A 60,948-nucleotide genomic window follows, 5' to 3' on the forward strand; every position below is an offset into this window, starting at 1 on the left:
TTTTCCTGTTCCACTGATTCATACAATATTTCCTGATTTCATTTCTTAGAAGTACAACTCATCTACTTATTTTCACAGATTTTCATGGTTCACTGATCACAATAAGAAGTTTTAAGAAGAGGAGAGGGCCTGAAACACTGTGGGAGTAGCACCAGGGGACAACTTTAGGCGATCTAACTCGTAACTTTTCACTTCAACGTTCTTATTCATGTAAGTTACACGGTGTAGGATATCCTGCTCAGCAAAATGCTTGACGCAAACTATTGCGCTTGAAGAAAGATTCCAATCCTTCCGAGGGATATTCTTCAGCCACTTCTGTCTACTGCGTTCATCTTTGGTGAACTGGAACACAGTCACATACCCCTTGTTCTTGGTGGATAGGTAGTTGCTTCTGCAATATGGCACACGATAACGTTTGGGCACCTTAAATGAAAACAATGGAAAGTTGCATGAATAAAAATAGTTTCGCTGATCACAGAAAAAAAGGAGTGCATTCATGATTAGTTTGGAAAATATGAATGACATTAGTACCTAGAAACATTAATAGAGTTAATGAGTAGCCATTCTTCCTTCAATAATATACGACATTATTATAGATACAGCTACACATAGTTATTCATAAGGCAACCAAATATAGCAATCACTGTTAACCCAAGAATAATAATATTATAAAAAAACAACGCAGCATTTAAATACCCGACAAATACACTTCGTTTCATTTGTGTTCTCTTAATGTTCCTTCGTGGCCGGCCGCCAAGAGACGCAATGCTTTGGATGAAATACTGCTGAATATCCACTCACAATACACTGAGAATATCTTTTAACTATTTTACTTGCCGTAAGGCAAAACACAGTACAGAGAAATAATTCTTTTTCCCCATTTAAAACCAGTATTGTTGCACTCTCAATTCCCCTCCATTAATGGCCGGCCGGCATGAGATCACAACACTTTTGAAGTAATAAACGTGATTTTCCTCCATCAGCACCCAAAAATTATCTTTAAACTATTGTACGTACCTTTAGCCAATGGGATATCCACAAAATAAGTCCAGTTCTGCCTTTTTAACAAGAGATTTAATGCTTCTTTGGTCACACGGACACTCTTCATGCATAAGTCGCCATGCTCTCATGCAAACACAATCGCACCCCGGCACAGCGTTGCCAAAATTCCATGTTCCGGCCTGTATTATAGGTGGCCATGGTTAAGTCCCAAAATTCTGTTTTATAATCGATGGTTAAGTCAAATCTGAGCGTTAAAGTGGTAGTCAAGCTAAACCATGGATTTCCCTTGGGTAAAAGGTTAACGTGAAGTTTAAATTGTTGAAAATGGCGGATGTTTTGAAATGCTGAAGTACCCTACGATAATATACGGAAGAAATAATCGACCAAGCGCAGCATCCTCCGTTTTTATCCGTGTCTACGATATCAGCATTCAATTTCCAATATTTTTAGCACCATACTAGCAATTTAATAAGTGAAATATTTCCATAAGACCTGTGATATATCCGGAACGGACCACTGTTTTCATGCTATTAGACGTATTCTACGGTATACGCTACGAAATCCTTACAAGCATCTCAAGTTTGATAATAATCACCATCCAATAAATAATATTGTCTATTCTATGGACTGCAGTCGGAGATCGTGTGCCAAACCCCTGAAAATGTTGAAGTTACGCAATATTTGTGCCGGTGTAGGAGTTTGTTATGATTTGTGCCAGCCAAGTGAGTTGATGAAAAATATTAGAATTACATATCGGAGAGAAAGAAGGAGGTGTTACAGGAGTGTAGGTATAGAAATCTGTTATTACCTGGTTTGCTGACTTCATCAACGAATTTAAAATGTGTCGGTGTTTACAAAGACAGTTTGAATTAGAAGAACAGCCAAGTTTCGTATTTGGCAATCGAAAGAGAGAAAAAGATCGTACTTACTGATTGCATTCTGATTTACTAGCATGTGATATCACTATAGAATTTATAATTAATTGTGAGGATATATGTTATGAGGTGAAAGTATTTTCGTATTTCCTTTTCCAAAAGATATGTTTGTCAAAGTACTACAAAAAAAATTGTAGGTAAGTCCATTAACAATATCTGGTGTACGGCTTGGTATTTCTTGGAGATAAATATGTAGGAATAAGTGAGGCAAGTGAAAGATTGCGTGTAAAAGAAAGGATTTTGCACGTTTCGTACGTAATGTATACAAGATACTGTTTGAGTTTTCTTTGGAAGCGGAGAAAGGCAAATTGATGCAACCAATACAGCTCGTGTGGGTAAAAAAGTAAGAATGACTGATTTGCTCATAAGATGGTATGACATATTAATGAATTTGTTAGGCAAATGAGCCTTTAGAGTGTGGAGTTTACTAATTATTGTACTTTTTGTGACTAAAGTAATGACCTCTCATCCTTTTGATAGAAAAAGATTTGGAAAGGCACCTTAAACAAGAAAAGTCTTCTCTTCTAATGTGTAGCCTTCAACGAAAAAAAATGCGACTTAATTGCCTAAGTGCAGTTCGTAGCCAAACATAGGTTATGTACTATTACAACCTCCTAGCAAATTATCTACCATCAAAAGTAGCTTCAGAGCTATAGAATCAGTGGTGCATCTGCCATCAAAAGTAGCTTCAGAGCCATAGAATCAGTGGTGCCCATCTAGATACCTCATGTTAAAATATAAGAGTGCCAATTTGGTTACCAATACTTATCTTATTTCAGGTTTGAATATTTTAATATAGTGAAAGTAAACAATTCGATACTTTATCCTGAAAAGGTTTGATTTTATTCCACACATTTGAGCCTTAATTCAAGGAGAGAATTTGGACCCTTGCACCTGAAGACTCATGGAACATCAAAGCCAGATTAATCAAAGAAATATTATTTTAAGGTTCTTAAGCATTGCCTGCTAAGGGAATATATTTATTGAGGTTCTCAAGCATAGTCTGCTAAGGGAATGTTTGAAACAATCAGAGTCAGTTGTATTTCTTACAATATTGAGCCAGCTGGGCTACTCTTGCTTGCAATTGGGGAAAGCTGTTGTCTGTGTACATATGTATTTGCTCATGAGGTTGAATTTACAGGAAATGACTGCATTCACCACCATTAAATTCATTATTTTCCATGCTTATCAGTAACTACCGAAATTTTTTCATCGATAAGCTCTTTCAAAGTATCTTGTATGATATTGAGCAAGATATGGTGAAGTTCTTCATATTAGTAAAATTAGACATTGCAGTATTTCCACTGAGTTTTATTATAATAAAATCAGTGGAAATATTGCAATGTCTCATTTTACCAATAACTCTTTCAAAGTCTTAAGTGGGATCCTTGGTATGGTTTCTTCCTAAAATATTAACCCTTACTACTACTTGTCAACGTTTAACTAACTAATATGTTTAATAAGTCTTCAAAGGATAAGTGAAGACATATTCCTATAACAGCCAATTTATATCACTTATCTGGTACACTCGTTAGTTTCTTGGGATGTCAATCCCATATGTAGCTTTTATTAATTTTTTCATGCTCCATCCATTGAACTGTCACTAATGAGTACATACGTTCAAAAAATCTATTAGGTATAATATCATCAACACTTATAATAATGCATGACTAGATATCTCATTCCATTACTTACTGTTAGAAGTGATCTACTCATTAAGGTTGACATAGTTTTTTGTAACATACATGGTTATTCCATTTATTCCAGAACCATTGTCTCCCTGCCCTTGCTTGTTACTCAAAATCCTTACCTTAATCACTGTTGTCAGCATTTCAAGCTTGATATACACTTCATCTACATCATTTATATCTAATTCATCTCCTGCAATTATTCCCTCACCTCACTTATCAGGTCTAGCTAGCACTTCCTTTTCCTGTCAATATTATCTATACATTCCTGTATACCTCTATTCTTATCCTCCTTCTGGGTCAAAAATACCAGTTCCATAGCAAACCTTACTCCATATATCTTAACCGGACTTCTATTTGCACTTTGGTACTGTGATTTTCCCTTTAATTCTCCTCTTTTTATTTATTCCAAGGATTATCTCTGTCTCATCTGTCTCGCTCCGATCTGCATCACTAGAGATATATTTTAACATGCATAGCTGCAAACATATGTAATGAGAAACAGTCTATGTTCATGTCACAAAGGCAAATTTTCTTAATAGATTTGTGAAAGTGGAGTGGATGTAAGGGAAATTGCTTATATAATCACTTCATAAATAGAACATGGTACGATAAAAGTCGGTGAGGAAGTCATATTATTGCATTTATGAATATGGAAGCACATACATTAATTATAAGTGAGTGATGTCAGTGTGGTGCATTCAGAGATTACTTGGTACAGCATTCAAAAGGATTACCCCAGAAGTAGGTAGTAAAAAAAATTACTTACTGTGACAACATGTAACAACATAATTCCATTGAAAACCCATATCCCAAAAAGACAGTTGCAATGAAGGAGTCATCATGACGGAATCCTTATGCTTTGCATTTGATACAAATAAATTCTTTAAATGCTATATAAATAACAGTATATTTGTACAGTGACGGATACATGGGGGGGGGGGGGGCTAAGGAGGGTTTCCAATTTGCTCCCCTTGGGTATCATCCACTTTACACTAGATAGAATGGTGGTTTATTTCCAACCTCCACTACAGCTGGAATTTTAACCTCACCTAGCCCAACCCCCTTGTCCCTATCCTGGATCCACTACTGTCTTTGTATAATTTAGTACTCTGCTAAATATTTAAAACATGTTCAATGAAAGCTTCATATTTTGTGGGCTGAGAATAAAAGAAAATATCTATCGCATGTATAGTATAGTATTCATAAACACCACTGAGAGTTGAAATTTAATGATTTCATTCTGATTAGATATGTTTTTTGACAGATTTTTTATAAATTGAACCCAGCAACTTTAATATCTTTGCACCCCATCTCTTTTCCTTAAATCTTAAATACAATACAAGCCTTTGCTGTTGATTAGATATAAAGTTAGTTAAATGTTAGCACTTAAAACTTATTGTTACACAAGGTTTGCAAAAATAGTATTAACATAAAGAATAGATCCCCCATCCCAAGCTATGAGCCAAAAAGAGTTGCAATATTTGTTACAGATGCATATTTTTATAACAACATGCAGCCTACTTGTAAAGTATGAAAGGTTTGCTGCAAACTGTACATTTATTTAATAATTGGATAGCAGGAGCCCTTGAAGTAACTGTGGTAGGGTTATGCATAAGTTATTCAAACTTTATTCATTCTTCTCTAATTATAATTTTTGACTGTGAAGCTATGTTCATAATCAGTGATTTCTGAACATCCATTCAATTTAAAATGGCAATGAATACATTCTCAATGGCATTACCATAAAGACTCACAGTCATCCCTATTACAATATCAACTACACTATTGACAGCCAGTATCAAAATATGTTTCACTTTATACTTCAATGGTAAGGGCTACTTGGTGTCATGCAATAGATTTTGGTATCTCTAATGAAGAAATTTAAACTTAGTTCTGTCCCTTATTGAAAATTTATTTGCCAGAGATTATGGATTTCATGAAACATATTGCTTCTTAACAGTATATGTATATATATAATCATAAAAAAGATGAGATAATTTAAAGTTATGAAATATCTGCTGCTAGCTGACAATTATATGGCTCAATTCTTTTCGTGTCTGTAACACGAGTGGCACATGGCTGAATATACCTCCTCATTGTGAAAATTTTAATAAAACTGAAAATGCTCTATAAAAACACAAAAATCATCAAAGGAATTACCATTAATTGATCATAACAATGACATCATTGTGACAGAAGCCTCGTTATCGTTTTAATGAACACTGATGAATTTTTCTATTAGACGGTGGTTGGTTATAAATTATGTTATTTAAATTATGGCCATGGTGAGTACTTTGAAAACGGGAAAGGCTTTGATTATTCACAACTTGCAGGCTGTTCCTAATTCCGTAGGGAACGCAGAGATGATAATAAATTAGCGTAGGGGCCATACTAACGCTAAGAAGATATATCTTACTGCAAAAGTATGATTAAAATTTATCGTCATTATGATTTAATTGTAGCCTCAAAATGTTCCTAAAATCGCTCTGGTGGCGTACTCAATAGAAAACCATTTCAATTGGTTTCACAATACAAATGAGAATCTTCGTTCTCGAATAATAAGCACAAACAAGGTTAATCTACCACTATTTCTTGCAAAGGGACTCCACCTTGATTCAATCCATTATCAAATAGTAATTCATTATCTCCGTGTAATTTATGGTTTACACAATTAACACTTGTACTTGCCAAATATTCACAGATCGAGGCGAATATTTTTATTTTAACGACACACTGATGATTGACCATAAGATCGTCAACGATTAAAACCGAAAATATTGGCGTCATCTTCGTTTTCAAAGCTAACCATCTCTTCAAAACAAACGTAAACAATTCTTTCACCACTCTCCAACTCGATTTTTTTCAATTTTGACTTTCGTCTGTTTCACTTTTCGCGATCAATTGTTGGTATGAGAATTACAGTAGCTGCGCTTTCCTCTCGTTAAAGTTCCCATCAGCCAACCGGCGGTAGGATTTGCTTTATAAAACACAACCTCTCCTTAAACTCCACGTTACCGTAATCTCCACGTCAACTTAACGTGAGGTTTAACCAGACATTATAAAACCGGCCCTAAGTTTGCTATCTTAACTAACTACAGTGTTAATTACAATCGGTTGACTAACCATTGCTTTCTAACCATAGGTTAACTAACTAAGGGTAACTATCTATAGGTTAACTAACCGCAGGTTAACCAACAGCACGTTAACTAACTACAGGTTAACTAACATGTGTTACCTAACTATAGATTAACTAACTATAGGTAAACAAACCAAAGGTTAACTAACCATAGATTAACTAACTACATGGTAACTAACTTCAGGTTATTTAACTACTGGTTTACTTTCCAAATGGTTAAATAACCATAGGTTAACTAACTATTGGTTGGCTTATTATGTTTTACCTAACTACAGGTTAACTAACCCAATGTTAACTAAGTGCAGTATACATAACCACAGGTTAAATTACCCAAGGTTAACTAACTCTCGGTTAACTATCCTTGCGTCGCAGTGGTCGCGAAAGCTAATTGACCGTTTAACTAAAATTTTACTTAAGGCTTTCCTACTATCGTATGACGGAGCTATTGCAACAAAAATTATTTGTATCGGATGCCTCGAGTTCAGCTCTGTATTACTCTTTGTCAAGCGAGCTTTCGCGAACATTGCAGATCGCATCATCAGGCGAAGGCGTTAGTTAACCTGCAGTTAGTTAACCTTGGGTTAGTGAACCGATGGCTAGTTTACCTTTAGTTAGTTAACTTGTGGTTAGTTGATCGAATGTGACTTAACCGAGGGTCTAGTTTAGATCAATGTATTGTTGGTTAACCGATACCTATTCAACCTATGGTTGGGTAACCGATGATTAGTTAACCGATTTAAGCCATTGACTGTCATTCGCCCGCCGTCCGCCGCACAGTGGGGCCAAATGCTTAAATGGTGGTCACAATTAGTAAATATGATACAATCTGTTTTAAATCTGAAACAGAACAGTTTTCCAGGGGCCTGATTCTGGTTCTTTCCGTCTATCGCCAACGCGATTTGTCGAAAAGATTGGCGAACGGTGTATGCATTCGTATTCTCATTTTCATTCGCTAGCTATTTCGCCAGGAATGATTTCACTTCGTACCTCTGCCGACGAAAAAGTTATTCTCGTTCCGTCTGGCGAGCATATATCTTTGAATTACAGCACCACAAAATTTGACTATTAAATGCACCTACGAGCCTTTTGAGATGAGACCTTCTCAGGAATACCGGCACATGTCAGCGATCCCTCTAGCCATACTAGCGTATCGCTCAATGAAGAATCTCGCATCTCTTTTGACGAGTCATGCAGTGGGAAAGCAGGAAAAGACTTCCGTTCAATGCCGCATTTATATTTGGCCAGGCTTCGTGCATCGTCCACAATAAGTTATTACTCTCTGTCTCTATCTCGACCGGTCATGCGTTGACTTTTTTGCAATGAATTACTCGCTTAAACTTACGTAATTTTATTGAAAATTTGATGGCAGGTTGGGGAGAAGAAATTTGTCAATCATTGCTCATACCTAAAATGAAAAAACACGAATAGGACACTGTGATAAAAATTTCAAATTTGAGATGCAGTCAAATGGTAACAAGGGTTAACACTTTATTCTCTCAAACTTTTAACATGATAATGAGAGTTTTCACTTTGGAATTCGTAGCGAAAACAGACCGGTCGAGTAGGAGTGATGAGCCATCTTAATTTGAAAAAACGTAGAGCGCAACTAAGGAGAGTATCTTGGAGAGTAAATTCAGGAGAGCATTAACTACTTGAAAACAGAATTTGGCACTGCAGCTCGCTTGGGAATGGTCATTAGCTGAGGAAATCAGACAGTTCTGGAAAAAAACCACTAGCAAGGAAGGTGGTAATGCCTGTCGGAAGTTGTATGAACTATCGAAGGTTCGCTTGAATCGATGTACAGTCTCAGCTGTGATTGGTCGAATATTTCACTTACAGATCTGGATGATATTAGCTCAAGTTACGCAAAGTTAGGTTACTGGGAATGGGGCCTCATGCTTTCAAGTCACCATCGATACCTACCAACTGCCAGCATATTATACAGTTAGAATCATAAAATTCAAGTATTATGATTAATTTGGCCATCAATAGATCTTGATGCTATTATTGAAGCATTAAGCTATAAATTAACATTTCACGGAATCCCACCTTCCGGGAATACATACTTCGACTGAATAGATTGAACGAATAAACTGAATGACGGGCAAGTCTATTTTTATCACGCAAACATTCATCTGTTCAAACAACCTCGGGCCTCTGGCTACCCGGATAATTTTTCGGATAACTTCTAATTTAGTTCTCTCCAAAATTTTACTCAACCAGCGGCACACCCAGAAAGGAATATTCTTTTTATCGTATTATTAACCACCTCCTTCCCCCCACACCTAATTGTGTTTTTGCTCGGCCTTTGGCCCTAGCAAGCTGTAATTACACGACACCACGCCCACTTTTCTCAGTCAGTTTCACATACACGTTTCTACCTGATCAGTACCTAGACTGCGTCTCATTCGAGTGTCTTGGACTTCACCACTGCCAACCCAAATGAATTCCTTTTCCGCGTCGAAGCCAGCCCAGCAGCGTAGGGAGTTCCCTCTGAGGAGTCCTTTTAAGTCCCACGGCGCATGGCTGTCGCCCTTTGGGCCTTGAGAAATCGGCGGTAGTCCGTGGAACGCCCGTGGGTGTTGCAATGTGGGCCGTTTTCCATCGCGGCCATAAACAATCCCCATTTCCATTCCTCAGAGACCCATACACGACACGGAATCTGCGGTGAGATAACTTCCTCTTCCTACTTACGTCAATTTACATTATAGCCGCTCCGCTGTACTGAAGGACTGATGGAAGAATCTCAATCGATCAATGAAGAAAGGGGACGTCCATTAATACATTTATGATCTTTGCTCCCGCATTAGCAGTAAAATACGTTTATTTGCTGACGACGCTGCTATCTATCGCGAAATTAGTGATCACTTATGACTATGAAATTTTATTATCGGACTTAAACAACGTTCATTTGTGGAACCAAGAATGGGGACTTGAACTTAATCTAAGCAAATGCATGACGGTACATTTCTTGCGGCATCCGTCTCTCCTCTTCTCGTCCAACTATAATCATGTTTATGCAGTGGATGGTATTAACATAAAGGTAACAGATGAAGTGAAGTACCTGGGAGTTACAATAACCTCGAACCTATCGTGGGGAACACATACAAGGAATATTTGCGGCATATCCCTAAAGAAATTAGGATTCGTCAAGCGTATTGTGGGAAAATTTCCGGATGAGAAAGTAAAAGAAAGGTGCTATTTCACACTCGTCCGACCGCACCTTTAATATGCCGCGATCTTATGGGATTCGGGGCAGAAAGGCTTATTCCGCGAACTGAATAGAATATAAAGGAAGACTGCGCGGTTTGTCAAAAACTGCTACGGGATACAGACAGTGTAACCCAGATGTTAAGCGAATTAGGCTGGGAGCCGTAGGAGACTCGGAGGCTGCGCGCTAGGCTTGGATTGCTTGAACAATTGAGAATGGATATCTTTAAGAGCGACACGGAGAATATAATATTAGAGCCACACTATATTTCCAGGTCCGATAGAAACATTAAATTAAGAGAGATGTTTTGCCGAACGGATAAATATGGGAATTCGTTTTTCCCCCGAACCATAAAGGACTTTAATAAACGCCAGTCCCAACTTCGTTAGAGCACTTCATTTTTTATGTGAATACGGCTGGTGTCCTAACACCCCCTGCCACACGCCTTTTAGCCGGCTTGCGGGGTATCATGTAGATGTAATTACGTGATTAGGTGAATTTGGCGATTTTGAACCCCCCCGCCTTAGTGAAATATCGTGAGATTTGGCTCGACTCCCACTAATCTCGCGTGATATTGTTCCAAATGCGTATTTTCAGTGTAAATACGTCATACTATGCTTCATTTGTTGGATTTACAAAAAAAACAATTTGTAATATTATTTTTCCTTAAGATTAATTAAGACTACTATCTAAGATTACTAAGATCGTAGTCTAGAATCACAGTTCACGCATCACAAAAGAATCACGTGATACTTTCCGGGACTACCATTCTCTATTGGATTGAATGAGAACCGTCTTGACCCCCTCCTTCCCCCCCATAACGCCTCACGTAATTAATGGATGGCTCCAAACTAGATATTAAAAGAGAAGAAGTGCTGACCTCACCATTCTTTTCTGTAAAAAATCTTTTACAAGGAACTAATTGTACGAGCACAAAATTTGTGTGGTTATAGCGCTAACACAGCGAAACTTGTGCGTGTTCAGTATTCAGTTCGTTGTCTAGACGAAGCAATCGTGGACAATTGATCGAACCACGGACCTCCAGTTCTCCGCGCCATCCTCTGACCACTACGCTATCCCGAATCCCGGGGCGGTCTATTCAGATCGACCGATCGGCCCCGAGAATATGGGCCCCCCACGACGCTCCTTTCTATAGGTAAGTGTATTTGAAAGGTGTAATAAAGGAATACAAAGAATACTTAAACCAAAGTTCTTTTGAAATAATGAAATTCTTAGTTTTCATAAATTTGCTTTAATTACCAAAATACTCAGTGGGAAATGGTCATATTAAAATGAATAAAATAAAGAAAAGAGAAGAATAAAGAGAACGTGATTCAATTTTGAAAGTATTATTCAAAAAGCTTATTTTTGAAGTTTTTTATATTTGTATGGTAACATTTTATTAGCTGTGGAAAGCTCACTCTTTACAGAATTTTTTTTTGACGAAATTGCTATTTTTATTAGGTAACTATTACCTAGTTTTAAAGTCAGTATAGCGTAGAAATCCATTTCGGGACACGAAATTTCCTAAAATCTTCCGGTTGCAGGGCCCCATCAATGAGCCCCAGCGCAAGGGCCCCCATTCACCCCGAACCGCCCCTGCCCCAATCCGATGGCATGTAACCGGCAAGTATGCCTCAAAGAGAAATTATTTTGGCGATCAGTTGCTGCTGCAAGGCACATCAGCGCATTTCGTGGCTGAGGCATGGTCGCAAAACTAGGTTTATGTTAGAAATAGTACTGTGTGAACTATTTGCACAATCAAAACAGGTGAACGTTTAGCCGTTCCGCGTCAAAAACACTGTTACAGAACGATACTCACATTAGCCCCTCCCTACTCATTAGCGCCTCCTCCGCTAACGCCATCATCTTCCTGGAAGTGCTGAGTCAGTTGGAGAAGGCTATTTTTTCATCCTTTGATGGCGCCATTGATAAATATAAAAGTAAAAAAAAAACTTCGCGCCCCCATAAGTAGACATAATTTGACGCCAAGACCTCCTGCAAAATTCTCATATTCTCAAAACATGCTAAAAAACCGTTTTGTGCCATCAATAGCTCTATAATTAATCAAAATTGGCAAACTTCCACCGTGTGTACTTCAATGCGACCCAACACTCATATTGAAATCGTCATATCAACTGATTATGATTTAGTACGTGGAAACCAGTGCTAATAATGGTAGTTATAGTGGTAATATTAGTAAAAATTTATAGAGTAGACATTTGCTAGTTAACAATAATTTTGACATCCGTACAGGAAACTTCAGAAACAAATATTTTAATTTTAGCAAGATTTATTCTCCGGTCTTGTCATTACGAAATGAGTATCACATGTAAAGAAAATATTTGTCAATTGTTGCATTTTTCTCGCATTTCTGAGCCCTCTCTTTCCCTAATATTTACCAAACACAATTATATCTACAACATATTATGTGATAATATTGTCGAGATGAACTCTGAACAAAATTAATGACAAAACTGGCGAGCCAAGAAAATAATGCGTATCCAAGTTCATTTCTCTGTATTTAAGCGTAAGCTGAGGAAAAATACGGACAGATAAAACAAGTTCATGGAACAAGGAGATTCCTTCACCCATTCCGGAAATGAGATTACTCGGAATGGACGAATTACATGATGCCTAAAGAGGCCGAAATCAATTTTTCATTTTTTTCTATCCCGCCGGTTTAAAAGCAGTGAAGTGAATTCTGGCAAAGAAACAATGCTAAAACGTTATATTTGACGTCCAGAATTAAAAATTTATATGGATATAAATCGTTTAATAGTATGAATACATCGAAGTCATAAGAAATATGAATTATCTTATATAACTCTCTGTGCCCTCTGCAAATCATGTAAACTTAAAATACCTCGGAGGTACGAAGTTCTTTTCGAAAACCAAGCAAACTTGAATTACTCAGACTCAAATTTGAGGTAATGAAATATTTTTACGCCCTATGACTGCCGTTGCGACATATTTCTTCAATTTGGAAAAAGGATATATTTCATTTAATATCCTCTACCCATTCTAATTAGACAGTACAACGGTATTTTCCGGCAATGAGAACACATGTAATATAATTAATCAAACAATGCCTCAAGGGAAACAAGAATTCGACGTTGTAAGTTTAAAACATCAGTTTCAAAACATCTGAAAACCGGGTTATTTCACTAACAAAGTGTAGTGAATTGTGCTTGAGAAAGAAAACATTATCATAATGTCATTACTAAATAAATAATTCCAAAACTGTTCAGTGGAATAACATTAATAAAATAGAGCATTAGGCATCTCTGTTCTCACATATTTTAGTGGCTTCAAACGACTCTTCATCGTAGGAGAGGAGAGCAAATGTGGATGATCAATTCGTCCAGAAAATTCACTTTTAGTACGCCAAATTCATTTCCAGGTCCTCGAATGGTACTCAAGGCAATTATCTACATCTACATACTACCCCGGAAGCCGCATCAATAAGCGTCTGGCGTGTGGCAGGGGGTGTGGGGACAGCAGCCGTTTACACGTAAGAAGGGGACGCTCAAACGAAGTTCTGCCAAGCATTTATTAAATTCCTTTAATGTTCGAGGGAAAAACGAATTCCCATACCTATCCGTTCGGTAAATATCTCTCTCACTTTATCGTTCACTTCCTTTTCACAATAATTTCATTATAAAGCCAACGACTCTGATGATATACCGACATTAACAACATAAAAGATAACTACTCTCAAAATTCGTTCGCAACTATGCTAAAATTGGGGTAAAAAGCAAGACATTTAGGAACTACAGCAACGCGGGGAAGAAGCACGAAGTAAGGCGTATAAACATGGTCAATTCGTGCCAATTTCGTGCGCAGCGGAGAGAGCCTCGTGGTTTCATAACGCGTGGATAAGCGTCATTGGAAGAGGTGCTTTTCCTTACTCATACTTCACTTCAGATACCGTTAGCATACATATGCATTACGTAAATCGTCCGTCAACAACTCAAAAGATATAAATTATACTCAATTTCTCTTCCTCCCTCAAAAAATTGTGTATGCGCAATTATTTCTTATTTAACAACATATTTTATGCAATTCTTGCAAGGACGGAATTTTATTTGACTAATCTCATTAGTAATTACAGCTCAGTGGATCACATTGACAAGTGCAACATTGTCACGTACATGTCAGGGTTAATTAGCAATTCCAAGAAATGAATTCGCATCGCTGATGAAAGCATATGCTAATTAATTATTGTAGTTCCTTTTATGATGACGTAGCTGTAGACACTATGAGGTTTAAGTCGGTTTTCAAGGGAAAAGAAAAACGAATCTGAAATGGAGCTGCGATTCAATAAAACCGATAAGTACACAATGATTTCATTTATTAGCTATGATTCAAGTTTGGTAGAAAATGACTTGTTTAAATTTTACGACGGAGGATAAATGTTACCAGAAACTACGAGCTTTCTTTATATATGAAGCGTCATGAAAGTGCGATTAAAAACTGGAGGAAGACTTACGTTGAAGTCTGTTTAACCCAAAAATATCAATTAATAAAATGAAAAATGTCTCATGGCAGGACTTTTTCCTTCTTATCTTAGAACACACTGAAAATGTTTAGTGTAGAACGACAAAGTTTAAGTTACGAAATGGGAAATAGTGCTTGGTGTAAAGGGATCCTATTTGCCGAGGTAGGGACCACCCTCACACACTGTACACTTTAAAATATTGCCCAAAATTCAATACTGAAGACACACCATCAAATGGGAACGAGTGTAAATAATGAATACGGTTCAAGGACGCCAAATTTCGACTCCAATGGTTTTTCGTAGCGTGAGGTCGATCACGTTCCGTCACAGTCCACCAAGTCTCGCCAAGATAACTCACTGACTTCGCCGCATTCAGAAGATGTCAATGGTGCGTGAGATAATTCCCTCTGCCGCTGCTTCACCCTGGAAGACGCAAGGGCAAATGGAGATACGCGAAGGGTAACTTATCAAAAAACCCGACGTCTTAGAAGGAAGGGAAAAAAACGAATCATATGCCGACATAACCGCGTGCGTGAGGGACTATTAAGCGTAGATAACGGGACTTGAGTGCGAAATACTTTAATATATTTTAATCCTTATGATATTAAAAAAATGATTCGCAAAAATGTTAAATTGAAAAATAAACGTTATATTCCATGCAGTATTTATTGAGAACCCTACCAGCAATAATTGGTAGAAAGGAAAAGATGGCAAAACTAAATTCATTCTCATTAATTGCGTTTATAACAGTTAATGCTGGTCATAAAATAATAATTATCGTTCTTCGATCTATTGAAGGTGTAGTCAAATGGAAAGCAAGCAAAAATTTTAACAATGAAGTTTTCTAAAGTTTCATTTGAAAATGAACCCGAGACTCCGATATCTAAAGGCCTGTGCTCTAGCCACCACACCCAAACACAGCTGAGACGAAATTATCATAATTACTAAATTATTCTAACCATTGCACAGTGGGCGGAAATCGGAAAAAGCCGGACAAAATTACAAAATGGCTTTTTTTGAGTTATAAACTTGAAACTTCGCAGGTATACTTAAAAATGATTGAAATTTATTGATATGTACTTCATTTTACATAGATCCTACCCGTTACTGAGATACAGAGGCTCAAACGTGAGCAAATTTCCATAAAAACGCCCGTCTTCAATTTTCTCTGAAAATCTTCCAAAGTAAGTGAATGGTGAAGTTATGGGTGGGTTCTTGCCGAATAAAAAACCACATAATCTGTTAGCATGGTATTTTTTCTTTAATTTTCCGTAATCTTAAAGAATACAGCCCATAAATTCTTACCGTGCAGTAACAAAATGGCGGATACTGTTTTTCGACGAAGTTTTACATTTAGGTAGAGTTTCAAATAGGTTTTCAGCAAGGTCGCGCAGAATAACTTATATGAGAGCATTGTTTGAAGATTTATTGAGGTCTTTATTCAGTTTTCTTTGAAATAAGTTTGCGTCGCCGGAAATTACATTGGTTTTTCGATCGCGCGGCAGGGTTCTTCTCCGCGCGTCGGGAGTTGGATTAGCCGCGCCGCGGTAAGGTTATTGAAGCTGTACGGGTTTTAACGCTCAACATTCACCGTTTTTATGTTTTGCTTCAAGACACCGATTCTCAAATGGTCTATGGTGAAGACAGTGGAGGTTTTTCATGCGATGTACTTGCACGTTTCATCGAAGTTCATTTCGTTATCTTTGGATACGATCGAAGACCATGCTTCTATTAAAAGCGTTCAAACCTCGACAAAGTGAGTTGTTTTCCTGGGACTCATACAAAAAGACCTACCAGAAAGATACCAGCTGAGACCCTTATACCTTCTTCAATCACCGATCCCTGACCCTCAGGATTCTAATTTCGAAAACGGTCGTTTTATGACACCCTGGAGTGGAGCCCTTGGCCGTCTTAACGGAGGTATTTCCATGGGAACTTCTAGCTTTTTTAAAATGTGCATCATACCCTCAGTTCTACTTTGACATACAGATTACCATGTCTTTACACGTTTACCATACGTTCCTCCCCGTGTACGCATTAGGGCATTGGATAACCATAGGTTCGACAAATTTATTATTTCTAAATTTTACATTAACTCCATCCGCCATTCCATAGAAAATGCCACCTCACATTATTACATGACTTGATATCTACAAAATAATATTGGAATTGGTAAAAAAATCATTCACTCGGTAAAAAGTATTTGCTCCATTATTTATCGCGGAGGCTGAATTTAAGACAAGGCCCTGATGCTCTGAAATTTCTCAATGACTTCCTGACTGATTTTTGTGTCGATACAAAAGTTGGCTCGCTGACTCTATAACATTTCCAGAATTTGTTATGCATCACTTTCCCGATACTTCAACGACAGCCGGTTGAGTATTGTATTTTTGTAAAAATCTATTCCTCTCAAATTGATTGACTAAATAAAATTCCCCCTGTAGCTTCATGCTACAAAATTCTTATTATATTTGCCAGGCATTCCAGGGCGGCCAAAAAAATGTCGCACCTAATGTGTTAGATCACACAGAAGAAAATTCAAACTTTAAAAACTACTGCTACTACTGCTGAGCTTGCTCTCGCGGCATCTGTGAGTTTTAGAGAGAGGGGAGACACTGCAGCAGCTCACCTTATTGCAGAAATAACAACTACGACCCCTACTCGGGCTAAGAGAGTTCTTTCAAAGTGGAGGACGAGTGAAAAGATCCACCCTGAGATGACAGTGGAAGAGGCACTGTCATTGATGATTGCCTCTGATTTGACCAAGAGTCAATATCGGTGTTTCCTTAGGACAGCTCTGAGCCATGGACACGAATTGTATCCCAGCTATGACAGAATAGCGCTAGCAAAAAAAGGCAGCGTTTAACGAAGGAATTAAAATAACTGAGACCATGTGCGAAGTAAACCTTCAAGCACCATGAACCACACCATATTGGGAACAATAGCCTGCTTAGCCACCACTTCCACCTCTCAAGAATTAAAATGTGTGGTGAACTACAGATTAATCTCTAAGTACGGTTTCGATGGAAGTTCGGGCCACTCTCAATATAAGCAAATGTGGAAACAAGTGGATGTTTCAGATAAATTCCTAGTCATGAGTTCTCTTGTATCTCTTAGTTTGATTAAAAAGCAGCAGGTAACAAAGGCGCTACAGGTAACGACTGAAGTTTCCACTTTCTCTTGGTTAATTACATTTATCTCTAAACTTTTGATAAAGAATTTAAATTGCATCGGAGGCACTTCTCACATATAGGCTCTACAATTTTAGATGACACTATCTGGGAAAATCCACTGCCGACGTCGACACGATTTTGTCATCCCATCCGCTTTAGGTGAAAAAAGGAGACAAAAGAAGTTACAAAATCAGAAAGATATTCATTACCTACATCGAAAGGCAGGTGGATGGTCTTAATGATTTCAACTCTGGATTTTACACGATCAAGTTCTGTTTACTACTGACCATGATCAACGGAAAAGTAATGCTTACCTTATTTTCCTAATTTTTTCTTAATCTTAAAACCCATATATTTATTATCCTACAGGGAAGTATAGTCATTTCGAAATTAAGAAAAACGATAGTTTTTAGTTTGCAACACACTGAAGGACAGCTGAATCATGGGGTTCTAAATCTGCGGTGCAATAGCGTCGGGTATGAATAACTTAGGAGATGTAAAATATCGTTCACCTGATATCGATAAATATTCTGTTGGTTTGTGTACGCTGCACTGCCACATATGATTTTCTGAATGCATATTGGATATGTCGTATCGATTGGAATTTAAACAGTGGCATTTGATAATTTAAATTTTAATTTATTTTAGTTAGGAAAGGAATGCTAAGAAAACTTTCAGCTAAAATTGATAATATAAATTAAAATAACTATTTTGAAAAAGATGGGGGGGAATTATTCAAAAACGTACTTACAGGCAAGTGGAAGTTTGAAATTTCTACGCTCCACAAGCAAATTAAAATCACTTTCACAAATTCTGCGCACTCAAGAGAACTTAACTTTCCTTCACCACAGTCAAAGTAGAACTGAGGGTATGATACACGTTTTAAAAAATCTAGAAGTTCCCGTGGAATGGTCTACCTAAACTACCCTGTCTTCATCGTATCTGCTTCAACAACTTTCTAGTGCTTACTGTAGGTGCAGAACATGAGATTGTCACGCGATCCATAATTTTCGTCCATAAAATTTTGATTATTTAGTTGCCATCAGTAATCTATGTTCATGATTAGTAATGTTAAGTCACTGAACACTGCTATATTAGCCGTCTTCTTGAACATTATTCTCTTCATCTGTAGAGTAAAACATTAGATTTAATGACGCTTTTTGCAGTTAGTTATTTGTTCAATTTGCCGACTTGGGTGGCGGCGGGGTAAAATGATCGCCTGTCAAAGAAGTGTCGGGTTCGAGTCCCGCATGGGTAAGTTTCCTTTATCAAGCGCAACGTTGTCGCAGAATAATTTATTCACGCCATTTATGTCAATATTGGTCCGTCGGTACGTATGAATAAAGTATGAATTTTGTAACGTAAAGCTAAATGTGGAATAGTATTTATTCAATAAATTTGAAAGAAATAGATTTTTACAAAAATACCAACTCCCGTAGAAGTATTGAGAAAGTAATGCAAAGCATATTCAGGGAATGTTATGGATTCAGCGAGCCAATTTTTGAAGCGACACAAAAATCGTTCATTTTTTCGTTCCCATGGAAATACCTCCGTTAAGACGGCCAAGGGCTCCACTCCAGGGTGTCATAAAACGACCGTTTTCGAAATTAGAATCCTGAGGGTCAGGGATCGGTGATTGAAGAAGGTATAAGGGTCTCAGCTGGTATCTTTCTGGTAGGTCTTTTTGTATGAGTCCCAGGAAAACAACTCACTTTGTCGAGGTTTGAACGCTTTTAATAGAAGCATGGTCTTCGATCGTATCCAAAGATAACGAAATGAACTTCGATGAAACGTGCAAGTACATCGCATGAAAAACCTCCACTGTCTTCACCATAGACCATTTGAGAATCGGTGTCTTGAAGCAAAACATAAAAACGGTGAATGTTGAGCGTTAAAACCCGTACAGCTTCAATAACCTTACCGCGGCGCGGCTAATCCAACTCCCGACGCGCGGAGAAGAACCCTGCCGCGCGATCGAAAAACCAATGTAATTTCCGGCGACGCAAACTTATTTCAAAGAAAACTGAATAAAGACCTCAATAAATCTTCAAACAATGCTCTCATATAAGTTATTCTGCGCGACCTTGCTGAAAACCTATTTGAAACTCTACCTAAATGTAAAACTTCGTCGAAAAACAGTATCCGCCATTTTGTTACTGCACGGTAAGAATTTATGGGCTGTATTCTTTAAGATTACGGAAAATTAAAGAAAAAATACCATGCTAACAGATTATGTGGTTTTTTATTCGGCAAGAACCCACCCATAACTTCACCATTCACTTACTTTGGAAGATTTTCAGAGAAAATTGAAGACGGGCGTTTTTATGGAAATTTGCTCACGTTTGAGCCTCTGTATCTCAGTAACGGGTAGGATCTATGTAAAATGAAGTACATATCAATAAATTTCAATCATTTTTAAGTATACCTGCGAAGTTTCAAGTTTATAACTCAAAAAAAGCCATTTTGTAATTTTGTCCGGCTTTTTCCGATTTCCGCCCACTGTGCATTGGTGGGTACATATGGGGGGCACGCGCCCCCCCTTGAGGGGGCACCTGCATAATGCATTGCCGAACATTGCAGTACCACAATTGTAACTTTTTTAAACTATAAGATAGCAATATCTTGTATAAATGTAAAATCAGCTCAAATGTAACTTTCTCAAATTTCGCATGCGACTTATTTTTCATTCCGATAAAAGTAAAGGTAGCTCAAGAAATATTTTGCGCACCCCCCTTGAGTTTTTTCTCTATCCGCTACTGATTCTAACGGCTAAGATAGGTAAGCACGGACCATTTGCCAATCACTCCGGCCGTATACTTCATGGTCTAAGTTACTTAAATTCACAATGAGGCCTTTCCCTTTCATTTTCTCTAAAAATCCTATTCTTTTTCCTTCACCTCCCTCGTTTCCCTAAAATTCTACTCTCTAACACCATTTTCAACATCCCCTCCCCGCTAAGCATCAACTCCATCCATACCTTCTGTCTCCTCCGTATCTCATCTAAAAGCTGCCTCTCCTCACCCACCAGGTCCGGCACTTCGTCGTTCCTCTCCCTCTCCATCCACTTAACCATCTCCTGACCCATATCTCAAACGCCTCCACTAATTTCTCGTCCTCCTTCCTAATTGTCCATGTTTCTGCACCGTTAAGCGCTACACTCCAGATCAGACTCTTCCCTAGCCCTTTCTTTCAACTTTTACATAACGATCCTCTCATGAGCTTCTTCCTGTTCAAGAACGCCGAGGCGCGCCTCCTTTTCTAACGCAATTCCATTCCTGATTTCCCTGCTGCCGTATCCGTTTTCCTCTACTATTTATTCCCAAGAAGTTGATCTGATCCATCTGCTCAAGTTTGTGACCACCTACTTTTACATTGAGCCTCGAAATCTCAGCTCGTAATGCCTTTATAAAAAAGCCTCATACCTTTGGACTTGTCATCATTATTATTTATGCCATAATCTTCTTGTTAGACCACAAATGATGGTCATAAATTAATAATGGTAATAATTTAATCATAACTACTTTGGAGTGGCCAGAAGGATTTGGATAATCAATCAGCGGAAGGAACACATAATACTTTCGGAAATTTTATTGGCGGTTTTCGAGAAAAACTGACAGGGTCAACGACCGTAGGAAAAATGAGAATAGGCCATTGCTATCGGATCTCGAGTACACAACGGCGTAAGCCATGCTCTCTTATCGCAGGGGACAATTACCGGCGGAGACACAGGGCATTACATGCGTTGCACTCGCATAATCTGGTCGCACTAATCAAGGGATAGGCCCTCGCCCGCTCAGCCCATCTCGGGCGCCAGGGAAAGATAAAACGTTTTGTGTTTATTCACGACGCGCGTTTGTTGCCAAACAGAAGTTCGGCAAGTGCGGCAAAGACCCTCGCGATAGCCTCAATTAATATAAAATAAAAACATGTGATATAGAACGATCAAAACTGTCATTACGGAATAATCAAACTTTGTAATTACCACTGAAATTTTATTTGAAACTCGCAAAAATCGGTAATTTTGATTATTCGAACATGAATGAACAACATTATTACGAAACCAATTGTGAAACAGTTAGTTTTAATCAAAACTGAGCTAATGGAAAGCCAATTCTATAAGCAAAATCGCCGGTAAAACTGGATAAAATATATTTATATGTATCAAATTCATTCAAAATAGCGGATATTTGTCAGTTTAACTTATAAAAAATATCGTCTTTTGCCAATGTTTTTGGATTTAATGAATTCCATTACCAGGGGTTAGAGATTTTATACTACCTGTCCTGGTATAAGTTCGGAAGGAGAGGGTTCACAATCTATGGTTTAAAAAGAGGTACATCCCTGGACAGAAAAATCTTCCCACCCAGGAACCGAAAATATTCTCTTTAATTAATTATTACCTATTATTTTGCGCATGCATGCGCGTTGCCAATGAAAAGTTTTATTTGTCAGAAAAAGTAAACTTAGACTCGAAATTTTGCGGCGTCATCATTTAAAAAAATAATATATATATATTTTTATTTTCTTTTGCTTTTAAATAGTCTCTCATTGTTTATGCCAAATTGGTATTTTTTTATTTTAACATTTTTTCTTTTAATTAGAATTCGCACACATCGCGAGGTGATACAGATCCCTATAGTCAGCGCAGGAAATTCGTCCTATACCACTTTTCAGGGAAAACAGCTGGAGAAAGGCGAGTCAACAATGAACAAGAAGAAGAAAGTAAGCTGATAACTTCAGGCTTTACTTTTTGAAAGCTCTCCATATTGGAAATAAAGGAATAAAACTTTGTAAGGTTCAGTATTATATTAATAAGGGCACGACCCGAGTTTCGTAACGTAGTTATATCTTCAGGTCATCTTCATATCCAAGTGCCATTTTACCATTCTTCAGGTCCTTTATTTCCAAGAAAGTAAGCGTTGGGACAGCGCAATACGAGCATACGAGCCTTATTCTGGTGGGATTGGGGGGTTGGTTGGGGTGGGGGAGGAAAGGCCCGCACTCCACAGCAGCCACCACCTCCGACACGGGGGTCATTAATGCGAAGGTCAACTAAGAATAGGGGGAGATAGCCGCGCGCGTATATATAGGGGGCGTTCGGGGCGCGGCTCCTCCTTCCAGAGCCAACCCCTCCGGCAGACACACAGGCACACACTCCGATCTCTCAGTTCTCCGCGTGCCTTCCCGACACAAAGAGCGCACCATGGATCCCAGCGGGAAAGTGGCCCTGGTCACAGGGGGTGCCGTGGGCATCGGCAGGATGTACTGCAAGGAACTGCTCAAGGCCGGAGCCAAGGTAAGCAATCACCCCTATCAATCGTTTTGTAGGAATTGGTATTGCCCTTGGGGGATGCGACCGACGGCTGAGATAATGTGCGCCACGAGAGTAAGGGTAGGGACGGAAGGGTGGAGAGAAACCCGGCGTCGTTACTCAGAAGGACTCGTGATTACCGTCGAAAACTAAATATTCGATGAACAACCATTACGAAAGGAGCTTTATAAGAGCAATTTTGGTGACACGTGATGAACATCTTCTGAAGAACAAAACACGGCAATGTCTAGGTCAGTAATTTTGGTTAATAATAAAAAACACTACTTTCTAAAAACCACAACACTACTATGTCTTTGAGAGGAACTTCGGTGAGATGCGAAAATCATGTGTCGAAAAGCACAACACTCTAATGACTCCGTTACTTTGTTCATTTCAGTGAAATGTGCCAAAGATATTTTAGAGGAAATATTTCTTAAGTGTTTTTCGTTCATTGCCAAAATTCGTTTTGGCATTGCTCGTATTCATTGCATCTCCTGAAACACGAGGATACATCGTAGTATATCTACCCCAGTCGTTCTCGCTCGAACGAAACGTTAGCTTGATTCATAATTAGTATTTTACATTGCCTAAACTCCTAAAATATGATCACAAAATGGTTTGAAATTAATCCGGAAGACATTCCCAACTAGAAATTTTGATTGAGAGAGCGGATTCATTATTGAGGCTTTCCAATTTTACCATTTTTCTTCACATTTTCTTTAAATTCGATGATGACTTCCCAAGGGCTCCAAACTGAAAAAGTGTCTGCTAGACGAAAATGTAGTCAAGGAAAAACAAGAAAGACCAAGAGAAGTCCGACTCCTATGTAATGATTAAAGTGCGCTGGAGATGAGGTAACTATGCAATACATGCGGAAGACATTCTCCGATTCCAAATGTGCGAGGCTGATTTGAGATCGAGTGGGTGTAATATACATTGAGGCTTCCATTTTAAGATATGTTTGGCGTTTGTTTTCTTTCATCAGCAATAGTGTCGCTCCCAGGGTCTGTGGTATGGAATTAATTCAAATGAGCTTTTTCATAAAAGATATCTGTGCGACAGATACAGGTGAGATCGATTTCATTTTAAGGCAACTCTCTACTAAGTATCGGAAGTAAAGAAATAAAACTTTGTAAGGTTCACTATTATTTTAATATGGGCACAACCATGATGTCGTAACGTGGTTACAACGATGTAACCACGTTACGAAACCCGGGTCGTGCCCATATTAAAATAATAGTGAAAATTACAAAGTTTTATTTCTTTATTTCGAATATGGAGAGGTTACACAAAGTAAAGCCTGAAGTTATCAGTCATAATCTATTAAGTATTTTTCGTGGCGTTTGTTTTGTCAAATCAGCAGTTTGTTTCGTTCGAGTTCCATTGAAAGTAAAAGATCGAAAATATTGTGTCTACGGAAGAGTTGCAATTTACACGGAAGTGAGTAAATAACCCCAGACTGCAACAATTAATTAAATATTAACCTCTTTCCCAAAATAATAGTTGATTTCGCTCAACTTACGGAGGAATCATGACGTTAAAACAAATTACATATGAGTATGAGGATATTATATAAAGGAAATACATGCCAATACGTCAAAAATATGCCACCGATATTTATAATTGATTCACGTTGTTCATGCCGATCTCGTCACACTCCAAATGCTCTCTTTGTGATATTTTTCTAATTCCTCTGTTGTTATAAATGCTTGAAAATTTTTTTATTTTTTGGAAAACTGATGTTTTTTATATTAAAGATCATTCCTTAGGTATAAAATCGCAATCTAATCAATGTACCGCCTAAAACAATTAAAGGCACACATGTACCTTAATATTGGATTCTGCAACTAAACATTTCTCCCTGTCTCTCCTATTCCAGTTCTTTTACCTTCCAGAGCCTCACCTTCTCCATATTCCTCTTCATCTCTCCGATAGACATGTTTAGAAAATGTATAGAAGATGTTCACACATACCTGTTTATCTTTTTTGACATTTTTCAAATAGTGTATATTTTATATATTTTGTATTTTAAAGGTTTACATACCATTAAAAAAAATGTGTTTGCATTGACGCTATCGAGGGGTTAGGTGGAAGAGGGGACTTTTTAGTCTCAACCTCGCCCGAATAAAGGCATTTTATTATTGTAGACACTTGTCCTTCTGCCTACCTCTTGGGACTTTCCCATCTCGAAGTCGCAATATGTAATACATTTGAAAGACATTTTTGATAACGAAGATACTCGTGTGCGACTGATTCGACACTATTGTGGTGGGTGATTTACAAATTAAGGCTACCTACTCTTTCTTTTCCTTCTCCTTTTGTTATTCCTTGACGGCAAAATTTAAATTACAATGATCCACCGATTAATTGCCTTCAAGTCGAAGGAGTTGGGAACGAGACAAAAAAGGGCCGTCCGAAAATATAAGAGCTTTCTCCAAAGTTCCGTGGATCCAATAAAGAGAAGAAGCATGAACTATAACTGTGTTTATGCTATGGATGGTATTAACATAAAGTTGACAGACGAAGCGAAGTACCCGGAGTTACGATAATCTCGAACCAATTGTGGGGAACACATAATGAATATTTGTAAAAGAGCCCTGAAGAAACGAGGATTCGTCGAGCGTATTGCGGGAACATTTTCGGATGAGAAAGTAGAAGAAAGGTGTTATTTCACACTCGTCTTACCGCACCTTGAACATGTAGCGAGCGTATGGGATCCGGTGCAGAAAGACTTAATCCGTGAACTGAATAAAATACAAAGGAAAGCTGCGCGGTTCGTCAAAAACTGCTACGAGCGGGCAGATAGTGTTAACCAGATGTTAAGCGAATTAGGCTTGGAGCCAATAGGTACTCGGAGGATGCGCGCTAGGCTTAGATTGCTTGAGCAATTGAGAATGGATATTTTTAAGAGCGACCAGAAGAACATCATATTTACTTACAGGTTCTTACATACTTACAGGTTCGACAGAAGCGTTAAATTATGAGAAATATTTTGCCGAACGGACAGATATGGGAATTCGTTTTTCTCCCGAATCATAAAGGACTTTTATAAATTGTATTCGCAATTTTGTTTAAGCATTTTCACCAAAACTGCTTGGGTCCTAAGGTCTGTGTGTAAGTGTCCGGGATCTCACGAAAGTTGACCCGCAGAGATAAAATGAACAGATAATAACACCCCCTGACACACGCCTTTTAGGCGGCTTGCGGGGTAGCATGTAGATGTAGATGAAGAATTGCATTTAATGATTCAACTCACTCTAACTGCATCAACCCTGACTCGGCCTCCGTCGTGTGGATTTCACATATTCAGTTCCACTCTTTGGCCCGCCTCGAAATCCATGGATTGCGTTTGGGAGTGGTCAGAAGGCCTCCCCCGGGATTTGAACCCATGTCTCTTCGATCATCAGCCAAGCGCTCTACTCACTGGACTACCTCACCCCCAATTGTTTACTATACTACGCTTAAAAAAATTGATTAGATTTCCCTCGTCTTCTCGCTTGCATCATACGTACTTTCCCGCAATATTCGCGTCATCAAAATTGGAAAACCAAACATTAAAAATGATGACGCAAGGAAAACATATCAGCATTTGTGGATTTCTCCATTTTCCGGGTCATCGCCGCGTTTCGTGGTCAGAGGTCAGGGCCGGCGCTAGCAGGTGCGGGGCTAGGGGCGAACCTTCAGTGCGGGTCCCTTCACTTAAAATATTAAACTCTATACCCCATCTACAAACTCGAGCATTTTGAATCCCTACCTCTCTTTGGCTAAGTATGTGTTCCCCTTCCAAATTCAGACTTCGTAATTACGCCGTTATGATACCATTACGCAGTTGAGTTCAAAATAGTATAATACAAATAAAATTTATAATTATATTTATTCATAAAATTATAACGTAAAATAAACATAAAAATCCTTTTTCATAATATTATTTTTTGTCTAGCACGGACTTAACAATACAGTAATAGTTGAAATTGCGTTTTCAAAACTATCGTATATTTTAATTTTTTTCACGAACGCGGGGCCCCCCAAAGCGCGGGGCCCCGCCCTAAGGCCGGCCCTGTCAGAGGTGACGACAGTTTCGCCAGGATTCCACCAGGCGTCTTCAGGCCGAAGTGGCTTGAGTTGACTTCGACCTGCAGACGCCTCTCTACGCCACGGAACACTCCGAGACAAAACATATCAGCATTAAAGAGATATTGAAATACTCAGCGATAAAGATTCAACATACGATCCCACTGAACCATAGAATTCGCATGTATACATTTTTATTGCCAACGATAATTTATATCTAACCGTTTTCTCGAGCCCTGGTTCGACGATGGGCTGAGATTTACCAGCGATTGTGATCGCAATGTCACAAAGCGTTTGTTATTCCACTCTTAGGCGTGGTTAGCCAATTCAGCACTCGCCTACCGGAAAGGAACACTCATGCTCCTCACTGCTCCTTAGTTACTATGGTACCCTAACGATGAACTCGCTCGATAGCTGATTGTTCATGTCATTTCTTCACCGGGGTATTCCGTACGATAAGTTTCCTACGTGGTGTGCGGCCATTTCACCGCTATATCTGAAGTTGCATTAAAATAAAATAAATAAAAATATAGAAGATCTAAAGAAGCTAATTTATAGCATAAATTGTAAAGAATATTTTATTCGAATTCAATTCAATTCGATAATCAATTACAATTATGCCAAATTCTTGGTATTTTTATTGAAAGACTTCGTGAGCCATGAATTGTATTTGAAGCATATCATTAATATTAATTAAATAGATTATGTTCGAAAAACTACTTTATATTTCCTACTAGTCCTAGCAGAAGTAAAAAATAAAGAGGTATTCAAGCATGGTAAAACATAATAAAGCAAATTTACAGGTGCAAAGCTTATTTTGCACCGGAATAAGTGGCCATTTCGTCATTTTTGGAAATATTCGCCTTATTAGCAACCAAAAATGGCAGGAGTTAAATCCTGGTCAACCACGCTTCTTTGTCACCTCGTAGTTGACACAATGAGGCTTTATATGAGAAATTTTCTCGCGACAGCAATGTGGCCGTAAGCTGGAGCTACCTCAACAGCAATGCTGTCATCGATCACGTTTATCGCGCGCGTGAGTATAAATCTATCTCGTGTTTTATCTCCCATTTGCGGTTTCCTCCACATTGAAACGCAGCCACAAACATTGTATACCTAACGCTAAAAAAAACATTCGAACGATGCAAAAATGGATGATTCCTGATGGAAATTTAAGTAAACAAAACAAAAATACGGCTATGATACCAATGAAGAAAGAACGCAATAGAGGAATATTATCGTAAAGCGATGGAATATGATCCAGCTGACATGCAACGCAACACTAGAGGTATCATTGGGATGGGTAGCCAGCATTTTATAGCCAGTATTTCACATAGGAAAAAAAATCAGAGTCAGGATAATAGAGTTTCTAAGTATTTCCATTTCATTGCATTCCTAGTTCGTTAGAAGAACTTAGGATAACGGAATCACAACGCACTGTTTTGCCATATTAAAATATATATTTTACCTAGCATGACAGGTTAATTGTCAAGGATATTTTATTCGGTAATTAAATAAATGAATGCCAAATACTTGGTAATTTTATTGGATTATTTCATGCGCAATGAATTAAATTTGAAGGATGTCATTAATTTTAATTCCATAGACTATATTTGAAAGATTAAATTATATTTCCCGCGAGTGGTGGCAGCTGCAAAAAATAAAGAGACACTCAAACATATTAAAAATAAAAAACCATAACTTTAGGCCTATGCATTAACGCAATGTTAACAAAGAGGGATCACTCCCCTTAACTAACACTTCATTTCACCTCTCTATCGCCATGGAATTATTAAATCCAGAACAGGTAGTTGGCCTTCTTCAAGAGCTGATCCCCCAATCCACGCTGCTTGCTGCTTTTCCGTCTGCCGGGAAATAACTATTAGATGGACGGTTCTGCTCTTAAGACCTGGTTACACAATTCATTAACCAGTGCGAGTTAACATATAAATGAATGAACGCGTGAATGCATAAAAAATGCACCTTGTAACCACCTAACTAGTGCTAATACATGAACGGAAAATGGAACCTGATCTAATTTCGTTCGTGCATTCGTACATGTTCCATTCCGGTCCACAAATACCTTTAATGAAAACAAACATTAACTCGTCATCAACTGTACCGTGTAGCCAGGCCTTTTCTTATTGAAGAGGGACGCCTTCTTCGCCCACGCAACAAACCAAGATGAAGTCGAGGACATTCTCTCCTGTAAAAAAAATGGGGTACAAGAACAGGGGTGGTTTTAAGACTTCCCTCCCTGACATATTTAAAAAGTTAAACATTCTAAACGCTGCCTTGGCTGAAAGCACTATGCTCGAATAGCATTAGAAACTATTGTTTATTATATCCTATATATTAAAAAAACACTTTTATTATGAAAACTGCATTCGTATATATTGGTGTATGATATATGAAGATTAATACAGATTTTGAAGATGCGTGCTGTAGTCATCGGTAAAAAATCTCGAAATCCCGTTCTTATTTTAAATATTGCAGCATTTTATTCATATTCAATCAATTTCTCGCAACGAATACAGAGATTCAGAATGACAATACCCTGAAAGATGTACCCAAGTGCTTCACGGCCAAAGTGAAGTGTAGGAATGGAAGAGAACGTCTTAAGGGTCTTCAGTGGCGCTTTTCTTCGTGGTGTAGCGACGGCAGGAAGTGGATTAGCCAGCCGTTGCATCACATACGACACGTGCATCGATGGCGAAGGAATGCATTCCTCACGAAAGGAAGGGTTGATAACAATCTGGCGCCAAGCATATATCAGACGCACAAAGTGACGCTTTTCGATGCTCATCCGGCACAAAGACAGCCAATGGCACGTGGACAGAAATGTACTTGAGTGCTAGGCAGGTTGCCTAGGTATTGTTGACAATCAGCACGCATCGAAAAACCACATATTTCATTAAAGTCAGCCAAATGCTTTGTTTGAATAATACTGAAAGTTAAATTGACCCTTGGCTATTGGCAGGCATCATAAAATGTAAATGCCTCTAACGGATATGTACCCCTAAACTGGTGGTCTCCCCACCAGATGTATCGCGGGTAGTCGTCTCCAGGGAAAATTTTGGGGGATTCAAGCCCCAAACGAAGCCCCAGGCACTTAAAGGTTGGTAAGTATATAGGAAGCACTTCGCATGCGAAATCAAGTCGCGACTGTTATGACTAATTTGACAAGGGGCCAAGAATGACCTCAATACATTTTTCGCATCGCCGATAATTATAGAGGTTCAAAAGTAAAAGCCTCTAGATCCAATGTAATCTGAACAGGCATTTTAAACATACGCGTCCTCTCTTCCCCTGGTTCCATATCTAACAGTGTTAACATCTAGATACTTAAATATTCCTCAAGTGTTTCACTTTTTTATGTTCGGAGTGATTATTTTCCCTCTTGCTTATAAGTGTCACTTTTTTATGAGGAGCAACTTGGTAATATGTATCTCTGCCAACCAAGTCCAACTATTTTCAAAAGGTCGTCAATGCAAATGGGGCTCATAAAGTCTTGAGTGCTCTGCCGGTAAGTATAAAAAAGGAAAAGCATTTCAGAAAGTTTCCTTTGTTCAGTGAAATCGAAGTTTTTAACTCCGCGCGGTATTGAAAACATATTTAAAAGACCTTTTTAACAATTGGCTGTACATATATTTATGAATTGTTTGCATGAAATTTATTTATTTTTAATCATTTGTTCATTTTTGTATGACGCACTAACATAATTGAGTCATCATATGACTAAGCCGCTAATCAAGGATTCAAGCCACTTTATGTTCTGAGCACTCTTTGTCTTTGACTCTGTTCCAGAGAAACTTATGATATTCATTATGCAAGTGATCTTAGAACATGTATTAACCTAAATAAAATTAACACCAAAACATACGAATGCGTTGCATTCAGTAATAATTTCTTATATGGTAGTGTTTAACCTATTCTGACCCAACTAAACGTCATTCAGGCATGAAAGTTGAAGTGGGAAATTCACATTGACCGAAGGTAGGCTGAGGGCAGCAGTTTGCTATCCCGCACTCATGTCGCCGACTGAAAAATGTTTTTGTGTAAATTCTTTCTCCGCGGATTATCACAAGCGCTCATGCTGCTATTTTGACTGATGCGCATCCTCGAATTAATGAAATTCGTTTGACATAAATTCATATTGCACCTCCAAATTAACTCCTTTCTATTCTTCCTTGAATAATCATAAGATATGACATCTTATTTTTCGATGCTATTGATCCTTACAGCATTTAGGATATCTTTTGTAATCCCCAGCAATCCAGAGGCGTACTCTATGAATCTAAATTTCGTACATTCCCGCAAGGATATTCCCTTTGTCTGATGACCACAGGTCTCCATAATTTTTACCTTTTGATGGTCTGATGCATGATTTGGCGAAATTGCTTCGTTTTAAATTAAAAACTTGGTAAATTCCACATGTGATACTTTTTCTTACCTTTTGATGTTTTTCACGTTCTCGGGGAATTAAATATGCGTAATTTAATTCGTTTCCCAAATATGTCAATTAGAGCTTAATCCGAAGAGTTGGTTCTGAAGCGTAAATTATAGTGAGAAGAATGACGGGGAAAATTAAAGCATACCATTGAGGTGGCATTTGGGACCTCGCCAGTACTAGCGAGCAGCTTTGCTTTTTTCAAGGGGAAGCCAACTGACAAAATATTTCACGCAAGTTTTGTATTTTTACTGCTATGAAGAGAGGGTGTCAAGCCAATAGGGATAGGTCGCTCGCCCCTATCCTAAAGAATCGGCTTGAGCCATAGGCGGATAGGGGCACGACCCCCCAGACGCTTAAGAAATAGACAAGATATTTAATACGGCTATCATTACCTTCGTTTTTTTCATTACGGAGCCTCAATAATTTAACTTCATATCCATAACTTACATATTAAAATAAAGAGAATGTTTCATACCGTAAATGTTGTGTGCAATGCCAAATATGAGAAAACCGTTTGTCTGATAGACCCTTGTGCCCCCCCCAGGAAAAATCCTTGGCCTGAGCCCCTCCTCCACTCATCATGGGGTTTAAAATATTACCCTTTTGTTGTGAGTTGGCTCCCCCTCGAAAATTACCGTCGTTGGAATCTATCGGGGTGTATATTTACAACCGCGTAGAAATCACAGCTATTTCGTTTGCCATGCTTATTGTTCAGAATACCCAAAACGTGTCCTTTTCGTCCATTAACTTATGTAATGGACGTGTCCAGGCATTTGTCAAACCGATGGATTGGGTCCCTTCCGCTAGCGCGCACCTGAAAAACCTCCCTGCTGTTCGTCCCAACACCATCGCGGCCAATGTCTATTTACTCAAGAAGAGGTGCAAACGATCCCACAGTTGCGTGGGCCGCCGGCTGCCCAAATAAACCAGCGAGTGGCGTCGCAACGCAGAGCGTTGCTTCGAGACGGCGGTGGACACACTTCTAGGGTTTTCCGTCTTTCCAAGGCATCGGCTCGTATTCACGGCCAAGTTCAAGGTCGCGTTCGCTCCTCGAATGTCAACGAACGCGCGCGAAAAGAAGAGAGAGAAGACTCGGAGATAAGCTAAGAGAATTCAAAGTGATCACTTTAAAAAAAACTCTAGCTAAATAAAAAACAAACCTGCTTCAAAAAGAATCCTTGCCCTTCAGTCAAAATGTACCCCATGAATTTCAACGGGAAGCGAAGACTAAATTATGGATTAATGCAGAAGTTTGCTGCTTACCTATGGTTGAAGTAATAATTAGATTCACCAGTTTATGCGCGTTTTGAATATATGTTAACGCCTGGTTGCTACGTTTAATTACTATTGATGGCACGGAGAAAATTATTTTATCAGAAGAATTAACAATACATTAGTATTAAAAAAATCAATTGATCAGGAGAAAACAGAAGTAAACATAATATGAAAATAAGAGAAGTTAATAACAGCATTCCGTATGATGCGCATTCATATCAATTAAACCAAATATTTCGAGTGAAAAATGTAAAAAAAGAATAATGTTCGGACGAAATTCAACGTCCTTCTTATGGGAGTGTAAAAGATGACACTATTGGGGTGAAAACTACCCCGAATATAATTTAACCCAAAAATCCTTTCCGAGTGCGCCCATGCATGACAGAGGGAATGTGTTCTGAAAATTTCTCGAATATATCTTCATTAGTTTGGGCTGAGTGTTGACGACTGACCTTAAATAATAATGAACATACTTACAGCAAATAAATATTCTAGTTTTGATTAGGCCTTTCTAAGATATACAAATAAATACCTTATTTGAATAAATATAACAGGCCAACAATGAAAAAACTTTTTTACTGAAAATACCTTATTCTTATGTTTTTAAAGTTGCTGGATCCAAATGGGATGGTTTTAAAGTTGTATCACCCACCATTTATTCACATTTTACAGTTAAATTTATGAAATCAAGTAATATGTTTTTAATTTAACAGCTTTTTTATTGTTATAATAAAATTGAAAAAGTAGGTCTAATGAACGAATTTAATGGGGGACTACTGTTGGTACTTCACCGAGAAGTTCAGCAAGCGATTCTTCGAAGAAAAAGCTACACAAGAAGCTTCAAGGAAAAAAGGGAAAGAAAATGTAGACCAATTCCAGTTGACATGTGAACCCTGTATTATCACGCTGTAGTAAATACAAACAATTTTACCACGATGTAGGGAACAGTAAATACAAACAATTTATGATGTAACACAGTGTTTCATTGATTTCCCTGTATACCGTATAGGGGAATTATACTAAATATTAAATACATATTGCTTGGAAACTATGGGTGACGCAAAAAAAAACTAAGGCCAGATTTGGATTCGGCACATCAAAATCTATAAAGATCAGCTATTAAATTAAAGTTTTCAAACAAAATTTTTTTGTTGGCCTGTGTAATGGATTATAGCAGATTTATTTGACTAATATATCCAGAATGATTTTATTTTATGACTGAGCGGTGTGCACGAGGAAATCTTTTCTCATGCAGCGCCAGACACCGTAAAGCTGGCTCATAGGGTATTAGGTCTCGATTTTCCCAGTTATCATCACCCGGTGTCGTGCACCATTCAATCTGGTCAATAACCCCCCCTCCTCCCTGAAAGCAAAGACAGCCTCGCCACGCCGCAGTCTAAGGCTGTATGCCAGACAAACTTTCAAATCTGAGATGCAGGACAATGTCGATATCAGATTCTAATTTATGCACCGTGAAATTTTCAGGGTGACCGCAGAAATAGTAGAGCTAGAGGAATGCTCTCATGCTTTGCCATTGTATGTCGTTGATAGAGGGTGAAGAGCTGGTTTGGATTAGAGGAAGAGCCCGAACGATTTGAAATCATGCCAGGCGGTTCGTAAGCACTGCGCGCAAACATCATACCACGCAGGCGAACCCTGGCGATGTGAGGCCTCTTCCCTCCACAAAGCGAACTCACTCGCAAACAAGCGTATTCGGGGAAATTTTCTCGAGGCCGACGAGGCAATTTGAAGTCGAGTGGAAAGGGAGCGAGAAGCCCACGCTCAAATTGAAAGCAAACAATGCTCTCTGAGTTAAACAATAATAAGATGGAATCCACCAGACATCAATATGCAAGACCGCTTTGGTGGTTCGCATACAATCTTTCCTTCGTGACAGACGAGGGCGAATTAATGAGCCTTTAGGACACATATATTCGTTAACTTTTCTCCAGCGTTTAGCCCTCTCCTTCGAGTAGCGTAAGGGATAAATATGCAATAACATTAATCAAAATGCACGAGTGATTTAATAATTAACTTATTAGATGTCAAACTTTTGAAAGTACCTTGCCACAAGTTTTTGGTCCAAAAGATTTGGAAACTATTTAGAAAGAATATATTTCTAAATTGATACCCAAAAATGAAACAATTATTGTGATTTGTTTCGCATTAAAAAAGAAAATAAATAGGGAAAGTGTTAGTACGAAAACACAATAGAGTTTAAGAGAATTTATAAATACATATCGATTGCTAAGTTCTAACAACACGTATTTCAAAAATAGCAACTTTTCAGGAGAGCTAAAAAAACAATTAATTTCTTTTACTTGTGCACTGAAATTAAAAGCCAAAAGTTCATAAAACTGAAAAAGAAGAATTCATTTGCAAACAAAGAGTTGGTTTTTGCTTCTATTTTATTTTTTAATGTTATTACACTTTGTTTATGATACCTATATCAAACCGGCAGAATTTGAGATTCGTGTTGTTAGAACTTAGCCATCGATATACATAATTTCACAAATTTCATTTAAAAAGCTATTCGTGGGAATTGGAGACTGGAGGGATACATTGTTTTTCCGAGACATCATAAATTCGCAAATGAATTTCCGTCGAACGTCATGCTGAATCCATAGACCTTGTTAAAAATAACTAATTATTATATAAATATTCTACCGGTTAAGGTACGTTTAAATGGAGCACTTCACGAATCAATAAGGCCTGTCTACCCTCCAAAATCGGAATTTAATTTTCAATTCACAACAAGGCTCATTTTCGTTCACGTTATCTAAATATTATCTATTATTCTATTTCCTTGCTCACTTATCATAGCTTTCCGATGTGAGGACGTGACGATGAAAGACTTCCCTTTATTGGGACTGCATAACAAGATTATTACAATGATCATGCCATCAATTTTAAAATGTCAATAAATCAAACTGCTCATGGATGAATCAATTTATTATGATATTTGGCCGCTTTCTAATTCACATGATGTGTGGGGGAAAAACATTTTCCACGCAAGTGCTAGAGTTAGAATGTTTGGGTAATTCAAATCATTTACATGGACTCTTTGACGTGGTTATAAAGATTGTATGATTGTATAGTCATAACAATTGAAATACCTATTTTTTAAAGTAATAAGGTCTTAGGAATGGAGCTTTCATCTCCTGCATCAAATTTTAAAATAACTTGGGAGATAACAGGGTGTCATTGAGGGCCAATTTGAGTGAATTTTAAGAACGTAGGTACCAGGTGGCCAAATATCATATTAAATTGATTCATCCATAACCAGTTTGATATTTTAAAATTGATGGCATGATCAATGTAAAAATCTAAGAGGCCATGTAAAAAATATAAGAGGCCATGTAAATGGTATTTCATATGGTTAAACGTCAATCATCTTATAAATAACAAATGCAAGGATCTACTCAGAAAACTACTCAGAATAGCATATTCTCAGATCTCAGTTTCATGATCTTGTTAAATTTATATGAAAATTAAAAACTTCCCCTGAGCCACTTACCCTCCAAAAGTTACGAAGAACTATAAAGGGCAGAAAGCGCAAACAAAACTCTTGCCTCGCCATCCTTAAAGGACCAGGAAATAGTTTCGCTGCAATAGTTGACCCGACAACGCGGAAAAGTTTAATGGTGTCCGCTGAGGGACGTTGAGCTATTGGTCCGCGGTTCGATGCCTCCGTGATTTTTTTCTTTATCACTCCAAAATCAGAAGTTTTAGTTTGAGAATCGCCAGAAAAAAATGATAAATCTTCAATCCGCAGATCAATTTTTTACCATTCACTGATCCAAATATCTGATTCCATTCCATGTGGTTCAATTTTTTTGTGAATCACCAGCTTTTCAGAGGTAACCAGCTTGTTTCGACTGCTTGTAGTTACATCTCAACGGCATTTTATTCACTCAAACTTATGGTATGTGATCGTAGCAAACTTATTAATTACCTCTGATGACAATGGACGAGTCGTCCGTCGAAACGTTGGTGATTTACAACGCTTTAAACAGGGGGAAATATCGAGTAGGAATATATTTTCCTCCTCTACACTGTGGTACCCGTCTGATTTGAATATCTTATGACACCAGGCCCTTTGAATCGGTTGAGTTTGAAGCCATGATCGCGGATGCGCATCGGGAAGGAAGCTATTAAGTCGCAGGAAAGGACAAAAGGAAATAATGAGTATAAATGGCTATGATCTGGGGAGGTTGCCAAACCAAGTAATCGAATCGTGATATTGGCGCATGAGTTGTTCGGAAAGGCGACATTTCATTGTCACGAGAGATCAGCGGAAAGTATCTTCGTGGACGATTTAATAGCGACGGGTTTCCGAGAATTGAGGAAAAATAGCAGAAGAAAGGAATACGGTGCCAAATGAATGAGGCTGCCAAGAGGAAATGATGAGTGCGAACATTCACTCAACTCGTGGAAAAGCAATTGGCAACACGAGGAAGAATAGTAAACGGATTGAATATCCAATTTTAATTTATAAATGGAAGCCAATTTAAAGAAAAATAGTAATAAATAAATCGCAAAGAGCAATTAAGCGTTAGATTTTAGAACTCTTATATCAATGGCGTAGTCATTAAATCAAATTTAAAGGAACTCAATTTTAACTATATCGCATGGAAAGATGCACTTCTGTTATTTCCTAATTTCTTGATAATATGTAACTAACCGCACATATTTGTTTTATAATATCCGAGGATAAAAGCGAAGGTTTTTTGTTTCCATATACGTACACTAGTATGCACACGGCGTTCGACATGCGGCAAAGGAAATTCACTTTCCATTTTATTAACAAATCAATATACACTGCCACTCTAGATTAGCGCGAATGCTGGTTTGGATGAGTGAGGACAGAGGTCACTCCAGACTAATCTGTAGGAGTGTGAATAGCATTAATTAGTGTATGGTCAGTTCCTTTACCTGAGCCATCTCGTATTTCCAGGGCTATTTTCTGGGGGGTTCCTTCTTTGGCTTCGGCCGGGATCAGAGCCCGAGATCAGCAGCCGAGAGCCTTACCTTAGGCCGTAGGCGCTCAAAAAATATTTCTTTGACTGTAGTGAGGATACGATATTTGATATACGGGCACAATAGGGTGGTTTCCTATTATTTTTTTATTGCCTAAACCGAAAGATTTTTACTCCTGCAGTACGCATGTCACGCTCTTAGATTTTTAAATGACGATAACTATTTTTCACGATCAAATGAAAAGTGAAAAATTTCAAGCGCGCGAAAACGCGACGGCTAAGTATGAATGATGGGAAAAGTCCGTGTGACGTATTTCTAGTTCCCGCTGCCGTCGTGTGAGGTGACCTTGGGGCGATGCTTTGAGAGCCGCTACGATGCAGGCTGCTAGCAGGTAGCAAAGTACCCAGCTAGTGGGTAGCGCTTGGCTTAAATAAGGATTATTAATACCCTACCAAGCGACGGAAACTTTCCTACCATAGGCAGTTTTAATAGGTGATTATTATTATAAGACATGTTTCCCTGAGCTCCGTGTCTCATGCATGCATTGGTAATCTCAGAACATGTAAAACTCCTATCCACTCGTATAGAAAGTAGGTCCCTGTGACGTCACGTGGAGTGGCATAGCATGGGCGCCTATCTAGCCTTTTTCAAATGAGGTTAAAATTGACCATTGCCATTCGTCTAAACCGGTATTTCTAAAACCAAATACTTTATATATTATGAATACACTAACGGTGGGTAACGAATCGCAATCAATGCCTTTCGTTTCCTCTGGTGAAGGAAACTACCCGATTTGTTCTTCCCTGCTTTATTTCTCAATTGATGCCGATTGGGATGCGCCCTTTCCTTCTCTTTCTCTGCAGGTGTTCATCTTTGACATCAACGAGACGGAGGGAGACAAGTGCCAGAAGGAGTTCGGCGAAGAATTCGGAGAGGACCATGTGTTCTTTCTCAAGGGAGATGTTACCAGCAAAGAACAGCTCGAGGGTAATATCTTAACATTTATTACACCAATATTTTCCATAACCATAACCAGCAGAATTACTTTTGAAATCTCCAAATTTCAGGAGTGCTCAGTTTTTTCACGACAAATATTTTTGAAAATGAGGATGTTATTTTTGGAAAGTTTTACGTATTACTTAAGTGTCAAAAATTGTCAAAGTATCACTTTTCGAGATAAAGATCGATTGATAAAATATAAAAGGAATAGCAGTTTCAGACATTCGTCAATAATTTTGAATAAGCCGTAGCAATCACCGAAGTTTAAAATATATAGTTTTTCTAAAACAAAATATTTTGAAAAAATGTATTTTTTGTATTTTCCCATGGCATAAAATTATATCCGAGCCCTTTGAGTCATCTTTTCACTTGACGACTTATAGAATACATGGTGTAAAACTGTATTTCCCGGAATTTTCTCATTACTAGTCCTCACGCTAGTGATAAATTCATAATCACATTAAACCATGAAATTCCACTTCAGGCTCATGACAGACTTTTTTCGATAAGATCATGAAATTTCAGCTTTATTCCTAGATAATAAAAGTATAGTTAAAAATGTCAATATTTACGCGAGTGAGATTGTACGACAATTTGTAGCAAAACCATAAAATCGAGCAAAATATTATTATAATCCTTTGATATGCACGTTACGTCGCTTCACGAGAATACTCTTGTAGAGAGTGATCTTTTAGCCATATGCAGTCAAATTTAAAAGTATCGCTACGAATTGAGCGGCGCCACTTTCGCCGGGAAGGACGAGAATCATTCGAAACGAGGAAAATTCGAACCACATCCGAGCCTCCCATAATGGAGTAATTACCATTTACTGCATATTTTAAGGCAATAATTAAATGATTAAGCAAACGGTTTAAGCTTTAATTAATGGATAAGTGCATTCTTAAGATGAAATTCAATACTAGGGCTTAAATTGACTTAAATTCGTAAAACAAGCGATTCGTTGTGACAAACTTTCTCACCATTGAAACTCTACCCAAACTCTACGTAAAATATAAACGAAATTGAAATTGCGATATCATTGGAATTGATTCCAATGTTTGTTAAAATGAAATAGAATTTTCATAAATATTCGGTCACGGGTTCCGTCCTGTGTGCTGAATCACCAATAATAATCGTAGTGAGATATACTCCACATTTACTTCGTAATGCTCGACCCCATCACCATGTTCTCTAATATAAGGAATGGTGCACAACGATCCGGTGCTTTCTCGGCGAATAACTGGACTGAATAAGGGTTTCCGGGTATTCATACGGGTGAGAGTGTCCATTATTTCAAACGTTTCGAGGTCCAAAGAGTTCCACGTCATCAGGGAATGAATCTGGTGCCATGACTGTGGTCTGTATCGCAGTAGTCCATCGCTTAAAATTACAAAGTCATTGGAGGATGAAAATCGGCCCCGCTCAATGAAAAGAGACCACAACTGGTGTATGTGCAAGAATAAATGCAGGCCACGGTCATGGCACCAGCATCATTCCCTCGCGACGTGAAACTCTTAGGACCTCGATAAGTTAAAGAAAATGGACGTTTTCATCTGGCTGAAACCCCGAGAAAAACTTCATAAAACAAAGCGCCAGCTCTTTATTTACTACACCTTATATTGGAAAAATAAGGTGATGTGTTTGAGCACTGCGCACCTCAGAGTAAATGCATAATCAATCTCACAATCTGGATATCCGAGAAAACCTTGAAATAAAATTTGGTGCCTTCCCGGCGAATGACGTGGGTAAATTTTTCTCGGGATTCTCACCAGGTTAAATTCCACATTTTAGCTAATGTTACGAGCCCCGCGTCAGAGCTCGAAACGATTGCTAAAACGACTTTCAGAGACCCTGAGGATGAGCCCCGAGTCACAGCTCGAAAGGTTGGCTCTAATAGAGAAGTTAACCCGGTGAGGATCCCCAGAAATGTTTACCCACAAGAGAGGACCTTTTTCAACATAAGCAGTGGTTCAACAGATTCAGATTTCAATTGGTGGAATTTAAATAAATAAAAGATAGTAACACTTTTCTACAAATGTTTTTACTGCGTACAACGCGTTTCGGCTCACAGAGCCATCACCCCCGCCTCTTTTCCTGCTTCGCTACTCATGAGGCCTCTCTTTTTACCCTACCACCCTCTTTTTTTCTCTTCTCCACCCCCCCCCCCATTTTCTGAGGTTCTTCCCACGTGTCGTTATTCTACAGTTATGACTAGAGTCCTCCTTCCAACGTGGGTTCCCCACATCCCTTAGTTGTATCTTTTCCCACTCTCTCCACTCTGTACGCCTGTTCCCACCCCCTTCTTCAAAGATGTTAAATCCTCCCCAAACCCATTTCTCAAGGGTATAAAGGTGATTTTCAAATGTTTTGCAGTGTCTTGTACCAGATGATGGCTCAGTGAGCCGAAAAGCGTTGTACGCAGTAAAAAAATTTGTGGAAAAGTACTACGATCTATTATTTATTTTAATAAGAAGTGGTACTCACTCGTCGTAGCCTTCCTCTTGGTCACGCATCTTTCTTCAGACCCACAGCAGCAGCGTCCAGCCCTGACGAGTACCAACCCTCGAAGGGAAACAAATGACTCGCAAGCAGCGGAAGAGGGTCGTTGAGAATTCAGTGCAGTAATGAGGGTTGCAAAAAGAGGGATGCCTCCCCAATAGTAACGGTCTGTTCTTTGCCGCAGGGGCCTTCAAGCAAGCGATGGAGAAGTTCAAGGGTCTAGACATTGTGGTCAACAACGCCGGCGTGATGAACGACGGTCTGTGGGAGAAGGAAATAGCAATTAACGTGGTGAGTGATATATGTACATGCCTGCGAATGTAAATGTTCGGGGGACGAGAGGCTCCAAGGTCTCTCAGATATGAGTTCAAAATAAGGGTCCCTCACTTTAGAGCGCTTCGTTGACGACTAAAATAATGGCGACGACATCCTCAACGCCAATTCCCACTAATTGTAAGTTGCTTCGAAGAGTTAATAATCAATATTTAATCCATCGTTTTTGCTGCTTAACACGTTGCTTACGGATGGCGAGAGTTCTCGTCATTTATTCCCGAGTGTTCCGGACGGGTGACAAAAATTCTCGTCGTTCAGGCGCGTGAACTTTAACAATTTCAAATTAAAGGTATTTGGTAATACTTTATCAGTTGTTGCTCGTTCCTTATTATAAACAGACGTATCGTAATGTTTGAATTGGTCAAGTTATATTTTAAATATCAGCTTTTTAACCATGTTTACACCAAAGGCGGTTCGCCCAAATTGACACACATTTTCAATCTCAACACCTCTAGCCAGGTACGTCGTTCCCCTGCATGAAAATATGTACCCCGGTACGCAACGCGTTAAGTTAAATATTCATGGAGGCTGAGGGAGTTAAGTATGCACAAATTTCAATGTATACAAAATCAAAGAATCAAAACTGTTACCAAAAGTTTCTGTCAAATTCAAAATAACAAAACTATTATGCATATCATTTTCAAATGGTTATCTACACTGTAGTAATGAGGAATGCGAAGAAAAATAAGCACGTGCTTCTCGCCCTCAAGATTAATGGCGGTGTATGTCCGCTAACGCCACGTGGTCCTTCACCTCAAATATTCACCTGGTCAACAAATGTGTATAGTTGAAATGAAAAACTTTGCTGACTTAACGGGGGTAACTTTGACCGACCATGTTGAAATAAACAGTTGCAAATAGCCACAATTATGAAATTATTATTTCGACCTAGGTTTCCATGTTACTACATCATCATTAAGTACAAAATGGTGCATGGTGCATTCAATTTATACAATTTTTAACCGGTGTGGGGGAAAGTAAGAGGAGTTAGAGGATGGGAAGGAGATGGGAAAGCCTGAAATAGAAGTGAACAGAATAGAACGGAGGAGAGTAAAAGAGGGGACGATGATTACTGGGAAAAACGGAGAAAGAGATGGTGGAGGTTAATAAGTAAGGAATCAAAGGGAAATGCAGGTTTTTTTTGGGGGTTAATATATTTTTCCAAAGAAACATTCAAACATCCTCCTGGCGGTCTTCATTTCTGGTTGTGTTCGTTGGTATTGTTTCGGGAGGCAGTCAATGAAACTAACATCGAAACTTGGGTCGGAATGTAAATTTTATAATCGTGGGAAATTGCAAGTGTTTATTTATTTCAACATGGAAAAATTCCACTCCATCACGCTTGGATCTCCGGATTTTATTTGACCGACCAGTTTCGCCACCACATGATGAGGCAAATTGTTAACACAACCTTTGTGAAATTAAAAAAAATGTAATTTAATAGTATTTAAAAAATACTTTTAAGGTCATTTGAATTCCTTGCATACATAGTTACGGAATGTGTAGAATAGTGACTGGGAGTGACGTTTGATTGGGGCAAAGTGTGGATTATTGTAGGTACTTGTAGTAATGCATGTTGGTCATCACCATTGCTAGACGGCCGTGTGCAGGGGTACCATCCTGGCCATGCAGCACATGGGCAAAGACCAGGGAGGCAACGGAGGTCTCGTGGTGAACATCGCCTCCATCCTGGGCCTCAGGCAGTTCGCCGGCTGTCCCGTCTACGCGGCCACCAAGCACGCCGTCATCGGACTCAGCAGATCCTACGCCGTGAGTAACACCACATTCCTTATTGCCACGATCACCACTGCTTAAAAAGTCTTCAACACCTTAGCAGTGGTCTCAGCAAAAAAGAGCAGTGTTGCATAACAGATTTGAGGACTAAGGAATCAAGTCGATTTTGAAATTTCGGTCCAACGTTCGAGATCTCTAAAGATCGCGAAGTGCTGGACATACTCTCTTGATGGTACAGCGTAACCCGCCCTTAAATCATAAAGGTTCACCAATTGATAGCCTTTTATATTGATAGCCAATTAATAACCTATTACTTTTGACTACTTTTTGTATACGATCACTCAGAAAGTCCTGCACCAAGTTTTCAACTCTCTCGTTTAACCCGAATAACTGTAATTTGTAAAAAACCTTTTTTGTGAGGTACCGAACCCAAATCTTTTTTAAAATCTAGAAAAAACGTCAAACTTTCTTTTCGATTCACTAGATACAAAAACGGAATGAATAAGGAGCGCGAGCTGGTTTCAGCATGATCGATCTTTCTGGATGCAATGCAGATAGATAATCATGTAGGAAAAAGACAAAGTAATATGCAATTTACTAAATAAGATAGAGAAAACATTTTTTTGATGTTATATACACATATCAATATTAGTAGTTTGTCTGACTTTTCGTGACTATCGATGAACAGCTGAGTCAATACAAGGAAAAGATTTGGCACAAGATGTTTGAGGTACGACGCATTAATTCTCTGTAAGTTCTTTTTAACCAGCTATTAAAAAAGTATTTGTTTATGTATTTTAACATGCAGCGCCTTTGACAAGGCCTGTTTCTTTCCTCGGATTATGTGTCTCTGATTAAAGGTAACATAATCGCAGAAAAACGTTTGTGCAGTCCACAGGTTTTTATAACCGACACAGGACTCGAAAAATGTCAATTACAAAGAAAAATAACAAAGTTTCGCCTTAAGTATGACATATTTTGCCGAAAATGTTTTTAAAAAATATCTGTGGACCACCATAAAAACGTTTTCTGATATAATGATACCAAAATTCATACGGCTCAGCAAAATTTCGCCATCTTCTTCTCGTTTTAAGTTGGTCTCAGATTACAATTTTTCGCGCACTTTTCTCTTTCCAGGAACCATTCCACTACAACAACACGGGCGTGAGAGTGGTCACCATCTGCCCTGGCGTGACAGACACGGACCTTATCTCCGGCGCGGGAGGCAGACAGATGTCCAATAACATGGGAGACCATTGCGCTGCTGAGCTGAACGCACTGCCCAAACAGCCGTGAGTGAAAACGACGATTATCCACATACATACATGTGTACACATTGCCGCGCAAATACTAATCGACACCTCCGAATTGGATAAAACGCTTGTCTGTTATCACCGCAACACATGGTCCAACCGAATTAATTGAAAGACGGACGTTATGAGTGGGATGATAATTCTGTGCCGTGAGATTACTGCGAGGACACTGACCTCGAAAAAAAGACGTCAACTACCCTCATTGTATTCACAGCAACTTAGGACACATCACTTAATTCTTCAGGAAAAGTGGCGTAACTAGGAATATGCTTGGATTAGGAGTCGTGTTCAGAATCCTTGGAGATGTGGGTGTAGAGAAGAATGTATAAGATGAAGTAGTTGCATAGAAAGAGGAACGACAAAGTGCTAGACATGGTGGGTGAGGAATGGAAGCTTCTTGAGATGCGCCGGTAACTTATACGGGGAGACATCGAAGAGATAAAGAGTTTTGATGGAGCGAGTACAGAGCGGAGAGGGGATGTTATAAACAGTGTTAGAGAGGGAGGGAAAGGAAGAGAATAGGATTTTTAGATAGAATGAAATGGCGTAGGTCTTATTGTGAATTGAAGAGGATAGTTAAATTTATGCCTGGGGGACAGGCTAACGCAAAATGCTCCATGAAAATCTTCCTTAGTGGGTAGAATAATTTTAGTAACAGGCTCCCAAAAATATGCTTTTACGATAGACGCACAAAAATTGTCAGCAGGAACATTAAATGTTCCACTTCGCGATTACATGTACACACATACGTCATGGTACCTTTTCGGTTAAAACCGAGGATTAGCGGACTTGGTCAGCGACGGCCGTTCGTACTAACAAAAATGTCATCTCCACGGAGGTAAACACTGGTATCACTGATTTAACAAGCGAGATACCAACCTCGTCACATGTCTGCCGTTGCTCGACTTCGACAGCCTGTGTCGGAGATGTGAGGCTCAAGGTTTAATTAGGTGTCTTTAATAATCGTGGAATTCTGATGGCTCACTGTATGGCGAGGGAAATTTCGTTTCGGTGTCGTGATCATTCGTAGATTACCCAAATATCGCCATAACCACGTTGTTGACTATCCGCGCGAACTTATATGGAGATAAGGGGAACGAATACGGTAGGACTTAGCCAATGTTTGCCTCCCGTCGGAAACAACACCGCTTTTCACTGTACTGTAATAAAAGACTTAAATATATCATCAATGCGACCGCACTTAGTGGAGTCACTGTCTGTACACATCCCTCGATAATCCCAAATGGTCCTTGCAAAATATATTGGAATGGATGCCGAAAGAAAAAGGAATAGCTCATGAGGGATATCATTTTGCAGAGTCCTCGAGGAGCGAAAAACCTTGTGTGTAAACTGAACACACCACTAAGTCTAGAGGAGGTCAGCTACAGCGGAATAATGGCAACAGGTCATATTTTATGCTATTATTTTATTTGATTAAACCGTCGGTTGAGATAAGCATACAATGAGAGTTTAGCGACTGACCCTGGCTTTTCTTCTCACTCCAAATGGAACTTCCATCTTCGATTCATAATGAGGCTCTTTCGCTTTCATTCTTTCTCGGCGTAAATCATATTTTTCCTCTCCGCTTACCCAATATTCTGCCAGCTCACACTGTTTTCAACATCCCTCTCCCACCATTCAAACCATTGTTTCTCCGCCATATCTCCCCGTACAAGTTTCCTCTCCTTGCCCTCGCAAGAATACTTCATCTTATGAAAAACTTAGGGAGGAAGTAGGCCATCTCACTGGACGCTGTACCATATGAACAGACATTTGCATCTCCTGGTAATCACTGACCCGGCTAGATGCAGATGGTGTGAGGAAGAGGAGGAAACAACCTCCCATCTGCTATGTGAGTGCCCAGCCATTGTGACGACTCGTAATAGAAACCTGGTATCACCATTTTTGGAGCCCATGGAGATAAGAGATTTACCTGTAGACCTGTATCCTTTAGTAAGGGTATTGGCCTCTACGGAATCATTGGTGGATAGCGCAATGGACCACTTAGGTCTAAGTGCTCATGACGACTTCCGCTCCATAGTTATTTCATTTAATCAACCAATCTCTCCCCTTTTCATCATATCTAACACTTCATTGCTTCTCTTCCTTTCCCTCCACTTGACCTTCTAAATTCTACTCCACATCTATTTGTTTTCTGTTGTGCAGAAACCACAGCTCCTCCTTTTAATCGAGTGCCTAATAAATTATACTGTTCGCGGTATTGCCCCTCGCTCCAAGGCCCGCTCCAAAATCGAAGTTTTTGCGCGGGAAGGGAGCTTCCGCCACGCGCGCCCATTGGTAAAGCACGTGCGCGTCAGCACGTTGTCGCCGAGAGCAGCAACGCGGGCCGCCGAAATTCGCCGCAATTGGTCGGAATTGGCGGGCCGCCAGCCAGGGCGACACTTGGTCTCGGTGAAGGTCGTCTGGGTGGTGGGTCTCGCTCTCCGAGGAGTTGCACGCGAGGGAGGCGAATATGGAGACGGCGGTGGGCAAAAAAAATGAACGGCGACGCGACGCCACGAGAGACATTTACAACGGAGACTCGTCCCACGGCTGGCAGCATGCGAACGGCAATATTGCTGTCAAGTGAAGGACCGCAGTTCCTTACTGGTCAGCGTCCCTCGCCCTGGGGAATGAAGCGCTTGGTATCGCAGGAGCGTGACGAGTATTTATAAAAGTAGCCAACACCATATTCACCAAAAATGAATGAGATTATCGCAGATGTCTTCTAAATTTACGAAATACCCCGCCAGCCACCTCCATTGGCGCGTGGCGAGGGGTGTTAGTGCTCCCACCGTTTACAAATAAAAGGAGTTGCGCGTAGTGTGTCCAGCGGCGGGGGGGAGGGGGGAGGAGGGGCACGTTCCACTCATAAACCAATTATTTTTGACGGAAAAACATTAACCTATAAAACAAATTTATTCTACCCCACCAATATGTTTTAGCAAAAAATCTTCTCGACGACCCATCAATTGAGTAATTATAAGTGCCAAAATAGCATATAACGTGATTTCTAGAGATAAAAATGTTCATATTTTCCTCCAGAGGGAGTTCCACCTCACTGGTCCCCCGGGTCGTGCCCCCCCCCCCCCCCAACAAATCGTACTGGCTACACCCCTCACTGAGTCCCACAACTTAAAGCCCTTTATAAAAAAGTATTTCATTCCTTTATTATACAGGGGAAAAAGAATTTCTACATCTATCAATTCGGCAAAATATCTCATTTTATCGTTTCTGTAGAACCCTAAAATGTAGTGAGGTTGTACGATGATGATCTTCGTGTCGCTATGAAAGGTGTTTATTCTTTAGAGTCTCTAGCGGCTCCCACAGCAATTCGTTACAAGCTGTGTAACGATTTCTGATCGCTCGAAGTAGTTTTTGATTAATACTTAAGACGCGCCCACACGACGGCTACATATGAAAGTTCATGCCTATTGGGAGAGAGAGGTGCGTGGAGGAAGAGTCTTCCACGTATTGAGACGAGAGTGACTGACAATGGGACGAACGAGAAATATCGTCAAGGACTCCGTCTTGAGTGAATACGCAAACAAATGAGACGCTTTGTGGGGGCCGAGAGTAGGTACTTCAATGCGGACGCACACTTTCGTATGGACTCACGGAACTGAGCGATAAACACGAAAGATAAATAAAAACACCGAAAACACTCCGCGGAACAAATCGTAGCCTCGCTCTTCCATCTTCCATTGTTTTCACATGACATTAGGGAGATGTTACGCGGCATACGGGCGTCGAAAGATTACTGCTCTCGCGTCTGGCGGACGAGATAGCCCTGCTCGGCAGCTAGGCGGTTAAACCGAGCTAATCACTTTGTGTGCCGCGTTCGTCACGGAGTTCTTCGCCTGGAGCACCCACTCGCGGGGCCAACGAATTTTCATTTTTCTAAACCCCTCGCAGAATGATAATATCTCAAATAGAACCCATTCCTAAAGCCCCCATTTTTCAGTTGAGAATTATTTTATTTTTTTCCTAAAATAGGAGATAATTCCACCTGAAAATGCCGATAAGATCCCAAATAAAATCCCGTTTACACAAAAAAGTCAGTTTTGTGAATGAAATTTCAAAAATTCTTATTCTTTATCAAGAGTTAACTTTATTGTGAAAATGAGCGTCCAGACGACAAGGCCACGAGGGGCATTTATAACGGCCCGGACCCCTCCCACGTCTGGGAGCAGACGGGCGGGTGATATTGCTGTCAAGTGAACGACCGCATTTCTTTACTCGGCTTCCCTCGCCGTCAGGAATAAAGCGCTTCGTATCGTTGGAGCAGCAAGAGTGAACTCTCGAAACTCAAATGACTCTATCCATCCCCTAAACCTTTTACATAAGAAGGACTTTAGAAACGAATATGCAATGCGAAAAAAAACATTTATCTACTACGCCACGGTATTGTCTAGATATATTGATAGCTAGATATATTCATTTAAGTTCTACAACATAGTCCCAAAGTATTAAAGTAGTAGTAGTAGTAGTTTCCATAGTAAAATAAAATAATAATAACACAATCGATGTCAAAATTCTCATTCGTCATGAATACATGCACATAATAATGACACAAAATAGAACTCCATACTAATTCATAGTACTTACAATAATATTTGCAGTTCCATACAAGTAAGTAATAAATTAATTTGCCAGAATAAATAAAATCAGCGTATGCAAAACATTTTTGACGTTATATCATATACTGATGTACAATTTCAATTCTATTTATTAAATTACTGTATTGTGGGAGTTAAAAGCAATAGATGGTTATACTACGACTCGTTCTGTCGAATTTTCAAACACAATGATAAGAGATGCATCTCTTCATTCGTCTTTTTTATATTTAAATCAAATAATTGATGTCATATTTTACTTATAAAAAGCGGAACGGCAAAGAGGATGTCAGAAGGAGAATTGCATCAGCAAAGAAGGCATCAATGAATAGGCACCGTCGCTTATACAAGCAGCATCAATGTTGAAGATCCGTTGTTAAAGTGTGAATTATCCAATTCATTAAGGATGCACATGAACTACAAGTTATTTTGTGCAGGAAAATGAAATGGGCAAAGATGTAGCTGAAATGATAATTACGATTTACTTGAAAATGCACAAGTTAAAAGAATTTAAATCTTCATATAGTTTTTCCCGCAAAGAAATCTGGGTTTAAAATGCTAATGTGAGAACCGTTGCGTTAATCTACAACTACATAATACCACGCAAGCCGCCTAAAAGGCGTGTGGCAGGGGGTGTTAGGACACCAGCCGTTCACACATATAAGGGAAGTGCTCTATCGGGGAAAAAACGAATTCCCATATCTATACTTTCGGCAAAACGTCTCTCTTAATTTATCGCTTCTATCTGATCTGGAAATATAGTGTGTCTCTAATATTATGTTCACTGTGTCGATCTTAAAGATATCCATTCTCAATTGTTCAAGCAATCTAAGCCTAGCGCGTAGCCTCCGAGTCTTAATGTGTGCAAGCGATACAGTGAGAGATGGGTTGTGAGGAGAATGTAGTAGGTTAAGTAGTCGAAGCTGATGAGAAGTGACAACGGTCTATTAAACACATGGAGAGCGAGGAGAGAAAAAAAACCTGGCGGGTAATTGGAGGGAATACTAAGTGGATGAAAGCTTAAAACCATTTTAAAGGGAAGAATTTCGGGCAAAAGGGGTGGGGAGATAGGTGAGAAATATTTTATTTGCTCGAGGAGAAGAGAAACAATCCTTTGGAGAAATAAAACGTTGACATTATGCATGCAGCAAACAAATTGGTGATTCTTTTTTATTTATTCAATTTCACCTCCCCGTGTAAAGAGAATTTCAGGCACAATTAAATTCATACTGTCCAGAAAAATGATCACAAAGACGTTTGCCCTGGATTGGGGCAAGCTATCCAGGCGGGACTCGATCCCGCGACCTTTGGATTGGCAGTCGAGGATTACAGTCGAGGATTGCCAACGAGGTAATGAGCTGATTGGAGCTAAGGGTAACAAAATAAACTGAAATACATTTGCACTTACACCGTGAAATTTAAAAATACACATGCTATATAGAAGATCATGCTCTGACAGAAAGTATACAGGTTAGGGGACATCCATTGATATCGCGAGGCGTCAAGGGAGTCAAGGCGATTCTCAACCAATTTCAAGAGGGGGAGAGGAGGGGTCCTGGCTAGTAACACGTAATTATTTCCGCAAGAAAAAGTGAAAAATTACGATTTTAGTAATCTTAAACCTTAACTTCTCTCAAATAAAAATAATTAAACAAATCTCTATTTTAATAAATCCAACGCTATCAAGAATAGTATAACTTATCTACACTGAAAATACGCATTTCTAAGAATGTCACGTGAGATTAGAGGCAGGGGGTCGAGCCAAATCTCACTGAGGGGGCGGGGGGACCCAAAAATCGCCAAATTCACCTCGCGTAATTAATGGACGCCCCCTTATCGACCAAACTCAACTATTTGGGAAAGGAGATTGAATTGTATCCTTTTCATCTTCAGCGTGATTCGCTGGCAGACATTATGAAATGTAACGGTGTCGAAAAATCTAGTTTCAGGAGACATGTGGGTGCCCCTGGGCAGTGGCGCAGCGAGGGGGGGGGGGGGTTTGGGTGATAAACCCCCCCCCCCCAGAGGTCAGAGAAATTTTTAAGTTTAATCCATTTTACTTAACTGGATCAGTATTGCTTATAGAATAGTGTTAGGATTAATCAAATATCCCTCACAAAGCCGTAAAACTCGCAATTTTGAACCATTAATCTTAAAAATTTTCTGGAGAAAGGCCACCGTAACTCCTGCTTACTCTGGCGGGTATGCAGCACCCCCAATCTCCGAAGTGTATTAGTTGTGCCTAAAACCCCCCCTAGCCTTAATTCTTAGCTGCGCCCCTGCCCCTGGGATAATGGTCTCCACAGCGAATGTATTGCGGGCGGGATGATATTCATGAGGGGGGGGGGGGTGGTGAAGCCCCCGATGTTACCCCTCCCCATTGTCTACGAACCTGGCAGATGACCTTCGATTCCGCTCGACAAGGTTTGAAGGGGTTACGAAGTACTCATTCGCGATCTAATAGCGCTAACTCTTTTTAAGTGGCGCGCCATTACCATGGACTTCCATGCGATGCACACACGTGCTGATCTGCCGATTTGGCCACGTGGAGGCGCTCGTGGCAGGAGCATGGGAATTGGCGGGAAGCGGGAGAAAGAGGCGTATATACCACATCCTCTCGTAACAGCAAACGGGCCCTTGACCTTGAGTAGAGATTAGGAGTCTTAATGGGCCAAGGGCTTTAACGAAGAAGAGCACCCGACGTGGCCCAATCAACTCAGACGACAGAGTTGGCTGAAAACAACTCCCAGGAAGTTACCTACTATGCAGTTGCAATCGCTCTACTTGACCTTATCATCTTCCTTGAATTCCTATCATAAGCCTTAGACAGCGGCTATTAGATAGGGTTCCAGAGCAATGATTTGGATTCAACCCTCCGTTAGAGTCAAATTGACGCCAGACTGCGTTCTATTCTCTTTTTACTTCAACTTCCCATTGATAGCACTGTCATTATGTGTTTCTCATTGTTTTATGACATTGAAATAGTCACAGTTACGTTATTATCTTTCATACACTGCCATATTAAAATTAAAAAAAAAAAAATTATTTCTGGCATCTGTTATACGCCACGCGACTACTTGTGTCACACGCGTCTACATGCGAAGTATTCGCACGATGATTATTTGCGAGCATATTTTGTATGTTTATATAGTAACTTACAATTTAATATTTAAAATAGTAAATACTCTGCATAGTGCCCATCATTATTAACGTTTTCTGAGAATATGTATAAAGCATTATTACGAAATTTATTTCCCCACTACTTGCAGTCGACTGATCTGACCTGATGAAGTGCATTTTGCCTGAAATCTTATAAGCCTTCGTCTGCGGCAGCTCAGTAGCTGCCAGCAAACGCAATGATTTGAAATTAATACGAGAGCAAAACAGAGTTACGACTATAGGGTTGCATTATAATCCATTCTTGTTAGAAATTTCACTAGTTGTATTTTTTCAGATAGATCTTCAGATCCTTAAAGTGACTGGCCCTCATTTCGGGAGGGGGGAAGGTCCTTTCATTAGCACATGAGCATTAGCACAACTCTACTCTAAACATTGGTTTAGCCACGAACACCTACATACTCAGCGACCTCATGACTCTTATCGATTTTTAAATGGCACCTTTGATCGAAAATGGTTTTCCTCTCAGGGAATTAGAGGGATTACGCATTATTCCATCTTATCAAAAAAGATACTTAAAAGCTTATTTTTATCTTCTCCATTTATTTTTTCTCGCCTCTCATCATTTGTTTGATATTTTCGTCACTTATCACGTGCGTGATCCCTCTGATGATGGATATAATAAATAAAAATATTCGTATTGTCCACTTTTTAATCGCAAAAATGGCCTTTATGTTGCCAGGCCTCTTTAGGTCAGTCAGGAAACTTGAAGAATACTCGTCGAATTCGGTTCTTGTGCGATTTCGACCAATCTGGCTTGCCTTTATCTGTCCATTACGAGTATACAGGCTTATTTATAGTGCTTAAAAAATTCAAGATTATATCAGGTGAGTCAAAATCAATGAAAATTCAGGCTAAAGAATTTGAAACAAGGATACTCCATGCAATTTTCTAATTTAATTTATTGAAATAAAAGGTAGTTGTGCTTTTACAATATGATTTAATGAGTACTACACGTTCCGGCTCACATTGGCAATAACTGAAGCATTTTAGTACATGAGAACATCACATTTATACCTTTGAGGAAGAAGTGGGGGAGGATTTGACAAGTTTGACGAAAGGGTGGGAAACAGACTTGCAGTGTCGAGGCAGAGACAAAACATACAACTAAAGAGGTACGGGAAAACCCAGAAGAGGTATGTGATGTCGCAACCTTTTTTTTCTTCTCAGACAATAATAATCACTTATAATCTTTAGAGCTTTATTTCATCCTCTCCATCCCAAATGGCTCTCTCTCTCTCTCTAACAATCCCCTGTTTACTCCCCATCACCATAGCGCCCTCTCAACTCCAAAACACCGATGTAAACACAAATACGCATACAAATAAAAATACAATTCAAACATCAATACATAATCAATCACGTCAAACATCATGGACGTTACAGGTGGAAGGAAGGAATACGCATCAAATTACTGTGGAAAAGTAAACCTTTCATTTCAATACGTCGAACTTTCACTATATCACGCCTGAATCGGTTGAACTTTTTAAACTTATGCTGAAAAATATGTACGCCGAAGAATCACTGCATGCCGAGAGCATTTCCCACCGCACGATTCATCAAATTAAATCAGATCAGTAGGGTGCTTTAATTCCCTTCATTTTCCTCATCGTAGGAAGGGGCAGCCCTTATACACATGCGACCCCCTTTCCTCGTCTCCTTGAGCTGTTTTAACGATTGACACACACTTTCATTTTAGCCGATTGATTAATTATGGTAACGAAGCAACTGCGTGTGTAATTAGGGTGGAAAAGTGTGCCTCTCGCCCTAAGATAACACCAAGAAGTATGAAAGTAAATAAATAATATACGCTTAAATTCAAATCCCACCCATCTCTCTTGCGCGTCAAAATAGCGTGCTCAGAACTTCTGACGATGCATCGTTTATGGTTGGGAGGGGACAAGATCAATGCACGATTAGGTTTGATTATAAGTGCTCATTATAATTTTAAAATGATATTTTTAAAAACAAAAATATTTCTACTTTTTGTCGATAAAAATTTATTCTGTGCATAGAGGTAGTCAATAAACATAAAAGTAATAATTAACTGTTGCAGAATAGGTTCCAAGGTGTTTTTATGAAACGATAATATAATTATCTTGCATGTAATTCAATGCTAATGTATATAATAAAATCATTGCTGCTGATCACAGACAAATGTATTTATGTTAAAAAATACTTCAAATTCTCTGTTAGCTAAAACACAAGTCCTTAAACTTATTTACATTATAGCTTTGCTTTTATTATTCCTTTCAAACCATCGGTTATTAACTAATTTATCCAGCACCAATGATAGCATTCATGTGATTGTAATACTAACTGACTCATTCTATATTTTTATTTATGTATGAACTATCTTTGATGATTTAGTCAGTGACCGCAAATGGAGACACTGTCCGCAGGGGCATATATATTCCAGAAAAAATCATTGTGTAAATGATAATTGTATTTATTTAAGATGAAATATAAATCATCATAATAAAATAATGATTATTATTAATATGGAAACACCAAAATATTTCACGCTTCAATGCATATGGATATCCATGTGAGGAATCAAGAGCAATCTATATAAGAAATATTTTCGGCATTGCCCTGAAGAAATTAGGATTCGTAAAGCGTATTGTGGGAAGATTTTCGGATGAGAAAGTAAAAGAAAGGTTCTATTTCACTCTCGTCCGACCGAACCTTCAATATGCAGTGAGCGTATGGAATCTGCTGCAGATAGACTCAATCCGCGAACTGAACAAAATACAAAGGAAGGCTGCGCGATTCGTCGAAAACTGCTAGGGGCGTACACGTACAGACAGAATTACGCAGATATTAAGCGAATTAGGCTGGGAGCCGCTTGAGACTCGGAGGCTGCGCGCATTACTTGAGCAATTGAGAAAGGATATCTTTAAGGGCGACATGGAGAACATAATAGTCAGTTAGAGACCCACTATATTTCCAGGTCCGATAGAAGTGATAAATTAAGAGAGATGTTTTGTCGAACGGATAGATATGGGATTTCGTTCTTCCCCCGAACCATAAAGGACTTTAAAAAATGCCAGACGTAATTTCCTTAGAGAACTTCCTTTTTATGTGTAAACGGCTAGTGCCCTGACTCTCCCTGCCATCCGCCTTTTAGGTGGCTTGCGGGGTATAATGTAGATGGATCATTCAAGGTACAATGGAGCGTCACCGAAATCGATTTCCTTCGCTCTCCATTGAACTAACTAATCCTGCATCCTCTTTCTGCCTCTCTTACGATGCATCACCCTGCTTTATCAACACATTTTTCACACCTGGAGGAAAAATATGCAAAAAATTTTATTTACACTCAGAATTTCAAATGAATGATTACACCCTTAGTATTTTTCATGACTAAAGTTTAGCTTATAGATAACAAAACAAAATGCATATTAATACCCATAAGAATTCCTTTATTACACATCAAAGGTCAATGCACGCATATTTACGGCAAGATTAAAGACAAATAGAAAAAGTTTACTTTTCTCGATGTTTCCAAACTAACCGGTCATGTATAGAAGTTTTCGTTTCAATTTAAAGTCCATGTGTGCGTATATGTATATGGACAAACACGGAAAAATTGGCGGCAAAGTGTACCAGTTCGGATGTGTTCCCATTGGCCGCTTTGAATTGTATTTTTTACCTACATGTCCAGGGATCATTTAACCAGTTTCGTCCCAACATAGCCTAGTTGTGGATACGCCCTTCCCTGCTGAGCAGATGAGCAGAGCTCTTGATGGAATACTCCTCACTATTTTGTTTTCAAATCGTTACAAATGTACTGCTTTCGCTCTCCTAATCCGTCCCCTATTTAATTTTGAAGCCAGTAGAAATTATCCCACGTATGGAACACAAATGTCAACATGGAAGTCTACTGTCGGTAGAAGCAAAAAAATTAGGACATTAAAAAGATGAATGTACGGTTAGGTTAAATAATTATTAAATCATTTCATAATTATATTTGCTTGTTATAATTTTAAAATGACATTTGTAAAAACAAAAATATTTCCCGCGTAGAGTTTATCCTTTTTATTCCGGTAGAAAATGGATCACATTAGATTTTGGCTCGTAACCGCCGAGTGAAGCCATATGGCCGCGGGTCATTTTGAGGAAACTGTGTGATGAATACATCAGCAAAGTATTTAAAAGGATAACTGAAGACGACAGAAGGAGCCAAACCCCAAAATGTCTTCAAAATCGCGAGCTGAAACTTTTCTGGGCGGAAATGGATAAAGCAATTACTTTTAATGAGCAATAAATTGTGTGATTTATTAATTACTTTTGTCTTGAGGCTATCAAGGGGTCGCATGTGCCTAAGTGCGACCTATCGCACGATGTCTTCCTTCCTCACGTATTACTCGATTACACTATCAACTTGGAAACTGTAAATGAAACGGAGAAAACTGCTGACTAAAAGAACCAAATGATTCTTATAACTAAATGTAAAAAATATTGTTGATTAAATTAACAAAATGATGTTTACAAATACTATCAATAATGAAGGCAGTGATTCTTCCGGGTTTCCTTCCGCGTTTATCCATGTTTCTGAACAATATTTCGCCAACGTTGGCCTCCTCAGCTAATGCTATTAATATTTTTCATGACTACATAGCAATGTGTAAAACATCAATGATACATTTTAACCCTCTTATAGTAATTTAATGAAATGTTCAAATGGCATGCTTGTACAAAATTTTGTTTCGGCATTAGTTTATAAATAGTCTTGTTGACTTTCCTGTAGCACTTAATCTTTTCTTGTTTTGTTTCTATTACTAAAACAAATTGCCCGTTAAATACTGGAATATTTGCCTAATATGAACGCTATTCTCTTGTAAATTTAAAGAATGCGCCTTCTTTGTTACTTATCAAAGTCCATGTGTACATATTTACGGTCTGATTCGTATTATTGGAGGCAAGTGTACTATCAAAAAAACCTGATGTGTCAAAATGAACCCGAATACACCTAACACATCGAGGGGCGAAATTCGATAAAAATGTTTACTTTCTCTCGTTCCAGAGTCGACTTCGTGGCCAAGGCGTTCATCCACTTGGTGCGTGAGGGACACAACGGAGTCATTGTGGTCCAGGAAGGCGGAGAGCCCTTCTACGAAGTGAACATACCGCACTACTCCGAGCTCAAGTCGAAGTAACTTCTGGACATTATCACTGCGCCGTCCATATACTGTTAAAATTGTAAAAAAAACAAGCGCGCAAAGAACTGTGTTTTCGTCCATCTTCTATATTAAGACTAACCCCAATTAGAATACCTATCCTTTCAGGCTGAAGTAATATTATTCCAAAGGACATCATTCGTTTAAAGTAGTGTCAGTGTTGTTTATGCTCAAATGTTACATTCAAACATTATGAAAAAAATGTGTATTAAAGGCTTTACAGCAACCGCATTATTCATTTTTCACAACTGCAAGCACTTGAAAGACAGCATTTGTATATATTATGGTTGAATATCGTAAGGAGGTGATTATGTTTTTACTATTTTATTCCAGAAAAAGATTATGAATGTTAAAGTAACCACGACAGGGGAGATATTGAAGAAAAAAACACGGCAGTCTTGGGACTGCCATTGGAACTGAAAAATTTTTATTTTAAAAATTTTGGACGTTGATTGATGTTAAAAAATGTACAAAAAGCCTATGCTACTAACTGGATTAGGATAATAAACTCGCAAAAGCCAAGTTACAGGCCGAAATTCAAGAAAATATTTTTTATAACTGTTGCTATGAACAAAATTGACTAACTAATGTCATAACTAAACGTAGCGACCCTTTCTGCTTCAGAATATATTTTTATGCATGAGGAACGATCAAATTCAAAACTCTTTCTCTCTTTATTTCCCTCTCATTCGTTAACAGCGAGGCGGTGACGATTTTGAGGTGACGGTCACGCGAGTTCAGATTTTTTTACCTATCTGATAAGAGTGCATAACGCGCAATATGAGTACGCGCGTTTCGACTTCAAAATATTTTTCTCCGCGTGTTTCCTTTTTTATATTTTTACAATATATAATTGTAAACACTTCACATTTATAATTAATTTTATGGCACAGCATTGTAATAAGCTACTCAAATTGAACGCATAATAAGAAATTGAGTTAAATTCTACTAACCTTCACTATTCTTGTATCGAGTACACTCTCCTGCACTGCTGACGGTGATGCGAGTCTAATGGTTTGTACCCCTCCACAAGTATTGTGTATATAGCGAGTATGCTGTGTACATAGGCGGATCCAGGGGGGGGGGGGCACGGGGGAACGTGCCCCCCCCCCAGACCCTCAAAAATATGCAAGATATTTAATACGGTCCCATTATCATTGCATTCGTTTTGTATTGCGAGGTATCCTTGTGCCCCACCCAGAATAAAATCCTGGATCCGCCCCTGGCTGTGTATATACAGAATATACACAATTACACATATATGTAGTAACGGTGACGGTGATGCGAGTCTAATGGTTTTACCCCTCCACAAGTACTGTGTACATAGCAAGTTTACTGTGTATACACAGAATATGCATATTTATACGTATATGTAGTAACGGTGACGGTGTCGCGAGTCCAATGTCTTTTACTCATCTACAAAAAAGCTCAACGCGTCATAAGAAGTTTTCACTTCAAAAACATAATATTAATGACAAAGCACGACCTTTCATACACAGATTTTTGATAGCCTACGACGTGTTCTATTTGTCAATCACTCCTATTTCTTTGATAATGACTTAAGAGTGGAAACGGATCGGATACTGTAAAAAGTTTTGGTAAAAAGTCATCTTTTTGATCGACACATAAATAATGTATAATATATCAACATATGATGGAAGTGTTCTTCGAAAAATTCAAATTCAGTAAGTGTGGTGAGGCAACTCCATCGTGAGTGTTGTAGGAACTTTGAAGGAACAGAGCAAAGAGATGCATAATCGTAAACTCTCACCGATGCCAGAAAAGCAGAAAAAATATTTCAATCTAACAAAAGAAAATAAGGCTAAAGTAGTGCTGTTAAATTTTGAAGCAAGTTTTATTCGTAAATGTACGAGAACAATGACTGACGCTAAGGTAAGTGGAAAATATTGCACATTAAAAATACCATCACTTATATAATTATTCATAGTATGACCATTTTGCTTCAATTTTTCCTTTATATTTTTGACACAATACTGCGTGTCTCATGACATTCTATATATTTACCGGGCAGTCACGTATGCATTTGGCTTTGGTGTCCCTATAAAAAATTAATATAAATCCTTTGCCCCTGTGGCGGCACCCCCAGAGGAGACAGCTTTGTCCACGGGCACATGCCTTCTCTCAACTACTGACAGTTTTGCACAGGTATCAGGATCATAGAACTGAAACGTGCTTCTAAAAAAATGTAACGGGGTGATTCTCCAATGGAGTCACAATTTCATGTAACTTGCAATTTTTGAAAAATTTTAATAAATTGACTATTGTGAATAATATTTTTTTATGAAGTATATCGTTTGACAGCTTAATTTTCACATTCAGAATCAACATTAAATTGCAGGCAATTGATGATAAATATGCTTACATCATGAAATTCTCAATCTTCTGTATCGTCACTAGGGCAACACACAAAACTACAAAAAATGTTTATGCAATGAAGGAATGCAGAATGAACGTAATTAAATGAAGATTTAACATTGATGATTTTTCTACCAAGATTCATGATGAAAAGTAATGAAAAAGTTCCGTTGATCATATATCTGTACCTCTTTGTCTACACTTTCCCTTAACATAGGCGTCTTACCCGGGCCTCCCCCACTAAGAAAAGCGTGCTGACTGAAGATTGGAGTAGTGAGGAATGGGGGCGCAGCTAGGAATTAAGGCTGGTGGGGGGGGGGGGGGGTTTAGGTGCAACTAATATCGGAGTATGTGGGGGCATGGAATACTCACCAGGGTAAGCGGTAGGTGCAAGATTAATAAATTGCGGAATTTGAAGGTAAATGGTTCAAAATGGTGAGTTTTACGGGATATTTTATTAATCCTTACACTTTTCTATTACTAATATCAATCCAATTAAGTAAAATGGATTAAACTTAAATATTTCTCTGAGCTCTGGGGGGGGGATTTTATACCCCAAAACCACCCCCCCTCGCTGCGCCACTGGTGAGGAAGATGTAAACACAAGAGAAGCAATGGGAAAGGAAGATTTCAGTATCAAGATAAAGGTGTTATGAAGCAGCATGGACCTAGAGCTCAGGAAGAAACTGGTGAAATGTTATGTGTGGAATGTTGTGTTGTATGGATGCGAAACGTGGACATCGGGAAGAAGATAGGGATAGGTTCAACGCTTTTGAGATATAGGTGTGGAGGGGACTGGAGAGAGTGGAGTGGGAGGAGAAAGTGAGGAATGAGAAGGGGCTGGAAAGAGTCGGGGAGGAAAGACTATTATTGAGAACTGTAATAAAGAGAAAGGGGAGTTGGTACGTTTTGAGAGGGAAGGGGAGTTTGAATGCAGCAGTCGAGGGAACAGTGGAAGGGGAAAAGAGAATAGGGAGGA

General features: G+C 38.9%; 1 protein-coding gene across 1 annotated transcript; it reads left to right on the plus strand.

Annotated features, from left to right (window-relative positions):
- Positions 1-22,754: 22,754 nt before the first annotated feature.
- On the plus strand, positions 22,755-57,819 carry LOC124163307 (15-hydroxyprostaglandin dehydrogenase [NAD(+)]-like). Its single transcript, XM_046540121.1, has 6 exons — positions 22,755-22,945; positions 38,603-38,726; positions 41,422-41,528; positions 43,167-43,340; positions 44,442-44,596; positions 57,440-57,819. The coding sequence occupies exons 1-6, from the start codon at positions 22,853-22,855 to the stop codon at positions 57,570-57,572; spliced, it is 786 nt and encodes a 261-aa protein (XP_046396077.1). The 5' UTR covers positions 22,755-22,852; the 3' UTR covers positions 57,573-57,819.
- The last annotated feature ends 3,129 nt before the right edge of the window (positions 57,820-60,948 follow it).

The sequence above is a fragment of the Ischnura elegans genome, chromosome 8 (genome assembly GCF_921293095.1).
Source record: "Ischnura elegans chromosome 8, ioIscEleg1.1, whole genome shotgun sequence".
Classification (NCBI taxonomy): Eukaryota; Metazoa; Arthropoda; class Insecta; order Odonata; family Coenagrionidae; genus Ischnura; species Ischnura elegans.

Bases quoted from the DNA above. Each gene is read 5' to 3' on its own strand.
- LOC124163307 (XM_046540121.1), top strand. From the start codon at position 22,853: ATGGATCCCAGCGGGAAAGTGGCCCTGGTCACAGGGGGTGCCGTGGGC. The intron at 22,946-38,602 runs GTAAGCAATCAC...CTTTCTCTGCAG, and splicing joins TGCTCAAGGCCGGAGCCAAG to GTGTTCATCTTTGACATCAA. The intron at 38,727-41,421 runs GTAATATCTTAA...TCTTTGCCGCAG, and splicing joins CAGCAAAGAACAGCTCGAGG to GGGCCTTCAAGCAAGCGATG.